Source organism: Papaver somniferum, unplaced genomic scaffold, assembly GCF_003573695.1.
Source record: "Papaver somniferum cultivar HN1 unplaced genomic scaffold, ASM357369v1 unplaced-scaffold_117, whole genome shotgun sequence".
Lineage (NCBI taxonomy): Eukaryota > Viridiplantae > Streptophyta > Magnoliopsida > Ranunculales > Papaveraceae > Papaver > Papaver somniferum.
In genome coordinates, this window is record NW_020620714.1 from 2,367,548 (window position 1) to 2,423,659 (window position 56,112).

Sequence of the window (56,112 nt, forward strand, 5' to 3'; positions counted from 1 at the left end):
ACCTATGTTACGGTAGCAGTTATAACCTGTCACCATAGACATCTTTAGGAGAACTATCAATATATCTGTTCTACTGTAACATAGGCACTCCATAACTAGTCTTCAGGGCAGACACTTCGATAATTGCTGAAGCAAACGAGTTTTTCTCCTCTAGGAGTAGGATACTAGTAAGAGTGTAGGACCTCTATATCTCAGAGTAGTCATGACTCGTCCATAAAAGAGAGAACCTACTTCTTCTCTTATCTTTCCTCTCTCCCGAAACCGAGTTTTATATATCCTTAATCTGAAGGCGGGGCAAGGCCGCTAGGGTTTCATTCTCCAATCTTCTTCTCACATCCTTCTTCTAGGGTTTCAATTGTGTTCTATTGTGGAGGATCGATTAACTTGCAGGACGAAATTGCAAGAAAACCAAAAGGACTGCACCAGCAACCAATATCTACTTAAACTTCTTGTGAAGGTATTAGGTATAAATCGAGAAATCCATTTCTTATATTTTGATATTTTCTCTTTAAAATCTTCTTAAATTGGGTGTTTTGGCTTTGTGATGGATTTAGGGTTACCAATTTTTGGTACGAAGAACTGGAGAAAAATTTAATGTTGCGATACTCATGAGGTTTTTATGAAATAGATTATTAAATCTCAGTCATCTCTCTCTAGATTGATCAAATTTATAAGAAAATTGAAGTTCCTCCTTAATTTCTTTTTTCTTTCTCGAATTGGTTTAAATTCCAATTAAACCCACTTCTTTCTCTGTAGATTTTGGGAATTAAAACACAACGATAATAACTACCATTTGGAGGTACTTAGTGATATCATAATCTTTTTTCTTAGTTTCATTCTTTATCTCAAGTGTTTGATTATTTCCTCTTCTTAATTAAACCCTTTGACTTATGGCACATCAACAAGATGCTCATATCTTCTCATATTGGTAAATAGAATCTCTGGGTAGTTTGTCAACTAAGTTTGGTTAATACTCTCTTTTACCCCAATTTATTATCTGATCATTTACTTATTTATTTGATTTTATATTTAATGAAGAGAGCAATGGAGACACAGTTTTAAAGCAACAATCTCTGGGTAGTTCACTTAATAGAAGGCTCTATGATATTCATTAAGTTCACGTCATCTGACCAAGATGAGAAGCAGAAACTTGTTGGTTCATATCATATCGACTTCCGCTGATAACAATCTGTAAGTAACATTTGGTGGTGACTGAGATGGGTGTCGTGTTATTTATCTTGCTTGGTATATTTTTCTTGCTAGTGGCTTAATTGATATTGGGACCTTGTGCTAGCTGGATATCGCGTAGTTTAGGACTAGATTTATTATCTTACTTGTACATTGATCGAGTTATGTATTGTTAAGTTTCCTTAACACCATAACCTGTAAGTTGGCACTAAAGTAAGCATATTGTGGTGATGCAATGTGTCTTCTAATTTGCTCCTGCGAATTTAGAGCCACTAAAACTATTTGTTACCGTTCATTAGGTGCCACTTTCAATCTTGAAGTATAGATGATGGAGTTTGCGTACTTGTACCAACTGATTGTTTAAATCCTTGTTGTTACATTTCATTGATCAGGACCGCAAGAACTTATCGATCCATGCTTAGTTTTGTAAGCCTCAGTCTAGGTAGACTGTCATCCTTGTTTTTTGTGTAAATTAGCATGGTTCGCATAAACTTTGGAGGTCACAGGTTGGTAAAAGAGTTTAGGTTTCAATATTTGATCTTGTTCCTGTAAAGCCGGTGATCAGGTGAGGTACGATTAATTAGTTCACTTGCTCTTGTTCCTAATTTGAACTTGGGTTTTGTGCTGATTTGCATTCTTAAGTTGAATTTTTAGAACCAATTTTCCAGGTCCTTGTAGATGGAGTTTTGATGTCTGACCAAAGCTCTTGCCATTGATGGATTCTGGTCGGAATAAAGTGCGGAAAATAGTATGACAGTGTTGGCCGAGTTCAACATCTTCAATACTTGTAATTCATTCCTTTCTCTTTTTAGTTTTTCTTAAAGATTTCTTCCAGTTATTAATATTTTCTGAGTTCTATAAGTTAGTAGTAGTAAATGACATAAATATGCATTTTCTTTAGTTCCCTGATTCTTTATTTTTGTTCGTTGTTTGAACAGTAACAAGGTGAGTGAATTTTTTCCAATAGATCTTATTCTTTGCAGAGGTTTTCGAGTTTTCTCTCCACCAACATCAAACCATAAATGATTGAGCAGAAGATATGAATTGATTATGTGCAAGATGCTTTGTTTAAATAATGTTGTGTAAAGCTTACTGTTTAACGTTTTTCTTGCTGTTTTTGTTTTTGGATGTTAGAACATAAGCTATTTGATTTGGTAAATAATTTTAAAATATTAAAAATACATTTATTCCCATTTGTGAAATTTTACATTTCTACTTAAACAAAGCCCAGGACTGGACCCTGGGAAATATGAAGCCATTGGGCTTCTCCCTGGAGTTGGACAACACAATCCCTGAATATACATTTATGTACCTAACATTCCCATTTAGCTCACCCTCCACACCCGTATATAAAGTAATGTGACAGTTTTAAAGAAAACCCGTTACGATTACTTTAACAACGGTAACAGTTTGTTACCGAATATGTTACGATAGACGATCAATCGCAATAGATTTGTATAAAAACAGTTACGACTGTAACCATTCAACAACATAAATTCGTACGAAGTGCTACTATAAGCAACTTATTCTGAAACAGTTTTTATAAACTTTCCAAAACAGAGGCTTTAGTAACACCGCAGAAAAAAATAAAACTGTCACGGAAATTATACCGTAACAATTTTGAACTGTCACTGAACGTGATTTTTCTACTAGTGTTGCCTATTCTTTATGTTTTATATTTGATTTTAGGTTATTAGGCCAGATGGTGATATAAGATAATATAAATTTTGTTGATCTCTCCAGGTTTTATTGATTTCAACAATATTGATTTTCTTGCCTATTCTCTATGTTTTAGATTTGATTTTAGGTTATTAGGCCATATGGTGATATAAGATAACATAAATTTTGTTGATCTGGGTTTTTCGACCTAACAACAAGAGCAATATTGGATTTTATCGAATTCGCAAAGAGCGAGGAAGGGTTTTGTTAGGGATTTTGCTCGTAGTAATGTTGTCAGAAGGAGGACAATATTATTGCTCTAAAACGACTAATTATAGATCTGAAGATTTCTGTGTCCAAGTGAGATCAATTAGAGGATTTTATTAAAAAAAAAAAAAAAAAAAAATCTAGATCAAATCTTCTTATGGGTCCATTTTCACTTTTGAATTCGATTTTTTTTGCTACTTCTTATTTGAAAGGAATTGAATACAAAATCGTGTCATTATAATTAATTTTTTTGGTTCTGGTTGAAACTCAAATTTAATCAACTGTGATGAAATTGGTTAATTTCTTTATTCATGGTAATGATTGTCCCGAATTTTATGGTAAGCTTGCAAAAGTAATAAAATAAACACATCAAATTCTATTCTTTGAATTCATTAAAACAATTTATTTATGCAGAATAGATTTTGATTTTAGATTCTACGTAAGGACATGAAAATGATGTATGCCATTTTTTTTCGCGTGTTTAATGTTTTATCACACTGTAACCATCAAACTGTGACGGTCCGGTCGTCTATTTTATGCATTCGTTGAGTTCATCGTAGGCTCAAAATAAAGAAATCCTACTTTTACCATCTCATAGGAATAGGAATTGTTGTGTCGATGTGGTCTATTGATGTTGATCAAAGAAAAAGCATGTAACTATATGGTACATGTTTGTCCACCGTGATCCAACGAGTCATATTGAAAGGAAAGGTTTTAAACTACTCCCTATAATAATAGGTAATTCTAGATAAACCATCCCAAAAAACTAAAGAAAGTGCATGTACTCACATTGGTTTTGGTCTCGTGTCCCTCATGGGCCACTATTGGGTCCCACAATCAAAAAACTATGAGTCTACATTCTTGGTTTATTGAGAATTTTTATAATAAAATACACCGTTATGCAATATTTAGGACAACCATGGGCGTCCATTATCCGGATAATATTCAGACCATTAGATCTTGTAACCATCTCTCTTATAAGTTATGCCCTAAAAATAGGGTACCCTAAAATTTTGCAGCCGTCATCGAACTACACTTTCTCTATTCTCTTCATTTTCTCCTTCCCCAGTTAGATCTCAAATTTCTGTCCACCAAATTCTTTGGCAGTAAACACATTTGAAATCTGTTGGAGTGAAATCAGGTAGTTCCTCGATCCATCTACTTCTTCTTATCGCTTTTATGTTTTTATAGGATTGCATGATATTACTGAATATAAGTGTTTGGAGTTTGAATGTATTCTATAATTGATCACTTGAGCCCAACTCAATTCTGAAATTGCAACCGAATTGCTGGTATTAATACATTTTTGCATCAACATTGACACCACTTAGTTGTATTAGTTTCATCAGTAACTGAATCAGCACAATTGGCTGCGCACCAATTTTTTGCCATAAATTCAGTCTTGTGTGTAATATGTAAAGTATGTTGCAGCATATGTCTCAATTTTTATATTTTTAATTTCGGATCTGCCGGAATGTTCTGACGGTGACCGGTTCAGCTATTTCCATCTCTACAAAATCATCCGAAAAAGTCTAAATTAGCAACAGACGGCAGTTCTGTGAAGTAGTATAATGAGACTAGGTAATGTCAAGCATGTATATTTAGTGGACATGGCCAAATCAAATCTGTTATCCGCGATTGAATTTTTGAGAATCCATTTCAGAAATCATACTAATCTCATTGTTCTTATTAGAAGAAAATCCAAAGGAATGTAGAAATGCCTAATGATAAAAGAAGTGTCCTACAATGGTCTGGTCCTAAATGCAACAACATGATCTTGTTTCTGTTTTTTTCCCTTGGTATGGATGACCCATTTCCATTACTAATTTACTAATTTGACGGTGTCTTCAGGAGAATTCGAGGTGCAAAGAAGTAAGATTTTGATGGAAATCGACCAGACTGTATGGGTGTACACAGGTAACACAATGGAAATTGACCAGAGTGTAAGGGTGCACACAACTAACACAATGGAAGTAGACCAGAGTGTAGGGGTGCTTGCTGAATTTGTGATGCCTACTGAAGATATCTACCCAGATTCGGCGCCAACTCAAGGAAGTGAACTTAAAGGGGCAGTGGAAGCTGTAGGCGAGGTCACAGTATGTTGTGCAACAAAAGGAGATAAGTTTCTAGGTGCTGGCCAACTATATGAAAAAGGTAAGATCTGCAAAGAAGTTGTTCTGGATGAGAAATATGAAGATGTTGGAGGCTTCAGTGTATTGAAGACACAAGCGTCCTTGTATAAAGAGATCTGGTTGAATTATGGGCACATTGCTTCGAACCAAGTTCTGTCAGATTTCTATTATTATTCCCAAGTAGTCCTTGTCTCTGAAATAATGACTTGTATTCGGGATATGAATCGCTACCATCTCGACCAGGTTTCTTCTAAGGTGATCGACTCTTGGGAGATGAAGGTAGAAGTTGCAGAGAAACTTGGATTTAACATCAGCTGGCTTCGTGAACGCTTGGAAGATATTAAGAAAACTATTGCTGAGGAGAAGGAGCTTCAAGACACATTGAGGGAACAGGATGAGACAAAGGCACAAGTTATCGAGGCTGAGCAGGAGTTGGTCTTGGCAAAAGAGCAACTTTTGGCTTTGGAAACAAAGATTTCTCCCCTACTCATAGAGAGACAAAATTTGATAGAAAAATGCAGCGGTGGTTTGTTGCTTTTAGATTGCGGGACGAACTTGTCTCTTGTCACGGATACAGTGGAGATGGATCCGATTACGATGGAGGAGCCTGTTGATAACATCAACTCAATGATGGTGCCTTATACAGGAATTGCATGAAAAACAGGCATGATTCGTCGCCTCAACATAGAGTGTTGTTATACCTTTAGTTAAGGATATGTACTTTTGAGTCTGATGCAGACTAAATGGATGATTTGCTTCCAAAATCATGTAATATCGCATCAACCTGGTGATGGGCTGGGGATGCGTAAGTTTGGTTCCGTAATATTGTATCAACTTGGCTAGACAGGTAGGCTTGCATTTTGTATCAACTTTGGGTGGCACATCAGGGGTTGATCAAAGGTTTATAGTCAAGTTCAAACCTGAAACTATGTTAAACAATTTACCTATTCAGCAAATTTTTTATTTTTCCTTCGAGAAGTCTAAATATCTGCGGTGGAAAAGGATGCAATTATGAATTATGATAGAAGAACCTATTGAAAACAATGACACAGTGACTCTATGCATGAAGTAGTATAGTATTGTGTGCTTTTGGCGCATTACTGGAGAGGCGCCCAAACTCTGTATGGTGCAGTCGCCTTTGAAAACATAGATTGCAGTGGTTTCCACCATTGCCTTCTGGCATTTCTGTTTCTAGAGAAAGAAACTGAAGACAAGTAAGTTCGATTGTGAGTAGCAGCCATCCCTCAAGCATGACACTTTTAATGTGTTCCGTTTCTAAAATATCATTTGATTTAATCTAGTAATGTAAACTGTGAGCAGAGAGCCGTTCCCTCATAAACATACACATATTCCTTTCATGTGGAAAGATCTTAAATTAAATCACTAGTTTTGCTCAACTCAACTTAAAAAAAAAAAATCTTAGTAACGGCAGTAATCATACAGCAGGGAAAAAAGAAATGACAGAACCTCAAAACTGCATTCTAAGAATTCATAGTCAGAGGTTCCGACATGTATTGGCATCAGTAACCTGCTGCAGCTCCGAATGCTGCGGCACCAGTTTCTTGGATCGAACCTCAGCCACCTCATACCGGTGTACTAAGAAAAAATCACTGTGCGATCAATTGAATAGTCTCTTGATATCCTGGAGCAAGCAAAGTCAACAAATAAATATCATGAGAAGAGAAATCATTTTGCTATCTAATTTGTGTCACCGTATATGAAATCTCCACCATGGTATTTGTGATGGTTCTCGTAAACTAAAAATCACATTAAAACGGCAACCATCCATTTCTGATCATCAGATCTTTCAGATTTTGCGCCGGCCTTACTGGTTTCCCTCCACTTTCACTCTCTCACTTTTATTTCTTTCTGAAACATCAAATGGAACTCTAGGGCTTGTGTTTGTAGTCAACAGCGAATCGTGATTTACCAAAGTGTCCTTTATACCTTACATACCCTTGGGCTTTAGCCCGGGTCTTGGGGATTCGGAACACACACCCAACATGGGATTGAAATCAGGAAAATTAGGGGGAGACCCAAAAAAAATAATATTCTTATTGTCAGACCCACAATTAATCTTGGATACTGTGACACCCATAAATATTTCTGTGACACCCATAATTATCCGAAATTATTAAAACATGTCTGCATGACGACTTATGCATCCACATTACGTGTTATGCATACTGTTTTTTCAGGGATAACTCGTTATGCATCCTAATTTTTCAGGTGTATAATTGGCAACACAACTTGGATATAACATATCTAAAAATCCGCGTCTTAGAATTTTAAAAAATTTATATCGTTGGAAATCTTTTAAAGAGAGATACGCAACGAGTACAAACAACAATACCAAATTTTTGTTTTCACGAAAAAATCGGAGGTGATCATCGTTTTAGGGAAAATTTTCGAAAACTGACTGCATATTCATTATGCAGCCTCCAAAAAAGATGCATAACACATTATGCACATGCATAACGAATTATGCAACCATTTTTTCGACTGCATAACAAGTTATGTATATGCATAACAAAGTTATGTAGCCATTGTTTTGGTTGATTTTAGTTCGTACAGAAAAAATTGATGCATAATGTGTTATGCAACCATATTTAAAAGATGCATATCAGGTTATGCATCCATTTTATCGATGCATAAAAGATTATGCAACAATTTTCTCGATGCATAATGCATTATGTAGTCATATTTTCGGATGCATAACAGGTTATGCATCCACTTTCATGACTGCATACCATGTTCTGTAGATATTATTGTAGGTGCATAACAAGTTATGCAACCTTGTTTTTTGTTGGTTTCAATACTAAGAAAAAAGTATCTGCATAACGTAGATATTATTTCCTTCATCAAACCATTCATCTCTAATCTTTTAATAGTTTGTAAGCAGTCATCCTTAAAAGTGTGGCAACCAAGTACTACTCATACTACAGTTTACGAAGTATCTTTTCGCCTAGCTTTCTTCTTTCACGAAGTATTTCTTTGTTTACTGTGTAAACTTTATGTTGAATCTCCTCCCTTTCACGAAAATTCTTCCACGAAGTAACTTTGGTGATGTTACTGATGATGTTCGGGCGAATTCAACTTCGATTAAATTTACTTTGTCAATTTTTTCTTCGATGGAATGGTTGCTTGACGAGATGAGTTGCTGAACTTCGTTGTATACTGGTTGTTCATTGATGATGAGACTTCGCTGAATTGAGAACTCTTCGCTTGAAGCTGTTATTGCTTCACCTAATTGGTTTCTTCTTTTATTTTGACAGATTTTGGCAATCTATTCCAAGATTTCATCTAGCGACTGCAAAGATTTCTTGACGAAGTTGTCTTGTTTCTTCACTGCAAGCACTCAATTAAGTCAGAACTTTTGATAATATCTTCCATACGAAGAGTGAAACCATTAGATTTTGTTCGTGGGAAGAAATCCCCAAATCAGCATCGAAACTTTGATATCCAATGTTTTCAAACTTTATCCAATGGGTTTGTGAAATACGATTCACTGGCATCAAATCTGCATTCAAAACTCGTTTTAAAACTTGCGTTGAAGAGGAAATCAATTCATGAGTTTTGTAAACCCATTCCAAAATTTTGTTAAAAATAACCAGATATAAAAATTGTATGAGTAGAATGAAGACACAAGAGGAGGATTTATCTTTTAGGATCGATTGTTGATGTAGCTCTATTTCGATTTCTGCTTCTAAACAGTTTCTTCATCTCCGAATCAATTTAGGAAAAGAAGAATAAAAGAAAAACGAGGAAGAATAAGCGAAGAAACAATTTTAGAAATTCTGGGTGTGGGAGAAATTTTATCCCTGAAAATGGGTGCGCGCCTGAACTTTTCTGAGTGTGGGTTTCACAGTGGGAAATATCCAAAGAATGGGTCTCCCTATAGTTTTCATATTGAAATTAGGGATGAGCATGGGCCGATATGGGCCAGTTTTTACCTCATCAACATCCGATCTAGTTAATTACGAATTTCAAATTTGGCATCTGCATCCAATCCAGCATCCAATGGATGCACGAATGAACAAATTGGGTACGGATAATCCAATAGATTTGTTTTATTAAAATTTATAACAAAGAAATAAAGACAACATAGACGACTTCTTATAGAACCTATACACATTTTATATATCACTCCAAGCAAACACCTTAAGAATTCCTAAATATCTATATATTTTTTAAAAACTATATAAATGCCCATAATCTAACGGTTATGGATATCCAACGGATTTTCAAAGTTGCATCCGGACCCAATCCGTAATCCGTTAGATTGTAAAAATTTCACGCACATCGAATCCATTAGAAAACGGTTCGGACATCCATCCACGTGGATTAGGATGAAGTCGTAGCTTAGAATCAAATACGTGGCTTCATTCTGAGCCTTTTTTTTCCGTTCCTAAAAATATTTAGCGCCGGCTGACTTCTGTTGCGAATTAACAATTTAGCAACGACAACGACCATTGGGAATCCCCGTTGCTGACCGAGATTCGCAACCGAGCTTATGCCATTGAGAAAAATTGCAACACAGTGTTTTGCAACAGACGTAAGCCGTTGCGATCCCAGTCAGCACCATGCAAGGTCTGCTGCTAATTCTTAAAAATGGTGTAGTGAAACCCTATTGTTTTGATATTATAATTATGATTTGGATAACTAGGATTTATGAGAAATTAAGGTTAGGTTTAAAAAAAGGTAATGGCCGTGGTGGGTGTATGGATGTATGTGTAGCGTCCTGAATTTGTGATTTGAGTTACAAGGAAAATGGTAACTAACAAGAAGATGATGTTGTTAAGTCCAAGAGGAGTTCAAAGAGAAGTAAACAAAGAAAAACGAAGAATAAGAAAATGATCCCGTTATGACTGCATACTTTTTCATGCAGTCGAGAAATGTCTGCATAACCTGTTATGCAATCGAGAAAATGGATGCATAACGTGTTATACGACATCTCTTTTATTAGTTGTGAACAGAAAATGGATGCATATCCGGGTATGCATCAAAAATATGGCTACCTAATCATTTTACGCATCAATTTTTTCTGTATGCACTAAAATCAACCAAAACAATGGCTACATAACCTGTTAAAGATGCATAACGTGTAATGCAGTCGAGAAAATGGTTGCATAATTCGATATGCGTTTGTTTTACTGTTGGGTTCATGCATATATAACATTTTAGACTTTTTAGTGGCTGCATAACCAAAATATTAGTTGTATGAAAAAAAGTATAGCTGCATAACGTGTGATGCATCTTTTGTGGTGAATGCATATTGTGTTATGCATCTTTTGTGGTGAATGCATATTGTGTTATGCATCTTCTTTAGAGACTGTATAATGAACTTATAGTCAGTTTTTGAAATTTTCTTAAAATGATGATCACCTCCGATTTCTTCGTGAAAAACAAAAATTTGATATAGTTGTGTGTATTCGTTGTGCAGATTCCAACGAGATAAAATTTGTAAAATTCGAAGGTGCGTGGATTTTTAGATGTGTTATATTCTAATTTGCTTGCCAACTATACCTCTGAAAAATTAGGATACATAACAAGCTATGCCGATGTTTTCACAATTTCAGATAATTATGGATGCCACTGTAACCCAAAAATATTTTAGGCCTAACAATATTTTTTTATTCGGGCCTTAGCCCAATTTTCTCGTTTGTAAGTGGTCACGTGTCTGCGGTTATTTACACCCCTTGAGACTACGGGGAAGGAGCACATATAACAGTCAACTATAGAGTACAAAGTGCCTGAAACTACAGAGTTCAGCAGGAAGCTCCCAGTAATGGCGATTTAAAGGATACAAGGTGAAGATGAAGATGAGGATAGTAGAAGGTAATGATAGGTTTGATTGATAGAATCAATACCCCATTTTGAATCTTTGATCTTTCAAATGAGGTAACAAAAAAAAAACACTGAATTTTTTCGAATGAATGTTCTTCTATGAATTTTGTTTCGAAAACTATGATTACCGTCTGTCTCGGGAATTTATTGATTGAAGTTTCGTTTCCTTTTGAATACTGCTTGATTTTTCGAAAACTATGATTCCTTTTATGACTCTGAGTTAGTGATTTGATTTTCTGCTCGCAACGTGACTGTGAATATGTCTCACTGAAGTTGAATGAACAATGATATTGATCAAACGGATGCCTTCTTGGATCTATATCTGAATCACCAAATCTTTGTGATGGGAGTGAAGGTGGAAGAGTTATTAGACCTAGTTATAATATTGGTATGCAGCATATCCCTTCCTTATTCCACCACCTCTATTGTCATCTCACCCAAACAGAAACAGAAGCGACATTACATCTTTGCATTATTTCGGAGTTCATTTTGCGTTGGATAAACTGAATTCGGCCACATTTTAATGGCGATACTCAAACTAATCTGTATATTGAAATCCTGCAGTTTTGCATTTGTCCATGGGTCCTTGTTTACAAAATGTTTTTTACCGGTTTTCTTAGATAACCAAGATTTTGTTGTTACAATTTACGCTGGTAAGGATTGTTGCTTTTCATTCTATCCATATTTTCCTTCTGATACTAATTGGAAAATGTTTATATTCCTGCAGCAAGCGGGAATAACTCACTGATACTTGCTATTACTATTGCCATTCCTTCAGTTATCATAATACTTTCCACTATTGCTTTTGAGTTCTTCAGTTTCGATAGAAAGAAAACAAAGATAAAGTATTTTGACGGTAAATTAGCTATCCCTCAATCATGATACCCAGGTATATATTCTGCTTCATATGAATTGACACCTTTCCCAAATGAGTTCCAACTTATTGGTGCGATTTCCATGTAGATGTTGGTAATATGATTCGAAATACAGAATCCTTACAATTCAACTTTATTCTAATTAGTGCTGCACCAAACCATTTTTTTGAAGTTAATAAACTTGGGGAAGCTTGATTTGGCTCTGCTTATAAGGTACTAAAAAATAAATATTAAATGCATGTAACTTGAAACTTAGAATTGAGTTTCGCATAAGACATTGTTCTTGTAGTTTTAGATAGCTAAAACTTATATTTCTTTTGATGTCCCCGGGGTACAGTTTCAGACATGCAAGAAATACCCGTGAAGAGGCTAACGAAAAATTCAGGACAAGGTGACCAAGCCAGTTCAAGAACGAAGTTACGTTACTAGCTAAGCTTCAACACGAAAACCTTTTGAATCTTGTTGGTTTCAGTCTACCTGATGAAGAAAAAACCACACATTTATGAGTTCATGACAAATGCAAGCCTTGACAAATTCCTATTCGGTTTGTCTCCTATTCATGTATCTGTAGGAAGGAATCTGCACGTGTCCAATGGTTATGGATGCTGTTTCAGGTATGTAGTGACATCTACCATATATTTATTTATTCGACGCGTCTAGGGTTGGATTAAAAATGTGGACCAACTGTGGACCAAACCCACGGATCATTAAGATTTATAGGGGTGGGGTTTAAAGGTTTAAGTTGGGACTGCAAAACTGATTTGAATGGTTTGATTTCACTGGTCCACAATTGGACTACGAAATTTGGTATACATTTAGCTTTTTGCTTACTTAACAGACAGACTGTTGGTTGTTACCTAGGTTGACCAGGTGGGCAAATGTTTAAAAATAAAGTGAAAAAGGCTTTTTTAAAAAATAAAAAATAATTTTTCTCCTGCAACAACAAGTGGAGTTGTTATGCTTAAAACAAAAAGGAATATGTCTGCTTTAGTCACAGTTCACAGTTCCACTAATATGACTAGTCATAAATATGGGCAGCCACAATCATTCAACTAGTGGAATATAAATAATGATTTCTCTAGTTGTCATGATAGACTTTAGTGCAAAACCAGCCCATATTACCCTTCAAGATTGGTGGCCGGCGTGGAGGTTTATTTTAGGGAAAACCAAGAATAGAAGAACACATGATCATCAGAAAAAAAATTAAAACATGGGTTGTTGTTTTAATCTAGTACTAGTATCGATCTTCTTCATTATACAGTACACAACTGCACAATCAATATATCGTTTTCACCTTTGTTTAGGAGCTAATTACAGTAGTTCTGCTGGCACTGGTAATACATTTCAAACTAATCTCAATCATCTAATTACTTCACTATCATCCTCTGCCAGCAACAATTCAATTGTCATAAGAAATGGATATTATAATACCACCGCTGGTCAAACTCCGGATACTGTTTATGGTTCATTTCAGTGTAGAGGTGATGTTTCATTAGATGCTTGTAAAACTTGTGTTCAGATGGGTGCTCAGGATATGAACACAAATCGGAGATGTCCGAGTTATAAACAAGCAATCATTTGGTTTAATGAATGTATGTTTAGGTATTCGAATCAACACTACTTTAATATTATGCAAGACAAACCTACAGTTTATTTTTGGAGTCTGAATAATGTTTCTAATCCAGATGAGTTTAACCAAGTCTTGGATGATTTATTGAAGAATTTAATAACTGAAGCTTTGTCTAAGAGTAATTTTGCTATTGGAGATAAAAATCTTACAGATTCTACCAAATTATATGGATTTCTACAGTGTAGCGCAGATATATCTTCAGGTGATTGTAGTCGATGTCTTCATGAGGCTATAGCTGAATTACCAGATTGTTGTTCTGGGAGAAGAGCTGGGAAAGTTATTACACCTAGTTGTATTCTTAAATTTGATTTAGATCCTTTCTTTCAATCTACAACAGTTAGTTCACGGCCGTCTCCTCGCGTATCACCGCCAGGGTCCACCAATGCAGAGAAACCAAACTGTAAGTAGTACTCCTTATTTTGTGATGATAATCTTCATTTATTCGATTCAGCCCAATCAAACCAAAAGTTTAAGTTCTTGGGAATAATGAAAACTTTATTTGTTTACTCAAATAGAATTTGGTTTTGTATCCATTTCATTGTTCGTTATACTAAACTCGGCGAGTTTAATTTTCAATTTGAAGAACTCCTACTCTATATTCGCCCGTAACGTCTTGTTTGTCTTACCTTATTTTCCGGTACGTAGCAATTTGGGGGTCTGCGAACACAATGAAGATTTCATACTTAGGATATCTGTTTATATTTATACTCAATTATCACCTTGTGCTCAATTCATGATTGAGAACTGTTTATAATTTTGCAGCAAAAGGGAACGACTCATCTAAAATTGCTATCAGTATAGCTGTTCCATCGGCTATTTTGGTACTTGCCGCCATTGCCATCTTGGTTTTTTGTTTCTGGAGAAAGAAAAAAAAGGCAAAGAAGTTCGTTTGTGAGTAACTATCCCCTCAAGCATGACACTTTTAGGGATATGTATATGCTCCTTCGTGCAGTGTTAGTGTGTTACATTTCAAAGATTTGATAGTCAGCTAATTTGGTTTACTGCTGTTTTCCTCCTGAAGATGTCAATGATGAGGTTCTAACTACAGAATCCCTGCAATTCAACTTCAGTACAGTAAGTACTGCAACAGATAATTTCTCTGAAGCTAATAAACTCGGAGAAGGTGGATTTGGCTCTGTTTATAAGGTACATTTTTTTTAAAAAATATGTTGTAAATTGAAATTTAGAGTATAATTCCTAAAGCTGGTTGTTTTTGAAACTATTCACAGTGCTCAAAACTTTTCTTTTTTGTCTCCATTTGATGTCCTCAGGGTACACTTCCAGACAACCAAGAAATAGCTGTGAAGAGGCTATCCAAAAATTCCGGACAAGGTGACCAGGAGTTCAAGAATGAAGTTACATTAGTAGCTAAACTTCAACACAGAAATCTTGTGAAGCTTGTCGGTTTCAGTCTAGCTGGTGAAGAAAAACTACTCATCTATGAATACATGCCAAATGGAAGCCTTGACCAAATCCTATTCGGTTTGTACCCTGTTCTGCGTCTGTTTATTCTTGTTCTACCAGTCATAGTCCGATAAATAGATTAATGTTTGTGCTTTTTGGTCGGAGGATTGTGTAGATTCAGATAAATGTACACAACTGGATTGGGAAAGACGATACAGGATAATTGGTGGCATCGCAAAAGGACTTCTCTATCTTCATGAGGAGTCCCGACTAAAAATCATCCATCGGGATCTCAAAGCTAGCAATATACTGTTAGACAAGGACATGAATCCTAAAATTGCAGATTTTGGCATGGCTAGGCTTTTTGTGCTTGAGCAAACTCAAGATAGTACCAAAAGAATAGTTGGAACGCAGTAAGTATATACTTTGAATCACTGAACTTGTAATTTTTCATAACTCTATCAAGACAAGTTGTGATGTTCCTAATGTGTTTGGGTGTTGGGATTTTCAGCGGCTATATGGCTCCGGAGTATATGATGTATGGTGAATTCTCTGTGAAATCGGACGTTTTCAGTTTTGGTGTTTTAGTTTTAGAGATACTTTGTGGACAGAGGAACAGCAGTTTTCATAAATCAGATGTTGCTCGGGACCTTCTAAGCTATGTGAGTATTAATAATTTTTTTTCTTTTTCTTTTTTTTGTATCCATCCTTCTCTAGTTTTATTTACGCGATGGGTAGTAAAACGGAGGAGGAATTGATGCAGGCATGGAGACATTGGAATAATGGATCTGATATAGAAATATTAGATCCAACTTTGAAGGATGCATGTAATAGAAGCGAAGTTATGATATGCATCCATGTGGCGTTACTATGTGTTCAAGAAAATGTTGCAGATAGACCCTGTATGCCTACAGTTGTCCAAATGCTTAACAACTCAGTCAGTACCAGTCATGACTTACCTACATCACCTGCATTTATGGCTGATGGTACGAGACACATAACGCGTCATCCGGACTTAAATCTAGTCGGCAGTGCAGAGCAAGGAAGTTTGAGGAACGAGTCAATCAGTGAAGTGTCGACAGTGAGCGTGAATGAAATTTCAGTAACTGAACTATACGCTCGATGACAATACAGTAGCACATATTTAGAATGCTTTTCTTTATCTTTTCAATGTTGATCAGCATTCTTTCTTTCCTGAATTTTAAGCAATGTTCATTCAACAATTCTAAATCCCACAGAAACAATACTAAATGATATGATATTTACAGAGAATTAGACTTGTTTCATGTCTTTATTGAATTTGTAACCTACTTTTAAGCTGCAATTCGGCCAAAAGTCTTTATGAGCTTTGCATTTACATTTTGTTAGAAATTGAATGAAGAACTTCACAAAAGCAAAGTAAAACCATATTTGCTGCAAATCAATTGAGAATACAAATCATCAATTGAGAGTATAGATTATCTTGAACATAATCATTCTGAGTGGATTTTTAGAGACCCATTTCCTCTTAAGTCATATGCATACAGAGTCACAAATATTCCTTTTTGGAAGATCTTGATTTACAATGTCATTAGATTTAATATACTAATGTAAACTATCTGCTTTCTCTTTAATATGTCTTCCCCCTGCCTCATCTTCCGCTACTTATCCTTCCTATATATATATATATATATATATATATATATATATATATGGCAGCATTTCCACTGAATCTTCTGATTAACTTCATTTCGAACCAATTCATCTGCTAACCTGTAAATTTCATCACAAGTGATCTCAACTTAAACATTCAAAAAGTGTATCCTATCAAAATAAAAAAGAATCGACAATGTACCTCAAAAGATATCCATCCAGCAGTGATCAATGAGATTATAGGATCTGAAGCTTCAATCTTAGAATCCATTAGGCAGAGGTTCCCACTTGTGCACATTTTTGTGAGCGGGGATTTGTGGAGATCACATTAAAACCACGAGAGGAGAAATCATTGTGTTGCGATCTAATTTGACTGATCTCCACCAGGATATGTGCAATGCTTCCCATAAAAACCCAAAATTACAATCATAACAAACCATTTTTATTAGCCAAATATATCTCACGTATATTTGGCAATGTGTTGTATATAATATCTTACCTAGTTTAGGATATATATTGTGCATATCTTGTATATTATCTTGCCTAGCTTAAGAGATCTTGTTTTGATGATGGATTATTTTCTAGCACTAGACTTATTTATATAGGAAACGTTTTTTTGTAAATGACGCAAGAAACAAATCAAAAAAAAAAAAGATTGTGTTCTTCATATTCTAGTAGTTCCGCAAACCTTCATGGTATTGTGAGTCAAATTTTCGATCCATGGGAGAGAATTTAGTTCACCAACCATTGGTTCAACAACCTTCGGTTGAACTACCTCCTAAGTCATTGTATGCATTAGCTCCTAATGATGGTCCGGGAACGCTTATTACTCATGTTGTCCTCAAAGGTTCCAATTATGAAGAATGGGCTAAAGGTTTTCGAGTCTCCTTGGGTGCTAAACGCAAGCTTGGTTTCATTAACGGTACGTATCGTAAACCTGATGATAGTTTCACGGATCTTGAGGATTGGTGGACTGCAAACTATATGATTGTTGCTTGGATTTTTAATACCATTGAGCCAAGCGTTCGCTCCACAATTTCTTATCGTGACACTGCTTATGAACTTTGGGAAGATATTAAACTTCATTTTTCACTGGGTAATGGTATAAAGATATATCAATTGAAGTCCGTTGTTGCTAGTTGTAAACAACAGCCTTCTGAGCCTATGTTAGAATATTATGGACGTTTAAAGAAGCTATGGGATGACATCAATGACTTTGATGCTCTTCCTTCTTGCACTTGCACTGGTTGTAGCTGTGGACTCAATGTTACTCTCCGTAACAGACGTATGGCTGATCAGGTGCGTCAATTCCTTATGGGTCTTCAACCATGCTATGACAATGTTAGATCTAATCTCTTGGGTACAGAACCGCTGCCTTCTATACATGTTGTATACTCACGTCTTATACAAGAAGAGGAAGTTCAGATGCATATTCAATGCAGAGCTGAGACATCTGTTACCCCTATGGCGTTTGCTACGCCCAGCCAAAAGCCGTCAGCTTCCAAATCAGGAGGGGGGTCGAAATCCCTATTGAAGTGCACTTACTGTGGTTTTCATGGTCATCTGGAGGACCGATGCTGGGAGAAACATGGTTATCCGGAAGGCCGAGAACCTCGACGTTTAACTGCAGGCCGTGGTAAACTTGACAAATCTGTCAAAACTAATGTTACTCTTGGTGACGTTTCCGCTTCTTTGAATCATGTTCGTCTCAATGGTAAGGATGCTCATATTTGGATTATCGACACTGGTGCTTCCAATCATGTTTGTTGTGATGAATCTCTTTTTCATTCTCTTTATACCATTCGACCTATTCAAATAGGATTACCTAATGGTGCAAGCATTAAGGCGACCAAAATGGGAGTTGTGAAGTTAAATCAAACTCTCGTTTTATCTGATGTATTCTTTGTGCCTACATTCACCTGCAATCTCATATCTGTATCTCAATTCTTAACCTCTCGACATGTTAAGAATATGATTCGTTTTCAATTCACTAACTCTGAATGTGTTATACAGGACCATACCTTGAGGATGACGATTGGTACGGGTAAACTTATGGGAGGGATTTATTGCCTAAAGTCGTGGGAACCAACTCGTGTTAATGTTGTGTCCGGGACGTCTTCTACATCTTTATGGCACCAACGGCTCGGTCATCCCTCCATGCAAGCAATGAAGTTCTTACCTCCAATTTGTGGCACTACTAGTCAGTTAGATTTCCATGCTTGTGATATCTGTTATAGAGCCAAGCAGACTCGTAATGTTTTTCCAATAAGTGATAATAAAGCTACTGATTTGTTTGAGTTAATTCACTGTGATGTTTGGGGTCCTTATCACGCTAATCGGGCCTGCAGCTCAAGATATTTTTTGACTATTGTGGATGATTATTCTCGTTGTGTTTGGGTTCTTTTGATGAAAACTAAAGATGAGGTGCCTCATTTAATGAGAAATTTTTTTGCTTTGATCGAACGAAAATTTTCCAAAAGGGTGAAAATCATGCGAAGTGACAATGGGACCGAGTTCAAAGGTCTTGCAGAATACTTTCGCATGAACGGTATTATTCATCAAACTTCTATAGTCAAAACACCTCAACAAAATGCTAGGGTGGAACGAAAGCATCGTCATATTCTCAATGTTGCTCGTGCTCTTCGTTTCCAAGCTTCTTTACCTATTGATTTTTGGGGAGAATGTGTATTAACCGCTGCGTATTTGATTAACCGAACCCCTTCTCGTGTACTCGATTTCAAAACTCCATATGAGTTTTTATATGGTACTGCTCCCACTCTCGATTCCCTTCGAGTGTTCGGATGCTTATGGTATGCAAAGAATCTTCATTCTTGCGACAAGTTTGATAGTCGTAGTCGACGGTGTATTTTTCTTGGATATCCTTTTGGGAAGAAAGGTTGGTATATGTTTGATCTCTCGACAGGCAATTATTTTGCGTCCCGTGATGTTCAGTTTCTGGAAGAGACGGTGTATTTTTTATACGGTGTATGCTCTTGACATTCTAAAAGGGACAGGTCTTCTTGGTTCTAAACCTGCGAGCATTCCAATGGAAGAAAATCACAAACTAGCTCTTGCGTCAGACAAGCTCATGAGTGAACCCGCTCGTTTTAGGCGCTTGGTAGGAAAGTTAATTTATCTTACTATCACACGGCCTGAACTTTCTTACTCCGTTCATATTTTATCTCAGTTTATGCAACGCCCAACTCACTCGCAATGGGATGCTGCTTTACGTGTTGTTCGTTACTTAAAGAGCAGCCCTGGACAAGGTATTTTGCTTCGATCTGATTCTACTCTTGTTCCACAAACTGTAAGACTTCTCTCATTACCCTACCAGTTTTCAAACTTGATTTTCTTGTAAACTTGATTCAACCATTTGTGGTGGCTCTGCTACCTTACCAAAAGTATGAGAGAAAAAAAAGTTACCATTTTAAAATACCATATGAACTGCCAAAATACTCTCTATGAGACGATCACCATTCTGATACTGTTAGAAAAACCTCACATGTTTCCAACTGCAAACTCTCACCTGCAAACACAGGCAACAAATTAATAGAAAATAAGCAACCTAAATTTGGATATAATAATAATAATGTTTCAGTGGAAATTAAACCTCTATCGTCACCTGCCACATTGCAACATTTTTTTTAACGAAACCAGAGAAAAAAAAGAGAATGGAGGAGAAACTCCGAGTAAAAGAAATGCAAGGGAGAAGACAGGAGGCGGTGAAAAAGAAATAGTGAAAGAGAATAGGAGAGGAGAGGAAAAGATTAGGGATGGCCATTTGCCGCACCCAAACCCATCTACGTCGGTACCCGCCCTTATTGGGTAGGTTTTTATCCGTCGAAACGGGGTTGAGATTGGGTATGAATAATATCCGAAATTAGTGAAGCGGGGATGGGATTCTAGGTCCCCGCCCCGTACGTTCCCATTTTAGTATTTTATATTTTTATTAATTATTTATATTATATTTAAATTAATATATTATATTATATTATATTATAAAAGAAAAGCTAAAAGTATAAGATATCATTAATTATTTATATTATATTTAAATTAAGAAATTATATTATATTATATTATAAAAGAAAAGGTAAAAGTATAAGATATCATTAATTATTTATATTATATTTAAACTAAGAAATTATATTATATTATTTTATAAAAGAAAAGGTAAAAGTAAAAGTATAAGATATCATTAATTATTTATATTATATTTAAACTAAGAAATTATATTATATTTTAGCGATTCCAGTTTCAACGGTAGCTTTCGAATCAGCTTTTAGTACCGGAGGTAGATTTGTGAGTGTCCAACGTAATAGAGTACATCCAAAAACGTTGGAAGCTTTGTTGTGCGCTCAAGACTGGGTATGGGATATGCTGAATGGTAATGAAATTCTCTTTTTATTGAAATGTTTTTTTTTACATTTAATACATCATTATGATTATATGATACACTTTCTTATTTTGGCTAGGTGGATCAAAATTGGATGGTGAAACATTTTGGGAAGAAACTGAAGCAGACGATGAGGTGATCAACATGGAGGAAGATACTTGATAAGAAATAATTAAGAACTAAAATGAGTGATGCTCGTTTATAGACCAATTTATTTTTCTTTGTTTGTTTTACGATGAATTTATGAGTTTGAAATTTTAAATTATTATTATTATTATTGGTTGAACTTAGATATTGATTATTAAATTAACTCATCATATTTGAGCTTAATGTTATGGGTAACCCGTAAAAAACCCGCCCCGTACAGGAAGTAGTGGGTTAGGGTTCTGTGGAAAAGATAAAGGTTTTTATATCAGATAGAAAGTACTCGTCACCTCCCCCATTTAGTGTGCGGCAAAAAACACCATTGCACCACCTGATTATGATCGCAAAAAAAGTGGTTAATCTCCCCTACCGAAGGTAACTTGGTAGATAATATTCTCTATGGTATATTTAGATTAGTTGCAGCTGTTAGGGAAGAGATAAAGATGAGAGAATTGGGAGGAAACGTAGAGAATAAAGATACGGTATGTAGGGATAAAGATGAATAAGAAGATACGATATGGATTTTGTTTCCTGTGATGAGATGAGCGTGGATTTTGACCACCCACCCCATACTGTGTGTTGCAAAAAACATGGAAAAGATCTCAAAACTCAAGATTATTATTGGTCTATATTTTCTCAAATCGGTTTAAGTATTGTTCAGCTTTTAACCACAACTCTCTAAATTGGCCTCAAATTATATATACAATATTACAGGGGACCTTCTAAGCTATGTGAGTATCAATATGCCCCTTTTGCATTGAATACACATTTGTTTAGACTATGGATACGTATAACAGAGGAGAAACTGATGCATACAGGCATGTACACATTGGAATAATGGATCTGCTATAGAAATATTAGATCCAACTTTGAAAGACACATTTTCCAGAAGTGAAGCGATGAGATGCATCCATGTTGGGTTATTGTGTGTTCAAGAAATTGTTGAAGATAGACCAACGATGCCCACAGTTGTCCAAATGCTTAACAACTTGGTGATCGGTCAAGATTATATACCTTCATTCCCTGCATTTTTGGCTGATATTAAGAGACATATAGAGCTCCAAGGCTACAATGAATCGGTAACATGGAGCGCAAATGAAGCTACTGTTACTGAACTATACCCTCGATGATGAAATATCATTACAATGATTTCCGGACTTCTTTTCTTCATCTTAATCGGTAACTCAACTAAGTTGACTTACGGAACCCATGATTCCGCTAGTGTTCGCAGTAGACTATAGAGACAAACCAGCAAGCCCCATATATGTATGTATATGTATCCTTGAAGATTGTGGTTGGGGGTACGTAAAGCAGAAACGTTCCAAAAATAGAAAAAGAGGAAAATGATCATCAGAAACAAAAACATGGGTAGCAGTACGTTAATCTAGTTTCGATCTTCTTCTTCATTGCAATACAAATGCACGACTGCACATCCTGTATATGTATCCTACTAATCGTGATTCTGCTAGTTATTATTTTCTTGTTGTCAGTTTTATTAGGCATTTTATCATTTTATTGTCATAATACAAGATGGTTGTAGCTTGTAAATACGAATTGAGAAATTGAATTTCGCATCAACTTATCCTGATTCGTATAATAACAGCATCTCCAATGATCCTCAATGTGTTTCCTATGTGGACGTTTGGGAAGACATTGTTTTATTGATGTTTAACGAAATTTTTCTTAATTTTAGAAAATTTAAGAAAACCTTTTCCAACGGGAGATATGTTTAGTAGATTGTTTGCCTATTTGTAAGAATACAATTGGTTAGGCAGTTTTAGAATTTTAAATTTTTTAAAAAGTAAACATAAAACTACCCAATTAATTTAGGATAAAGTATGACTAGTATCTTCCCATCCTATAAGAGATCTTTTTAAGAGCTTCTCCAATGGTATGTGTGTGGAGATAAATGTCAAAATCCACTTAGGATGCACATCCATTTTCTCCAAAATCATTTTTCAATCCCGATGTCATAAATCAATGTATGCATGACTTTAGGTAGAAAATATCAACGGAATGTCTAGTTTTCCACATTCCCCATGACATTGTGTACTATCCTAGTCAGCTCTTTTTAATTAAAAATATATTTTATTTACTAACATTAATCCTAATATAATAAATAATCATTTTTAAATCTAATAAAATCTTAAAATTACTAAACATAAAATTTACATTTAATAAGAAAATGATCATAAACAACACCATTTGAGATGAATAACTTTTTTCACCTGAACTTAAGGAAAATTTGGAATACAGATGTTTTGTTTGTGTTGCCACATAGGAAATACATACAACAACCATTGGAGAAGCTCTGAAATCAAAGGATCTACTTGAGGATGTTAAGCTAACCATTTGTCACCTAATCCTCACATTCGAGTTGAAGACCATTTTGCTATTAAATTCTCAATAAATTCTAGGTGGCAAAAAATTTAGGAAAATGACATCCTCCTATTGGAGATGCTCTAAGTAGATAAAACAATCGTATAACTTTTTAAAATCTTACTAGTAAAAGGTGTATCTTTCTCATCTTGTTTTATTATTGTAAGAAAAATGGAACTCAAAGAAAATACCTTTGAATATCTTCCTTCTTCCTAGGAACTTTCTTTAGTTGCCATACATTTTTCTTCATTTGGGACCACCTTGATTCGGCCTTTTACCTTTCTTTCTAAATTGCACACGGTTTTCTTTTCGTCTTACACGTCTGCTGAATTCACATGACTAGTATACTGTGACATAGTCAGTCGCATCCACACACATGTTTTGAACTTGTGGATAAAAATGATTTCTCTAGTCTTCTTAATAGACTTCAGAGTCAAATGTATATGTACCCTTGAATACTGTGGTTGGTGTAACGGAAAAACTGTTAAGTTTTGGTAATTCTCTGTCTTTTCATTCATTCATTACGTATCAATTTATACAAGACCAAACTTGGGTTACAAGACACAAACCCTAAATCTACCGACTTGAGACCGATTACTTGGATCTCAAGTTTGCTACGTACGTAAACAGACCATCTACATGGACTATCCAAGTTGGTCCATCTAGATGGACTATCCAAGTTGGTCTCAGAAATCCAGACCGAATACGTAGGTCTCAAGACACAGTCTTGAGTCCAACACTACGTATCTTTTAATACCCCCCTCAAGACGGAGCATGTAGGTCACAAATGCCCATCTTGGACAAAAGACCTTGAAATTGAGCTTTCCCTAAGGATTTGGTGAAGATATCTGCCAATTGCACCACCGTAGGAGTGTAAGAAGGGGATATAATCTTCTGTACGATAGCATCTCGAAAAACATGACAGTCCACCTCTATATGTTTGGTTCGTTCATGAAAGACTGGATTCTGAGCAATTTATAATGCTGATTGACTATCACATAGGAGCTGCATTCCATGCGGATGACGAACCCCCAAATCACCAAGTAATTGTTTTAACCACTTCAACTCACATGTTGCTGCCGCCATGGATCTGTATTCTGCTTCAGCTGAGCTTCAAGAAACAGTTGGTTGCTTCTTTGTCTTCCAAGACACCGGTGAATGCCCAAGACGAACAAACCATCCTGTCAATGAACGTCTAGTCAAAGGACAACTTGCCCAATCTGAGTCACACCACCCTTGCAAACTTAGGGTACTATCAGAGCGCAACAAAATGCCTTGCCCAGGATTCTTTTTCAAGTATCTAACCACTCGAAGTGCAGCTTCCCAATGTTCTATTCTCGGTTTTTTCATAAAGTGAGACAGTGTATGCACCGAGTATGTAAGATCAGGTCTAGTCACTGCCAAATAAATCAGTCTACCAATTAGTCTTCTATATTTTTCCACATCAACAAACAAATCTCCCTGCGCCAAAGCCAGACGATGATTAGTCTCCATTGGAAACTCAGCAGGTTTAGCTCCTAATAAACCCGTTTCCATGAAATATCCAATGCATATTTCCTCTGGCATATATAAATACCCTGTTTACTGCGATCTATCTCCAAGCCGAGAAAATGTTTCAATTTTCCCAAATCTTTCATCTTGAAACATTGTCCCAAGTATGATTTACATGTATGAATCTCCACTAGATTATTCCCTGCAATAATAAAATCATCTACATAGACCAAGACATTAAGATGCATGTCTCCCTTGGTCATAGTAAAAAGAGAGTAGTCTGAGTATGCTTGCCGAAAACCATATTTCTTCAAGGCTTTTGATAGTTTGGCAAACCAACAACGAGGAGCCTGTCTTAAACCATATAATGATTTCTTCATTTTACACACCATATTTGTCTGACCTTTGGCAAATCCAGGTGGTATCTTCATATACACCTCCTCCTCCAAGTCTCCGTGAAGAAATGCATTATGTACATCCATTTGATGTACTTCCCAATGTTTAACTGCTGCGGCAGCTAGAAAAGTACGTACCGTTGTCATTTTTGCAACTGGTGCAAATGTCTCTTTGTAATCCAACCCTTCAACATGATGATTCCCAAAGATCACCAAGCGTGCTTTTAAACGTACCAACTTCCCATTTTCATCATACTTCTCCGTGTAAATCCATTTACTCCCTAGTGCTCTCTTGCCCGGCGGTAATTCTTGCAATTCCCAGGTACCTTGTTCTTCCAAATCTCGGATTTCTGCTTCCATGGCTTTCCTCCACCCTGGATTCTTCATGGCTTCTTTAAAGTTGCGTGGTGCAGACCCAGCTGTTATAGCTGCAAGATATTTCTTATGCACAAAAGAAAATTTATCACAACTAACATAATATGTCAAAGGATAAGGCGTACCTGAGGATGATGATTGTGTAGAATGAGGATGAGGTAGACTGTTTGCTCGAATGGTGTGCGTCACAAATCCTTTTAGTCTGCTAGAAGGGATCTTCTGACGCTTCCCTTTACCCATGTCACCCTCAACTACAACATCATTGGGAGAAGCAACATTTTCTTCATGCTGTTTCGGGACATCATATTGTATTCTCTCCTTCATACTTTCGGACTCAGCTGAAACACCAGCACCTTCAGTCTCAGTAAAAGGACCAGCATCCTCGGTCTCAGCTGAACCATCAGCGCTGTCTGTCTCAGTTGAAACGCAAGAGCTGTCCGTCTCAGTTGAAACGCCAGCGCTGTCCGTCTCAGTTGAATCTCCACCTTGAGGAGCTAATATTGCTCCTTCTCTTTTTTCACCTTCACTCCAGTACTCATCAGGACTGGACTGAACCCTCTCAGCCGATACACCTTGCATATCAGTCGCAGATGAAGCGTTAAATCTCGACTGCATCATCTCAGTCGCCATCCTACGCGATACACCATCAGTCTTAAACGTAAATTGATGTTCAAAAAACTTGACATCTCTTGACACTCTAAATTGTTTCGTGTCTAAATCATATACTTTCCATGCCTTTTTACCAAACGGATACCCAAGGAAGACACACCTTCTTCCTCTACTCGCAAACTTATCCCTTTACTACTTTCATCATGCACATAGCACATGCATCCAAATACCTTCAACTGATGATATGGAGGTTGTTTTCCAAACAAAAGTTCATATGGAGTTTTATGATCTAAAATAGGTGTAGGCGTACGATTGATTAAATACGCAGCCGTCAATGCGCATTCCCCCCAAAACCTTATTGGCAAATTGGCTTGAAATTTCAAAGCCCTTGCCACATTCATTATATGTTAATGTTTTCTCTCAACTCTTCCATTCTGTTGCGGTGTACCTACACAGGATGTCTCAAACACTATCCCATTAGTTCGAAAGTATCAATGCAATGCATTGAACTCAGTTCCATTATCACTTCTAACAATTTTGATTTCTTTATTAAACTGACGCTTCACAAGAGCAATGAAGTTAAGAAATGTCTGTTCAACTTCAGTTTTGTTTCGAAGCAAATAAATCCACACACCTCTTGAAAAATCATCTATTATTGTCAAAAAATAATGTGCTCCACACGATGACTGAGTCTTATACGGACCCCATAAATCTATATGAACCAACTCAAAAATACAACTGGATTTACTGAAACTACTAGCAAAACTATTCCTATGATGTTTTTCTCGTGGACAGATATCACAAGCATCATTATTCTTCTTTATTAACCTACTCACTCCTTGTAACTTCTGCAAAACTTTCTCTGAAGGATGTCCTATACGCCGATGCCATAGCTCATACGTATCTCCATTAACAGCCATAACTTCAACTGATCACATTCAAAAAAAGAAAAATAGAAAAATGTTCATCGAAAACAAAAAGATAGAAAGTTGTTCGATCTTCTTCATCTACTTGTTTCTTCTTTCTAACTTATTGATCACCATACACTACACAACTGCACAGCCACAACCAGATTTTGTTTATCAATATTGTTACGGAGATAATTACACTACTGGCAGCACATTCCAAGCTAATCTCAATCGCCTTTTTACTTCAAGCATCCAAAATAGATACTATAACGCCACCAATGGCCAAAGCCCGGATACTGTTCACGGGTCTTTACAGTGCAGAGGTGATATCCAGCAACATGAGTGTCAAAGTTGTGTCGATTTTGCTATTCAAGATTTCAACAAAACGGGTAGATGTCCAAATTCTAAACAAGCGATTATTTGGTATGAGAAATGTATGCTAAGGTATTCAAATGAATATTACTTCAATTCTATGCAACAAACTCCAGGAGGTTATCTTTGGAATAATTCTGGTAACGTTTCTAATCCGAATCAGTATAGCCAAATTTTAGGTGATTTAATGGATGATTTAGCAGGACAAGCTGGGTCTAGTTTATCTGCTAATTTCGCTACTGGAAATAAAAGTATTAATAATTTTCAGAAGATATATGGATTAGTAGAGTGTACTCCAGATATACCATCAGGAACTTGTAATCGATGTCTTCGTGGAGCAATATCCGAATTACCAAAATGTTGCTATCGGAAAAGTGGTGCAAGAGTTATTAGACCTAGTTGCAATTTAAAATATGAATTAGATGATCCTTTCTTTGAATCTACGATTACTCCTCCACCACCTCCTTTATCGTCAACGAATGCAATTGTACCAAATGGTAGGTAGTACTCTGTCTCTTGAAACGAAAATTGTTGTGAATAATGATTTCTGTTCCTAATTGAGAAATGTTTATATTCTAGCAGCCAACAGGAATAACTCATCCAAAGTTATTATCAGTATAGTTGTTTCTTCAGCTATGGCGGTACTTTCTGCCATTATCTTGGGATTCTTCTGTTTCCGAAGAAAAAAAACACAGAGAAAGAAGTTTGAAGGTAAGTAATAATCCCTCAAACATGACATGATCTAGGTATCTTGCTAAATGTGTTGCACTTTTTCTTGTTTTGGGCATAAAGGTGTGGATGATGAGACTCAAATTACAGCGGAATCTTTACAATTCAACTTCAGTACAATAAGTGCTGCTACAAATAATTTCTCTGAAGCTAATAAACTTGGAGCAGGTGGATTTGGCTCTGTTTACAAGGTATACTAAAACCTACAAAAACCCATGCATGTTCAAACTTAGACCTCTTAGCAGGTAATTGTTTTTGCATATTTCCGTAAGGCTTAGAATTGTTTTTGTTTTTTTTTTACCATTTGACGTCCTCAGGGTGCACTACCAAACAGGCGAGAAATAGCCGTGAAGAGACTATCGAAATTTTCAGGACAAGGTGGTCTAGAATTCAAAAATGAAGTTACATTAGTAGCTAAACCAGCTTGTTGGTTTCAGTGCAGCTGGTGAAGAAAAACTACTCATCTATGAATACATGCCAAATGGAAGCCTTGACCAAATCCTATTCGGTTTGCCTCCTATTCTTTGTCTGTTCACCATGGTAGGAGTTATAGATTAAAAGGGCGGTCTAAATGTTTGATTTTTTGGTGTGATAAATGTGTAGATCCGATTAAATGCGCACAACTGGATTGGGGAACACGATACAAGATAATAGGAGGGGTAGCAAGAGGACTTATCTATCTCCATGAGGAGTCTCGACTGAAAATCATCCATCGTGATCTCAAAGCTAGCAATATATTATTAGATGTGGACATGAATCCTAAAATTGCAGATTTTGGCATGGCTAGGCTTTTTGTCCTTGATCAAACTCAAGAGCATACAAGAAGAATTGTTGGAACCTAGTAAGAATAAACTTCCAACTTTTGACCGTCTAATTGTTCATAACTGTATCAAATCATATTTTCATATTCTTATGTTCTTCCGGTTTTGGTATTTGCAGTGGTTACATGGCTCCAGAGTATATTCTGCATGGTCATCTCTCTGTGAAATCCGACGTTTTTAGTTTTGGTGTCTTAATTTTAGAGATACTTTCAGGGCAGAAGAACATTAGTTTTCGTAAATCAGATGTAGCTCAGGACCTTTTAAGCTCTGTGAGTATCAATAAATATTTTTTGCGTTCAATCTATTTTCGTTTATGCGATGGACAATAACACGGAGTAGAAACCAATTTAATGCAGGTATGGAGACATTGGAACAATGGATCTGCTATTGAAATATTAGATCCAACTTTGAAAGACACGTGTTCTAGAAATGAAGTGGTGAGATGCATCCATGTGGCATTATTATGTGTTCAAGAAAATGTTGAAAATAGACCCACAATGCCCATGGTTGTCCAGATGCTCAACAGCTACTCTGCGACTGCTCCAGCTTTACCTTTAGCACCTGCTTTTTTTGTTGGCAGTACCATACATATGGAGCCCCAGTCGACCTTAGGCTACAGTGAAGAACAAGGAAGCTCGAATAAAGAGTCGATCAGTAAAGCAGCAACGCGGAGCGTGAACGAGGTTACAATTAGTGAGCTAGACCCTCGATGACGATTCACCACTACATTTCAAGAGTATATATTCTTGTTCATTTGTCCTCTTCTTTTTTCTAATTACATTGGGACTACTTGAACTTTTTTCATTGTTCATTCAAGAATGGCAGATTGATTACATATGAAGTGGTATGCAACTTACAGTAAATTAGACTTGTTTTTACTTTCTATACATTGGATTTGTGAGCTATCTTATGCTGCATATGGTAATTACTGCTCCCATAAATATGGGATTTTTTTTTGTACCCCCTCTGTCCCTGGTATATAGACGGAGAAGATGAAATCTCTTAGAATAAGAAAATCCATGGTTTTTATAAATTTTTCTTAAAACTAAGAATCTAGATATGCTGGTAAGTTTACATAACTGTGTAGACTCTTTGTTTTCTCATTCAATTTATAAGACTCGATATACAAATTTGTTATACTGATTCAGAGATAATACAGGAAGACTCAGATAATATAGGTTGAATACAACAGGAAGTAAACAAAGGACTCGGACTTTATACAGACTCAGCTGCTTGACCCCGGAATACTTGGTCTTGTTGGTTAACCGTAGGTGTGTGTTGACGGCGCAGCTGTTGGTGGACTATCATATACATGTCCAATACCCCCCTCAAGTTGGAGCGGTAGAAGAATGAGGTCGAACGCCTAACTTGCTTGTAAGACGTCGAAAATGATCCACTCCTAGTGGTTTGGTGAAGAAATCGGCTAGTTGTTATGCGGAAGGAATCTTAGTTAGTTTAACTAGACCAGATAAAAGCTTTTCGCGAACGAAATAACAATCGATTTCGATATGTTTAGTTCTTTCGTGAAAAACAAGATTTTCTGATATGTGAATAGCAGCCTGGTTATCGCAATAAACTCGAATAGGCTTTGGAATATAGCAACATGAAGATCAGTGAATAAATAATGTAAAATGATGAGTGCCAAATATTGTATATATTTATCCCTTTTTGTTGGCATTTAACTCATCTTTTATGCATTAATTCTACATTTTATCCCATATTCTGTATTTTCATTGTTTTCAAGAATAAATATTTTTATTAATTAATTTTGCATTTTTAGGTAATAAATAAAGTTCGGATGAGTCGCGGAGCAAAAAGAGCAGAAAAGTAGTGAAAAGCCGGGAGAAATTACGCAAGGAAGCCGCGAAGAATGGTGCGCACAACCTCATTTTCTACACACAAAAGCGCCTCCGTTCTCAGCCATCAGATCAGTTCTCAGAAGCATCCGACGGTCGCTCCTTCATAGAGCATCAAAATATGAAGTCTCTGCCAAGCACCACAGCGCTGAAATTCCAAGCCTTCAGATTAGATGGTAGTTGAATCCAACGGTCGCTCCCTTGCTGTTCATCGAAGATTGATATCTCCGCCTTACACTACAGTACCTAACTCCATCAAGTACCGTTCGTTTCGTTGTATCCATTCATCCGACGGTCGCTCCTCGCTTGCCTCCGCATCACCGTCCGATTCACCTACCAGCTTCGCATCCAGTGACTCAGCGACGCAGAACATCAAACTCGATACGCCCGCCTAACACCCTATCACCCGAGCCCTACCACCTAACCAAACAACCCTCTTCTCCCATTCTATCGAACCCATCTACCACCATCACCCCCTCTCTGCAGAACCACCTCCTTCCCTGCCGCACCACCATCATCACCACCACTCCCTGACGCCACCAAACACCACCAACTCTCCACAACAACCCTAACCCACATCATTATTTCCCCTTTCACCAACTCTATGTCCTCCTAATCACTCAATTTCACGCCTCTCCCATGTCAGGAACCCTAGAGGTGAAATTGACAAATTAGGTGAAATAGAGTTGCAATTGGAGGCGTGGATAACATCAGGAGAGTCATAGAAAGGATGGGTCGACGTCAATTTGAAGATTAGGTGAGTTAATTTCACTGTTGGAATTTGGGGATTTTTCTATAAACCCTAATTGTATAATTTAGGGGAATTGTGTTTGTGAGCTATAAATAGAGAATGGGTGTAGTGTGAGAAACTTTATGTTTGGATTAGCCAGCATCCAGAACTTTCAAGTTCTGTTAAATTTTAATTTACAAGCTCATGTTCAGTTCAATTTCCATGTTCTGTTAATGTTTTTTTTTTTAGTTCAATTTGCTGCTTAGTTTCATGTTCATGTTAGACTTTCATATCCTGTTATTTATAGTTAATGCTCCTGTTATTTATGTTAATGTGATCATGTTCTGTTAATACCTGTTACTTGTGTCCTGTTAATGCTATTCTCTCCTGTTGATGTTTGTTACATGTTCACTGTTATGTTAAACTTGCTGTTAGATGGAATGCTAGGCTAGATACATTTGAAGCTTTGTTGTGATTGTGCAATGGAAGAAATCAGTGCTCATAGCAAGCTGATCATCTTACCATTCCTTGTGTATGCTTAGGTGCATTGTGTTGATTGAGCATTGGGAGAAACTAGTGCTCATAGCAAGCTAGTTCTCTTCCCATTCTTTTAGTTTACCTCCTGAATGCCTTAGTCTAGCCTTGCTTCATTTCAGTTTCTTTATCACCCCTGCCCTTGGCCTTAGGCCTTGGTTAATTCTTGTTTTGTTTTGCTTTTGTTCACTGTTTTGTTGCTGTTTAGTTTTCATTTGCTTTGTTCCTTGTTTTGCCCTGTGTTGTTTTTGCTTGCACTGCCTTGTCTGTTTCTGCTACACTGCTGCCTCTGCTGCTATTGCTTCTTCTCTGCTGCTGCAACCCTGTTGCTGCTGCATTGCTTTTCTCCTGCTGTGCATTGCCTTCTCTGTCACTTGTGCAGCTGCTGTGCAGTCTTACAGTTCCTGCAGCCAAGCAAAGATCAAAGCCAGCTGAGCCCAATTCAGTTCATTGCTGTGCACTCAAGCCCAAAAGCCTGAACTCACTGTAAGGCCAAAGCCCAATTTGCATTTCTAAGACCAACTGAGCCCAAACTCAGTTCATTTTATTGAAACAAACCCATTAAGCCCAATTGAAGCCAAAAAGCTTCATAGCCCAATAGCAATTTAGGAACCCAATTATCTAAAACACTTCCAAAACACACCCGATCTCTGTGGATCGACCCGTACTTGCACGAGCTACAACCGACGACCGTGCACTTGCGGTATTACTGTAGGCCCCCGTTTCATTTCGCTTCAATTATATACACGTTCCCGGGCCTACCAAGTTTTTGGCGCCGCTGCCGGGGATTGGTGCTGTGTTTTATCCGTGTTTTTCTTAGCTATTTTTGCATTCCATTTCATAGCATTTGCATCTGCATCTGCTTCACTTCATTTGCTGTTGGACCTGCTGTTCCGAACCTGTTTTTCCTCTGCTGGGACGCCACCAAGGAAAAGAACCAAAACCCAACTGGGTTTTTGCAACAATATCAGAGCAGCTGGGTTGTGCTAAAAAGGTAAGCCTAAATCCATTCCATTGAGAGAACCCAACCTGTGGGCTTCCAAATTTTTTAATTGTGGGCTTGTAATAATTAACCCAATTTTTTGGGCTTTTTATTTTTTTATTTTGGGTTTGTAATAATTTATTTGTGGGCTTGTTGTTTAATTTGTGGGCTTGTATTTATTTTGTGTGGGCTTGTTTAAATTCTTTCATTGGACTTGTATTTTGGACTCTGGGTTTAAACCCAGCTGAGCTTGTAACCGATTGTGGGCTTGTTTCCACTCAAGAGTGGACCTCGAAACCAAAGTTTTAAAACAAACGTCGGGCCTTAACCAACTGGGCCAAATTAAACTTTCAAAATTAAAACTTGGATTTTCGTAGGCCGCAGCCTTCATTCCATTTCATTAGAGGCTTGCACAGTGGGCTTGCTCCCATTTCAAAAACCAAATTTTATTGTCTTAATTTTATTTTCCTTTTTTTTTATAAAAAAAAAATAAAAAAAAAAAGAAAAAAAAAAAACCAAAATTTTCTTTTGCTCCCATTTTAAACCAAATTTTCTTTTTCTTTTATATCCCACCAAAACCAAATTTTTCCCAAAAATCCAAACCCATCAAAAAACCAAATTTTTGAAAACCCTTTAAAAACCAAATAGTGGGCTTTGTGTCATTTCAAAATGGACCAATCTCATGCTCTCCATGAATACATGTACCCATCAATACAAATTCCATTATCATGTATTGTCTTACCTCAAACCAATAACCCTTTTAAAATAAATGCAAGCATGATACAAATACTTCCTATATTTCGAGGGTTCGATTCTGAGAACCCCTATACTCATGTAAGAGAGTTTGAACAAATTTGTCGGACTATGCAACCTGATCATTTGTCCGAAGACTCTCTGAAATTGCGTTTGTTTACATTTTCTTTAAAAGAAAGGGCCAAAACATGGTTTTACGGTTTGAGACCACAATCAATCACCACTTGGGAACAACTCACTAATCAATTTTTCCAAAAAAATTTTCCACACCATAGGACCATCGCTATTCGTCAAAGTATCAATTGTTTTGTCCAATTGGATGAAGAAACTGTTTTTCACTATTTTGAACGTTTTAATGATTTGTTGAGTGAATGTCCGCACCATGGAATTGAGAAGTGGAGACTTGTCGTCATCCTCTATGAGGGACTAGACTTTAAATCTCGAACCATGGTTGAGTCTATGTGTAATGGTGAGTTTATTGATAAATCTGTGGATGATGCATGGAATTTTTTAGCCGAGATTGCAGAAAAAACCCATCAATGGGAATCCGTTAGGGAAACAGGAACAACACCACATGATATGAGTCACCCTCATGAATTAGAGTTTTATTCTTGTAATAGCTCCGACCTTAGGATTGAAAATTATCCTAGATTGCAAAATTCCTATCATGATGATGATGATGATTATGATGTTATGTTAGAAGAACATGTCTATACTGAAAATGTTATGGAACCTTTGGGTTCAAATACATTAGGCTTCTCTGCCCCGACCTTAATGCATGATATTTCTTCTAGTATTCCATGTGATTTTTCCCCTGATGTACCGATAGACGAGAATAAATCTGTTGATGATGTTGATAATTCTGATTGTGATCTTGCCAAATTGATTGATGATTGTGAGCATGATGTGACATGTGTAGATGAGTTAGAAGATTTTGATTTGATTGATAATGATATGCCTATTCTTCTACCTAAGTCACAATCTGGTGGCCTTCCACCCAACCTAGATTTGGTTTGTACCCATATTGTCAAACCGATTTTTCTGAAAATTCCTAATCTAGGATTGGAACTGTGTGCTTCCCAAGTCCTCTTGGACTATTTTGTTTCAAAATATAACACTTTTAAAGAGCCACAGTTGGAAATTGCATGTTTGCCCATCCCGAAAACAGTCCATTATGAGTTATACCTTTTGAATCCTGAACCCTTAAAATTAAAAGATTTTGTGCTTAAAAGTAAACCTGCTGAACAATTTAGGTTTAGGGGTGATTCATTCGGTTTTTCACTCTCATTCCCATTTAAGTCCAATTTTAGTGTTTTGAAACTTTCTATGTCTCTACACTTTTTCTTTTGGGTTGATCCTCAACTCTTTAGACTGTTAGTGTATGGTGAATTTTTTGTATATAATCAAGTAGATAAATTTTAAAAACCCTTTTGTTCCTTTTGTATATATTTTGCTAATCCAATATGATCTCGGCTGAAATATGTTGGATTTTTGCCTTGAATAACGGAGTTTTAATTCTGCTTTCGCCGAAATCGGGTATTCTCTCTCCTTTTACTCTACTCAGCATGTCCCTTTCCATATGTTGCATTTTAATTCTTTCCATATTTTGAAACATTGAGGACAATGTTTAGTTTAGGTTTGGGGGTATAGAGTAGATCCACGATAATATGCTATAATTAAAAACGAACTCCTTCTTCTTTTTGAAAAAATTGAAAAATTCCAAAAAAAATTGAAAAAAAAAAAAAAAAAAAATTAAAAAAAAAAATCATAAAAATGGAGCTCATTTACCTTGAAATGTTGACTCTTGTGCAAATATGTATTTTTATTAGGAGTCTTAGTCTAGATATTTAGGCACCCTGATTCTAGCACAATTCACATAGTGATAAGAAATTTGCACGCGCACGATCTACCAATACATGTATGGCCTCGATCTTCAAGGTGTTGATAGGAAGTTACGATTGCCAATCACTTTAGAATACTGAACGAAACTTGACTAGCTTGTTCTTTGGTTGGTTGGGATAGAAGGTGGAGGTTACATTAAGAAAGACAACCATCGAATTTAACTGGGTGCATCAAAAAGGGCTACCTCTTGCAAAGTGTCATGTAATTTTTGTTTTTTTGTTATGTATCAAAAGTGTTTCCTTGTTCAAAAAAAAAAAAAAAAAAAAAAAAAAAAAAAAAAAAAAAAAAAAAAAAAAAAATATCAGAAAAAATATCAAAATAAAAAAAATCAAGTATTTATCAATTCCATCTCTCTTGTTCCAAAAATAAAAGAGATAGTCAATGTAAATAAGAGTCATGTAAATAGTCATCTTTTGTTGTTTCGTTGTAATAAGCAAGGAGGGTGTATGCCATTGATGTACAACGCGAGAATTGTGAAATACCTCCAACTCATTCACAATTCTCGTAAAGTCCGGACAGCTAGCTAGATTTCGACCTCAGTTCTTAGCCTGAGAAACTATCTCTTGGTGATTAGTAGTCATGACTTCAGATCTTTCTTTACACATGTGTAGATACACTTTACACTCTTATCACATGTCTTATTTGTTATCAGTGCTAGGATTGTGCCTTCGATAGCTAGATTGACATCTCCATTTTGCTGTGAGCTTAAACTGTTTTGCACATGTCACGTTTGATGGAATGAGCTTATATTTTGTCCTTAGGTTTTGTAGGCACACCTCTGGTAAACCTTCACGAGACTTCAACTCGTCCACTAGGGACACTTAGTGGTTTAAAAGGCTTAGTGCATACGCTAAATGCATTCGAGAGACCAGCGACAGTGGTATAGTTAGGATTTCCTTAGTTTTGTTTTACTTGAGGACAAGTAAAATTCAGGTTTGGGGGTATTTGATGAGTGCCAAATATTGTATATATTTATCCCTTTTTGTTGGCATTTAACTCATCTTTTATGCATTAATTCTACATTTTATCCCATATTCTGTATTTTCATTGTTTTCAAGAATAAATATTTTTATTAATTAATTTTGCATTTTTAGGTAATAAATAAAGTTCGGATGAGTCGCGGAGCGAAAAGAGCAGAAAAGTAGTGAAAAGCCGGGAGAAATTACGCAAGGAAGCCGCGAAGAATGGTGCGCACAACCTCATTTTCTACACACAAAAGCGCCTCCGTTCTCAGCCATCAGATCAGTTCTCAGAAGCATCCGACGGTCGCTCCTTCATAGAGCATCAAAATCTGAAGTCTCTGCCAAGCACCACAGCGCTGAAATTCCAAGCCTTCAGATTAGATGGTAGTTGAATCCAACGGTCGCTCCCTTGCTGTTCATCGAAGATTGATATCTCCGCCTTACACTACAGTACCTAACTCCATCAAGTACCGTTCGTTTCGTTGTATCCATTCATCCGACGGTCGCTCCTCGCTTGCCTCCGCATCACCGTCCGATTCACCTACCAGCTTCGCATCCAGTGACTCAGCGACGCAGAACATCAAACTCGATACGCCCGCCTAACACCCTATCACCCGAGCCCTACCACCTAACCAAACAACCCCCTTCTCCCATTCTATCGAACCCATCTACCACCATCACCCCCTCTCTGCAGAACCACCTCCTTCCCTGCCGCACCACCATCATCACCACCACTCCCTGACGCCACCAAACACCACCAACTCTCCACAACAACCCTAACCCACATCATTATTTCCCCTTTCACCAACTCTATGTCCTCCTAATCACTCAATTTCACGCCTCTCCCATGTCAGGAACCCTAGAGGTGAAATTGACAAATTAGGTGAAATAGAGTTGCAATTGGAGGCGTGGATAACATCAGGAGAGTCATAGAAAGGATGGGTCGACGTCAATTTGAATATTAGGTGAGTTAATTTCACTGTTGGAATTTGGGGATTTTTCTATAAACCCTAATTGTATAATTTAGGGTAATTGTGTTTGTGAGCTATAAATAGAGAATGGGTGTAGTGTGAGAAACTTTATGTTTGGATTAGCCAGCATCCAGAACTTTCAAGTTCTGTTAAATTTTAATTTACAAGCTCATGTTCAGTTCAATTTCCATGTTCTGTTAATGTTGTTTTTTTTAGTTCAATTTGCTGCTTAGTTTCATGTTCATGTTAGACTTTCATATCCTGTTATTTATAGTTAATGCTCATGTTATTTATGTTAATGTGATCATGTTCTGTTAATACCTGTTACTTGTGTCCTGTTAATGCTATTCTCTCCTGTTGATGTTTGTTACATGTTCACTGTTATGTTAAACTTGCTGTTAGATGGAATGCTAGGCTAGATACATTTGAAGCTTTGTTGTGATTGTGCAATGGAAGAAATCAGTGCTCATAGCAAGCTGATCATCTTACCATTCCTTGTGTATGCTTAGGTGCATTGTGTTGATTGAGCATTGGGAGAAACTAGTGCTCATAGCAAGCTAGTTCTCTTCCCATTCTTTTAGTTTACCTCCTGAATGCCTTAGTCTAGCCTTGCTTCATTTCAGTTTCTTTATCACCCCTGCCCTTGGCCTTAGGCCTTGGTTAATTCTTGTTTTGTTTTGCTTTTGTTCACTGTTTTGTTGCTGTTTAGTTTTCATTTGCTTTGTTCCTTGTTTTGCCCTGTGTTGTTTTTGCTTGCACTGCCTTGTCTGTTTCTGCTACACTGCTGCCTCTGCTGCTATTGCTTCTTCTCTGCTGCTGCAACCCTGTTGCTGCTGCATTGCTTTTCTCCTGCTGTGCATTGCCTTCTCTGTCACTTGTGCAGCTGCTGTGCAGTCTTACAGTTCCTGCAGCCAAGCAAAGATCAAAGCCAGCTGAGCCCAATTCAGTTCATTGCTGTGCACTCAAGCCCAAAAGCCTGAACTCACTGTAAGGCCAAAGCCCAATTTGCATTTCTAAGACCAACTGAGCCCAAACTCAGTTCATTTTATTGAAACAAACCCATTAAGCCCAATTGAAGCCAAAAAGCTTCATAGCCCAATAGCAATTTAGGAACCCAATTAGCTAAAACACTTCCAAAACACACCCGATCTCTGTGGATCGACCCGTACTTGCACGAGCTACAACCGACGACCGTGCACTTGCGGTATTACTGTAGGCCCCCGTTTCATTTCGCTTCAATTATATACACGTTCCCGGGCCTACCATGTAACCACTGAAGTTCAGAAGTTAATTTGGCGAGAGCACGATTCTGCTTCAGCAGAAGATAAAGAGATTGTGGGTTGTTTCTTAGATTTCCAAGAGATACGACTATTTCCCAGCATTGTAAAATATCATGTAGTGGAACGTCGAGTAGTGGGACAACCCGCCCAATCAGAATCAGTATAACCAGCAACAGATAGAGAGCTAGTTGCAGAAAGGAAAATGCCATGACTAACAGTTCTTTTGAGATAACGAACTACCCGGTGTGCAGTATCCAAGTGACCAGAACATGGTTGCTGCAAAAATTGACTTAAACAATTGACCGAGTAGGTAATGTCAGGTCGTGTTACCTGAAGATAAAATAGGCTACCTATTAACCGTCGATAAATGCTAGGATCAGGAAGAGGATCACCTGAAGTTGGGAGAAGCTTAAGATGTTGTTCCATAGGAGAAGGAGCAACCTTAGCACCTAGAAGTCCAGAATCATGGACAATGACAAGAATATATATACGTTGATATAGAAAAATACCTTTGGGAGATCGAGAAAATTCAATACCCAAGAAATACTGTAAGCGACCAAGATTCTTGAGAGAAAACTTGGTTTCAAGTTTATGTTTGAGATCCTGAATCGCCGATTCATTGTTACCTGTAATAACAATGTCATCAACATAGACTAAAATATAAATAGATATATTACCAGAATGAAAAATAAAAAGAGAATAACCAGCACGAGATTGAACAAATCCCTCGTTAAGTAAAGCGGAAGAAAATTTTGCAAACCATTGTCGAGAAGCTTGCTTTAGCCCGTATAAAGATTTGTTAAGCTTGTAAACACGAGTTTCACCCTTTTTATGAAAACCTGGAGGAATTTTCATGTAAATATCTTCATTGAGATCACCTTGTAAAAAAACATTATTAACATCTAATTGATGTAAAGGCCAATTATTAATGGAAGCAACAGATAGGAGAACACGTACATATACTAGTTTCGCAACAGGGGCAAATGTATCATGATAATCGATTCTTTCTTGTTGAGTATGGCCTTTGGCAAAAAGACGTGACTTACGACGCTCGATCATGCCATCCGGTCTATATTTTATTTTAAATACTCATTTACAACCAATGGCTGTTTTGCCAGGAGGTATAGTAGGGGTAGTGAAGGTATCATTGGCTTGCAAAGCGGAATGTTCTTGTACGATGGCATCACGCCATTCAGGTATTTCAATAGTTTCCGTAAAATTGCGAGGTTCTTCACTAGTTATAACGGAAGAAAGAAACGCACGATGTTGTGGAGTGAACTTATCAAAAGAAATATAATTGGTGAGAGAATAAGGGGAATTGGACTTACTTTGTGTTACTGTGCAAATATAATCCTTCAGGTGAGGTGGAGGATGACTTTGCCGAGAAGATCTCCTAACAAGTTGTTCATTGGCAGAGTGAGAAATGTCAGGTGCAACTACCGGTATTAGTGGAAGATTAGCATCAGGTGAGATTGTCAGCATTATTGGCAGAGTAACAACAGAAGGTGAAATCGCTGGTGATGACTGCACGTCAATGGAAGGTGAAGAATCATCTACAGACAGAGTGACAGCAGCAGGATATATTGTCGATGATGATTTTTCGGCATTGGAAGGTGAAGATTCACCTACAGACAAAGTATTACCAGGGATGGAAGTAGACTGAAAAGGTACATTATTTGGATGAGAGTTTGACACAGGGATAAGAGGTTGTAAGACAGGTGACAAAGTTTTACTATCATCATAATATGATGTGGAGGGGAAACTAAGAAATCCTTGTTAGTGACATTAGCATCTTTAAATGGGAAACAATGCTCATGAAAAACAACATCTCTTGAAATAAAAGTAGTTTTCGTTTCAAGCTTTAAATAGTGATATATTACCGGAATTACTTGCTAGAGACAATGAACTATGTCTTAAACTGCTAGCATTTGATGTAATTCGCGATAACAACGACGCAATGATATCTCCAAGGTTGCTTCCAAGATCGTGCCATTGTGTTCGTTTTGGCCCTAGACGTATCCCGTTTCTCAGAATGCTCTGGAGAATCAGCTCATACTCTCATATGAAGCGACCCACTTCCTCATTCAGATAGGTTAATTCCATCAAGAGTGTTTACTGCTACACCCCACTTCAATCTTGAATTGAAACTATAAAACTCATTAATCCACTTGCAGTCATACTATCATATATACACCATAGGGAAGGGACAAAGATTAAAATTCTCTGACAGTGTTTACATTTACCCACCATAAATTAGTTGTCTCATTCGAAGCCTTGATCTTGGGATATCCAGTCAGCAAGATTGAGTATCCTTCATGGCAAGTTTAATTTATGAGATTAAGCCCCATCCCCCTCGATGTATTTATAACTATCTCTTTGGAAAAACCTTTCGTTAAAGGTTGCGCGATATTCTCCTTGGACTTTATCCAATCAATGGAAATAACGTCGATTGAGATTAGTTATTTTTAGCTTTAGCTAATATAGCTTGGCTAACACAATGTATAGATATAGCTGGCACAGGCCTGTGCAAGAGTGGAATGTCTTCTAAAAAGCATCTTAGGCACTCAGTCCCCTCTCGTTATATCTAGCGCAAACTATAATATTCCATAATGAATTGAGAAAAATATGTCTGTTTTGAAATCTCCCAAAACAAATCCTCTTGCTAGAGTGAAAACATATCCACTCGTGGACTTAGACTCCCCTTTGAGTCAACTATCCAGTTTTCATCACAAAATCCCTCAAGGACAATAAGATATCTTTCATGAACCTAGAAATAGGTAATAGAGTATTTTAGGTATCGTAATACTCTACTATGTGCATCCCAATCCTCTTGCTCTAGACTAGAAGTATTTATACTTAACTTACTCACAATATAGGCAACGTATGGAATATTACAGTTCATTAAATTCATCAGACATCCTATAACTCTTGAGTATTCAAGTTAAGATACTCCATTACCCTTATTTTTCTTGAGTCTACAAGAAGAATCATAATGAGTATAAGAAGGCTTACAAACATACTGATTGTATCTCTTAAGAACAATTCAACATAATGAGAACGACTAAGACTATAAATTTTAGATTATCTTCTGATCATCATCTTTAAGTCTTTCAAATCAACATTCTCATTCAACGCATACTATTAGTGGAATTAATCACCTCTATGTTTGTATCAAGTATAAACGTATCATCAACATGCAAGAATACAATCACACATGCATCCTTAACAAGTTACTTGAAATATACTTTTAAAATTCATTAACTTAAATCCACTACTCATTATCGCATGATCAAATTTTACATGTCATTGTTTACGTGCTTATTTAAAACCCATACAAAGATTTGTTCAACTTACAAACTTTGTCTTCACAACCTTTCACTACAAAGTCCTCAGGTTGGTCTATGTAAATTTCTATATCTAATTCACGGTTTTAGAGAAGTTGTCTTAATATCCATTTGATGTATCTCTAAGTTGTTTATCGCAGCAATAGAAATTATCATCTCAAAGGAGGTAATTCTCATCACATGTGAATAAGAATAAAGGAAATCCACATTTTATTTTAGTTTATAGCCTTTATCTACTAACCTAGCCTTATTTTGTTTTTCACAGTTCCATCTACCTTATGTTCCCTCGTAAAGACTCATTTACATCCTATAGTCTTACTCCCTGGAGGTAAACTAACAAGCTCCCAAGTCTGGTTCTGACGGATTGAGTCCATTTCACTAAATGAAGCTTCATACTAGAATAGGATTTCAGTAAACGTTATGGCTTCTTTACGAGTCTGGAACTCAGACTAAGATAGGCATATTATGAAGTCGGATCCATAAAATGTCTCAGTTTTCATCCGTTTACTTATCCTAGGATCTACTCTACTCCGTATTCTTTTGAAGGTAAATTCTAACTAGTTGAAAATACATCTAGGGGATCGACAAAACATCCTTAAGAAGTGACAAGTTTCAAAATAAACATGTTCAAAGAACTTAACATCCCTAGACTCCATAAAAGTATTCACACCAGAGTCAGAAACAACCAAAAAACTCTATGCAGTAGGGTACTCATGAGAACTTATCTAAACACCCACACGCTTTGACGTATTAAAAAAAAAGGTTGTCTATATTACCATAATCATAGGGAGTTTTATCTGATACTTTGAAGGTTACTATATTCAGGATATAACAGAATTAGAGGACGACCTCCCCCACAAGTTTGCGGTTATCCTTTAATCAACATGGAATATATCGTCTCTTTAATGGTTCTGTTCTTACGTTCAACGTTACTATTAGAATATGGTGAAAAAGGAGGTGCAATATCCTATATGAATTTCACACTCGCCATCACGTTAAGACCTAACCCTTTTAGTAGTAACATATACTTCCCTTAAGGCTTCTAAGGAATCATCTTTATCACTAAGCAATTATACAAGATAGTACCTCGTACAATCATCTATGAAAGTTATAAACCACCTTTTACCACCTTATTTTGGGTTGATTTCATGTGAACTAGGTCTAACCGAATTAATCTAAAGGCTTAGAATTACTTTGAAAAATTCTGTTAAAAGGTTTTATAGAATATTTTGATTCTATGATGATTTAACTTTTGTGTTTAATATCCAAACTAAATTTGGGTACGTAGCCTACGCTAGTGTAAGGTCCATCGATCTCGTCAACGTTATTAGACCGGTCAAGTGACGAATTAGCCGATATTAACTGGATTAGTTTAACACGAACGATAATTAATAGGAATTAATAAAATAACTATCTAGATATGAAACTAGTACCATCAGTTAGATCTCGAAAAGTTATGCGAAATGGACTACTCAAACGTGTGAACCGGATATCGGACTAAGAAGAAGATATCAAAAAAAATATGATGGGTAAAATCGTCATTTCTGGAAAACGCTTTTGATGCAATAAAGACACGTTGTGGCCTTCCCTTATCCGATTCTTGGGTTCCTTTAACAACCTTGGTCGGCCTTATCTACACCTAATTGAGAAGATTATTCCTTTTTCTCATTTTCTTCTTATTATTTTTATCTTCTTCTTCTTCTTCCTCCTCTCGTTCTTTCTTTCTTTCCCATATTCTTCGTCTACGAGATCTTTGTGAGATGTGAGTGATTATAATTTTATGAAGATTATATTATGATCCAGTTAGATGATGTGGAATATAGTTTGGTTGTCGTGTATGAAGCAAAACAATTAGGGTTCGAATCTGAGACGATCTGAATTAGGGTTATAAATTTGATTTAGGTTCTGAAGATTTTAAGGATGAAATTTAGAGTTGTGGTTGATTGAATAACAAAGGGTTATCTTTTAATTGAAGGTTAGAAGTGATTTTGATGCAGAACTGAAAGGTTATGATTTCTGAATAGGGTGGAATCAATTAGGGGATTTAGGTGAAATTGAATATGAAATTAGCTGATTAAGGATGGGTTTTAAGAAGATGTTCTGAAGAAGAAGATTAATTTGATTTGGTGAAGCTAGGATTTGATTATGGTTATGAGAATAACTCTGAGATGATTTAAATCCGATGCTTTAGATATGTGATAAGAAGTGGGTTTAACTGATTGTGGAACGGGATAAGATTAATTAGATAATATGTAGTTAGTTGTGAAGAAAATTAGGAATTAGGGTTTTATGAGAACAAGTCAGAGAAGCTGTAAATGATGAAATTTATGTTGTGGAAGAATGATTTGAGATGGGTATTGATCGTTAGAGTGAGTTATGGTCAAGGATGAAGAGTAATTCGGGATTAAGGGAAATTAGGCTTTATGTTCTTTCTCAATTTGAGAATCAGTGATGGGTTGAAGAATTAGGGTATGGTTTGAGCTGAGCTGATGATTTCTGGGTAGTCTTGAGATGTATTGGTAAATCAAAATCAAGGTGAGAAGTAGAATCTGATTCAATTGCTTGAGGAAAATTACTTTGAGGTAAATATTCTGAGTTAATTTAGTAAAATATTGGATTTCATTGATTGGTCTTATGTGTTTGTAAATGAACTGGAATTGAGATATTTCTTTGATTGAGAACTGGTAATAGAAGTGGTAGAAGTGTTGATGTTAGTGGTTTGGTGATAGATATTTTGGTGTTGTGTTGGTGGTGGTTGATATGATTGTTGCAGGACAAGAATACTGCTCTGGTGGTGCTGTTGTTGCTAATAGATTGTGCAGACAGGTATTGAAGTGTGGGTAATGAATTGAATTAGTGAGATTACAGGGTTATGAAAATGGTGATTTATGAGTGGCAGGGAAGAAGGTTTAATGTTTGATGTGAAGAATATGTATGCGTTGCTGGTATCAATACACTTAGGTGGAATTGTTAGTGTTGAGATTTATAGTTTCAGAGGGTCTTTGTATTTGCAGTTGTTGGAGTTTGAACTGAACAGTGACTAGAGTATGGAGTTAAAAATGAATTGGTGAATATGTTGTGGGTTGAATGTCCGTGTATGATGGTGTTGGTTAACTACATTTGATAGTTGAATTGCAGATTATGGATTTTCTTACTAGTAATGATACTGAAGTTTTCGAGATAAGAATAACTTGAGTTAAGGAAATGGAGGTTAGTAATACTGAATCTAATATGTAGTATAGGCAGGGTAGATGTTGTGTAAAAATGCAGGTGGACTGAGATGAAGATGTGTAGTTGTGTCAGAAGATGTAACTGGTGGTGAATGCAAAGAATTGGGATACAATTTCTGATGCTGGCAGTTTGTGCTTGTTATGGAATTGAGTAGTTACAATGAAGATGAGTTGGTAGTTTGTAGAAAGAGAGAAAGCTTGGAACTGCCTTTGGCAGGTAAACTTGGTCTATATTTGTAATTGACATTCAAAGTTGCTTATGAATGAATTTATAATTTTATGTTTAATAGAAATGAAATGTTAATGAGGTAAAGTTGAATTGAAAACTATGATAGGGAAGATTGGTTGCTCAGTTTGAGCTTAGCTTGTCCTTTAGCTTAGGTCTTGCATCTATCAGCTAGTTAGTTGGCTAACTGGTCTAGTTTACCCTGACTCATATATCTGACTGAGTCGAGTTGACCTTGTAATCTGAGTTGAATCGGTTAAACTCAGAGTGAGTCAGTGTGACCGAGTTGGACTTTAACCTTTGACCCTGACCTCAGTTGACCATTCATTTGACCTGTAACTGACGTTGACCATTAGTTGACAATTAGTTGACCGTTAGTGACTATTAGTTGACTCAGATGGATTGGACCTTAGATTAATGGTCGATTTAGTGGACTTCGGCTTAGGGCAGTTTTCTTAATTAGATGTTTTGGACCTCTTGCGATCCGAACTGGACTTTAGTTTTTTCTACAAAGTTGTAGATATTCATAAGACTTAGTTGATGAACTATAGAACCAATCTAATTGAATTAGTAAACCTTAGATATGTTAATGATAGATAATGAAAAGGTGTAAAGTCATAAATGAGCTTAGAACCGTTAGATAGACTTTTATGATACTTGTGTGAGCCTTTTGGCTATATTCTTAGACTTATTGTGTGATTAACAGTTAGTCTATATTAACAACGATCGATTCAAAGGATGAACCACTGGATCGTGGATTTCAAGGTAGGGGTGGCTTGTCATCAAAAGAGGTGGGAGTACATTTGACTCTTTTGTAACCATTGTTATTTCTTTTATAAAAGTTTATGCTTAACAAACTCATGCATTGTCTATTTGTGCATTCCATGCTTGGTTTAAATTGCTTTTACGATAATTCTGTTGATTCTGTTAATCTTCCATGGTTTGAAAAGGACTTGTAATATTTGTTTGTCATATGAATTGTTATGGGAAATAAGAATTTCCACTTGTGGTATATATGATACACTCCTTCTTTTATATCTACATGAATTCGAGCTTTTATGCGTATTAGGTGTGTAAGGAATTGGTCAACACCAGTATAAACTAATAAGGTGTGTAAGGAATTGGTCGACACTCAATATAGTACGTTGTTTGAAGAAGGAGTTTGTCCATATATATGTTTGTTTATTTCAGTGACTTGGTCATTATTTAATGTTTTGTAAAACATGTATTGTTTTCCAAATCTTTCTTATGATTACTTAAAGTGTTATTCCTGCTGGGTACCTCTTTTAGGGATGATGTGCTCACCCATTCCCAGTTTCAGTTTCAGAGACGGATCAGAGTTGCGCAGCGAAAGCTTCAAGGGTTGATTTCATTAGTTGGTTAACTTTTACTATATTTATTATATTGCATATTGTATTTGTAAACTAAATGACTATTGTATATGTATAATTTGAGAGGAATTTTTGTATATATATATATATATATATATTTCTGAGCGAGGCTAGTTTTGGATTAAGTTTTGTAACAGATTTCTTAATTGTTCTTTAAGTAAATGATTTAGATTATTAGTACCTCTTTATTTAGTTAATATCTTTGATTAGTCAGATACTAGCTTAGGAGGGGCTACAGCTAGCCAGTTTATGCGTTGACTTTTAGACTTACGGTTCCAAGTCTACCATGCAAAACATTCAAAGACACACAAAAGAAAGCATAAGAATCAACTATGTTCACTTCATCAGATTTTCCTTTAAGCTTATATAGACTTTATGTCATATAACCGATGCCTAAAAAATCATTGCCCTTAGTTATAACAAGTTTTCCATATTTAATTAAGATCTTCGATCTTTTACCATCTACAACAGAACAAGATACAAGATTCTTATATATGCCCAGAACATGAAAACTTCAGTCAATGTGAGAATATTAAAGATATGAGCTTATGCTCGACCTTTCCCTTTTATGCAACCTCTATCGCAGATGAGTTACTCATATAGAGTTTTTCGACATCTCGTATTCTCTAATAGGAGGTGAAAATGTCTCTGTTTCTACAAGCATGCTTAGCGGCTCCAAATGGTACCAGCAGGAGCTATTTGCCGGGAAAGGACTTCAAAAAGGGTAATATTCCGGGCACGTATTGTTCCAACTCAAAATTTCCAAAACCGACATTTTGGATTTTTGGCAACGACATCATACCTTTTTTTACCATTCACAATACACTTTTCACATAAGTTTTGGTAAACGAGGGCTGATTGAGTCCAGTTTCCTACATCAAACGTACTATTGGCCGTTGAATGCGTAACATTGAGTTCAGATTGCTGAACCAAGTACGCGAGTGCACTCATACTGGACACTCGAAAATATATTGTTGACTTCTTAACATTGAGTACATCACCATTTCAGAGACGCAGACGATACTTTTACGGACATTTTTTGCCTTTTTTATGCACTATTTTGAAATTTCTCTGTAGGTTGAGGTGTTACCCGGAACTTCACCTTTTTTTGAGTTACTTTGCAGCAAAAATCTAAAAAGTGTATCTTGTTCATCTTGTTTTATCACTATAGATTTGCAACGTGGATTAATCTCGAGTTTTAAAACTTAATTTCTGAAAAAAGGAATTCAAAGAAAAAACCTTCGAAATTTTAGTCTTATAAATTTTCTTCTTAAAAATTTTCAAGATTGCTAATAGGGGTACCAAATTACTTGGTGTGTATCAAAATACATATAAGATAAAATAGTCATTATCTTTAAGTTGACACACCCTAGCAATTCGGTATCCCATTAGCAGGCTTGAGTGTTATTCAATTGCCATATATTTTTCTTGAATTGGGACCACTTGACTTTTTCTTTTACGTTTCTTTCTAAACTGCACACGGTTTCTTGTTGTCTTTCTATGCATGATGTCTGCTTAACTCATTTGACTAGTCTACCGTGACATGTTCAGTATTATCCACAATCTTCGAACTTGTGGATAAAAATGATTTCTCTAGTCTTCATAATAGACTTTACTTTACAGCCAAACCAACATCCAATGTACATGTACCCTTGAAGATTGTTGTAGTTGGTGTCACTCAAACAAACATCCAAAAAAGAAAAATGGTAACCAGAAACAAAAAGATCGGAAATGGTTCAATCTTCTTCATTTACTTGTTTCTTCTTTCTATCTTATTGATCACCATACAAGACACAACTGCACAGCCACAACCAGATTTTGTTTATAAATTCTGTTTAGGAGATAATTACACTACTGGCAGCACATTCCAAGCTAATCTCAATCGCCTTTTTCCTTCAAGCATCCAAAATAGATACTATAACGCCACCAATGGCCAAAGCCCGGATAATGTTTACGGATCTTTACAGTGTCGAGGTGATATCCAGCAAGATGAGTGTCAAAGTTGTGTAGATTTTGCTATTCAAGATTTCAACAAAACGGGTAGATGTCCAAATTCTAAACAAGCGATTATTTGGTATGAGAAATGTATGCTAAGGTATTCTAATCAAAATTACTTTAATATTATGCAAGAGAGTCCAGGGGTTTACTTGTGGAATCCTAATAATGTTTCTAATCCGGAACAGTTTAACCTGATTTTAGGTGAGTTAATGAACGATTTAGCAGGAAAAGCTGGGTCTAGTTTTTCTACTAATTTTGCTTCTGGAAATAGAAGCTTTGATGATTTTCAAAGAGCATATGGATTAGTAGAATGTACTCCAGATATATCTTCAGGAAGTTGCAATAGGTGTCTTTCCGGAGCTATATCTGACATACCAAATTGTTGTGATGGGAAACAAGGTGGGAGAGTTATTAGACCCAGTTGTAATATTAGATATGAACTATATACCTTCTTTGAGTCTACGGTTATTCCTCCTCCACCACCTCCTTTACCTTCTCCCACACCACCATCGTCAACAAATGCGCCAGTACCAAATGGTAAGTAGTACTCTTTGATCTGTGATATTCTTCGGTTGACCATTTCAACCGAATAAAAAATTAAAGTCAGGATAGTTGTTTCTCATGCATATACTCAAATTACTCATAATTCCTAGGTGGGAAATGTTCTTGCAGAAAATAGGAATAACTCATCCAAACTTACTATCAGTATAGTGGTTCCTTTGGTTGTCGCTGTGCTTCTTGCCCTTGCCTTGGGGTTCTTCTGTTTCCAAAGAAAGAGAACACAGAAAAACAAGTATTCCTGTAAGTACAAATCCTTCAAAAATGAAATCCAGGCATATGTTTCTCTAAGCTTGCTTAATGGGTTCGCAAATTTTGTTGTTTTGGTCATGAAGATGTGGATGATGAGACTCCAGTCAGTACAGCAGAATCTTTACATTTCAACTTCAGTACAATAAGTGCTGCAACAAACAATTTCTCGGAAGCTAATAAACTTGGAGAAGGCGGATTTGGTTCTGTTTACAAGGTACTAGAACCTACATGCATATTGAAACTTAAATTTAACTATTAGCAGGTGGTTGTTTTTGAACATTTTTTTGCTTTTTGTATTGTTTGATGTCCTCAGGGGACACTTCCCGATGGGCGACAAATAGCCGTGAAAAGGCTGTCGAAATATTCTGGTCAAGGTGACCTAGAGTTCAAGAATGAAGTTACATTAGTAGCTAAACTTCAACATAGAAATCTTGTGCAGCTTATTGGTTTCAGTCTAGCCGGTGAAGAAAAACTACTCATATATGAATTCATGCCAAATGCCAGCCTTGACCAATTCCTATTCGGTGTGCATCCCGTTTTGTGTCTGTTTAATCTTATTCGATCATTATATTCAAATATAGAGACATTTTTTTACACTAGATTAAGGATGGGATAAAAGTTTGTGTTTTTTGTCTGCCAATGAATGTATAGATCCAGTTAAATGCACACAGCTGGATTGGGAAAGACGATACAAGATAATTGCAGGGGTAGCAAGAGGACTTGTCTATCTCCATGAGGAGTCCCGACTTAAAATTATCCATCGGGATCTCAAAGCCAGCAATATATTGTTAGACATGGATATGAATTCAAAAATTGCAGACTTTGGCATGGCTAGGATTTTTGTGCATGACCAAACTCAAGAGCGTACAAGCAAAATTGTTGGAACGTAGTAAGTATTAACTTCCAAATTTTGAATGTCTAACTATTCATAACCGTACCAAAAAAAATAATCTTGATGAATCTTGATAATTCTATTTTGCAGTGGCTATATGGCTCCAGAGTATATAATGCATGGTCATTTCTCAGTGAAGTCAGACGTTTTTAGTTTTGGTGTCTTAATATTAGAGATACTTTGTGGACAGAAGAACAGCAGTTTTCATCAATCTTCTATTGCTCAAGACCTTCTAAGCTATGTGAGTAATATCAATAATATCTTTTCATCAAAAAAAATAAAAATATTGATAATATCTTCTTTGGAATCTACTTTGTTTTGGCGTTTGGCGTTGGATAATAAAACGTAGGAGAAACTGATGCAGGTATGGAGACATTGGAATAACGGGTCTGCTATAGAAATATTAGATCCAACATTAAAAGACACATGTTCAAGAAGTGAAGTGATGAGATGCATCCATGTTGCGCTATTATGCGTTCAAGAAGATGTCGCAGATAGACCCACAATGCCCACAGTTATCCAAATGCTCTACAGCTACTCTGCGACTGATCCTGCTTTACCTTCAGCGCCTGCGTTTTTTATTGGGAGTACCGTAAATATGGAGCCCCAGTCGAACTTAGTCTACAGCGAAGAGCAAGGAAGCTCGAAGAACGAGTCAGTGGTCAGTGAAGTAGCGATGGGGAGCGTGAATGAAGTTACAATTACAGAACTAGACCCTCGATAATGATATATACCACTACATTTCCAGAATATATGATCTTGTTCTTTTGTCATTTTTTTTTGTTGGTTGGCATGCTATAGGTTCTTTTTTTTTTTTTGGCATTACCTAGTTTTTTTTATCATTATTCATTCAAGAAGTGGAGATTTCACAATAATGCTTATAAGTTGATATGCAATTTACAGAGGATTAGACTTGTTGTTAGTTTCTGTTGGATTAATTTGTAAGCTATATTTAGCTGCAGACTGGAAAATTGGCGCTTAGTATATGCTTTAGGGCCAAAATCTTAAGAACTGTGGAAAATCTGTTCCGCTTCTCTCTTATACCTCTTAAGAACACTCGGTACTTCACCTTTCATGGGTTTCAACATACCGCATAAGTAACATTGGCAGTGTGTCGAGAATTTCCAAACAGTGAGTCAAGATCGATCCAATAGCTTCATGTTTCAGTATTAATTTTGAGACGTGTTCATTTTCAGCTATTCTAGAAGTTGAAAACTTTTTTTCTTCAATATATATACCCGGGGATATTTGTGCAAGGTTAGTAAAAGTGGAGGGTACAAGATGCACAAAAGTAAATGCAAAATTTGACTGCTTAAAAGTGCCTACTCATAATATTATAATGCACTCCAGTGCGCGATAACATGACTCTTGGGCACCAGAAGAGTCTATAAAATATGGAGTACCGTAGTCGATGATTTTCTTCTAAACCCTAACCCTAAAATTTTATGAAGAGACGAGGACTGAATTTGGATATCAAATCAGCTAAATGGAGAGTCTCCCTGTAGAAATCTTAGAAACCATATTCTCTCGGTTGCCTTCTCTATCCACTGTACAGAGCAGACGGGTTTGCAAAACTTGGAGAACGGTCGTCGGTAAAAGTAAGTCGGTCTGCTTTTCCAGTTTCGAGGACAACAACAGAACCTCTGCTATGCAGATCGTATTAGCCTCCAAGAAGTTAATCTAGAGAAGTACGACTCCGGTAAGACACTTACAAACCATTTAGACAATTCAAAAAAAAGATTAAGCATACAAGCACTTGTATTCAACCAATACTTTGCTGGTTTATGCAATGGTTTAGTTTGTTTTCTATCACTAAACACAGCAGCAGATCAGTATGAGGATATTATTATTTGCAACCCTATAACCGGGGATTACGTTTTTCTAGAAAGACTCGACGGAGAACTAGCTGTGAAACGGAAAGATCTAAAATTTGGATTTGGTTACCTTCACTCCACTAATGAATATAAGGTTGTTAGAATCGATTGCAACAGGAAGACAAGCCATGTGCGTACTCTTGGCAATGGCATTGGTTGGAGAATCATCAAAGATAAACGCCCTTACTTATTGGAGAGTTCAAGTATCTTTGATAAGCGAGGCATCTTTGCAAATGGAGCCATTCATTTGTTAGGATCCATCAAAGTACGGGAGAAGAAGATTGTGGCTTTCGATCTGGCAGATGAGAGGTTTAAATCTGTCCCATCACCCGCTTGGGAATATTATGCTTCCAGAGACCTTGCACTGTTGGGAGGAAATTTGCGCGTTGTTTCTCGTTATACCCGTGGTTATGAAGGCCGCTTAGATATATGGACATTCAAGAAAGCCGTTATTAATGATGTAAAAGTACTACTTCACGGAGTTGTTGCCGGACAAGAGTATTACTTTACCATATGAATCCACAGAGTGGTATAATCCATTTGCAATTACCGAGATCGATGAAGTTCTTCTATGGATCACAGAATATTCATCTAGTAAGTCAGAACCCATCTACATCTACCGTTATGACCCTGACACTTCAACTCTAAGCAAATCTTCGCATGTCTACTACCGGAATACTAATGGTAATTGCCCTGAAATAATTCCTCATATGAACACACTTCTTTCTTTGAAAGAGATTGGAGAATGCTTTGAGAATTATGGGAGTGCACCATAGTTAAGATATCAATAAGTAAGAGCCAAACAATGGAATTATTCTCGTGTGGTTCCTTCGGTTATCTAGTTTGTTCAAATTTTTCACTTTTGGTTGTCGTATACTTCTTGCTATGTTGCAAAAGGCCCCCCGGGTGCTCACCTATGCACGCGAGGCCCCCCTAAGAAAAAAAGCATCGGCGCTGGCATAACGCCTAGTAAAACATAGACTTCTTGTTCTTAAAATTTTGTCCAACGCCAATACTGACATTAAGTACCACTACATTTGGAGGGTACACAATTTTTTTTTTCTTTTTTTTGGAGAAAGTAGAGCATACAGTCTTATTCTTTTAATCTTCTGCTTTTCTATGTTAATTTGCGTTCTATACCTTCTTGTTTTTTGATCCATAAAGTAATCCGTGTTCAATCGAGATTTAATATGATATGTATTTAACAGAAAATTGTTGTTTCTGGCTCCTACTGAATTTGTAAGCTATCTTAAACTGTAACTCGGAATCTTGGCACTTTCTAATAGGATGGAACAGGGGCACAGGTGAGTCTTGTGTACAGAGGATCCGGAGACGGGTTATTGAACCAATTCATTTTTATCATTATCAAAATTTTCAAAAACACTCAAATTGATCTGTCCGACTCAAGTTTGATTGGAGTAAGAAAAGGTCAGTTCTTCATTGAAATAAAATCACTGTTTTAAACTGCGAAACTTTTCAATTTTTATCAAAGGAGATACTGAATTTTTAAGATAATTCCAAATGCACTGCCTCCTAGTAAAGTCCAAGTCTAAGTCAACTTAACGTATCAACTTGGGTGGAAGAGGCCGCTGATTTGGTGGTTAAGGAGCCCCGGACCACGAAATTGAGTTAGGGGTTGAATAGTTGGTCAATAATGATTTGCATAGGCAAGGAGTTGAGACATTATTACGAGCCAAACACAAGAATTATTCAGGGGCCGTCCGTAAGAAACAAGAAAAAACAAATTTGGGACCCCTCTGAATATGCATCTCACCTTCTTTTTTTTTGTAACCTTCACACAGATTTTCTTTTCAATACTTATTTGACTAGTCTACTGAATCATATTGATACACAGGAAGAAATATTCTTCGAACTTGTGGATAAAAATGGTTTCTCTAGTCTTCGTGATAGACTTTGAATACATACCAACAGCCCATATGTACCCTTGACGATTGCGGTTCGGTTAACCCAAAATCATTCCAAAAGGAAGAAAAAAAATGATTATCAGAAACAAAAACATGGGTTGCTTTAATCTAGTTTCGATCTTCTTTAATTGCATGTTTTGTTTTTCTAACCTACTGATCACCATACAATACACAACTGAACAAACTTATTTTAATCATATATGTTCAGGAGCAAATTTCACAGATGGAAGTACATTCCAGTCTAATCTCAAGACTCTTTTTCCTTCAATCATACAAGATAGATACTATAACGCCACCGTTGGTCAAAGCCCGGATACTGTTTATGGGTCTATACAGTGTAGAGGTGATGTTACATTAGATGCTTGTCAAGGCTGTGTTCAATATGTTACTCAAGTGAACAAAGAATTTGATAAATGTATAAATTTTAAACAAGCAATTGTTTGGTATGATACATGTATGCTAAGGTATTCAGATCAAAATTACTTTACTATAATGCAAGAGAATCCATATTATTGGATGGCAAACAGAAATAATATTTCTAATCCGTCTCAGTTTAAACCGATTTTAAATGATTTCTTGGTTGGTTTAGTAGGTAAAGCTGGGTCTAGTGGGTTTTATACTAATTTTGCTACAGAGGAAAAAAATATTACTAATCGTTCAAAATTATATGGATTAGTACAGTGTACTGCAGACATACCTTCAAGTAGTTGTAGTCTATGTCTATTTGGAGCTATGGATGTGTTACCACGTTGTTGTGATTGGAGACAAGGTGCAAGAGTTATTGGTCCTAGTTGTATGCTTAGATATGAATTGTATCCTTTTTATGAATCTACTATTACTTCCTCGATACCTCCATTATCATCTCCTACTCCTCTGGTATTACGGCCATCGTCAACGAATACAACTCTACCAAATGGTAAGCAGTACTTTTTATTATGGCCAGAAGCATGCACTTGGAAGCAAAAGTAATTGTAAATATTGATTCCGAAAGTCATGTATACTAAAAGCAAGTTGAATTATGTTTTTGACTAGATACACTTTACTTCAACGTAGAACTCTCCCAGAATCTCTAAAAATATATTTGAAAACTTCACAGAGAACACGTATTCTGTTTGGACTTTGATCGCTTCTCCCAGCCATTCCAGCCCAAGTTGATCGATAAAATCACTTGCATACGATCTGTTTATTCTTAACAGGCCTAG

General features: G+C 36.5%; 3 protein-coding genes, 1 long non-coding RNA gene and 2 pseudogenes across 11 annotated transcripts; all 6 read left to right on the forward strand.

The window, feature by feature from the left end:
* Positions 1 to 225: 225 nt before the first annotated feature.
* LOC113329445 lies at positions 226 to 2,326 on the forward strand. 3 transcript variants are annotated; one of them, XR_003349890.1, is made up of 4 exons: positions 226 to 464; positions 757 to 799; positions 1,039 to 1,975; positions 2,127 to 2,326. It is a non-coding gene; the product is annotated as an uncharacterized LOC113329445 (long non-coding RNA). The 3 variants fall into 3 exon arrangements; XR_003349891.1 differs by having other exon boundaries at positions 1,039 to 1,191; positions 1,857 to 2,326; XR_003349889.1 differs by having other exon boundaries at positions 1,039 to 2,326.
* A 1,793-nt stretch (positions 2,327 to 4,119) lies between these two features.
* LOC113329535 lies at positions 4,120 to 6,202 on the forward strand. Its single transcript, XM_026576393.1, has 2 exons — positions 4,120 to 4,255; positions 4,966 to 6,202. Exon 2 carries the CDS (start codon positions 4,998 to 5,000, stop codon positions 5,901 to 5,903), a length of 906 nt encoding a protein of 301 aa, XP_026432178.1. The 5' UTR covers positions 4,120 to 4,255; positions 4,966 to 4,997; the 3' UTR covers positions 5,904 to 6,202.
* A 4,805-nt stretch (positions 6,203 to 11,007) lies between these two features.
* On the forward strand, positions 11,008 to 16,271 carry LOC113330039 (putative cysteine-rich receptor-like protein kinase 35). Of its 5 annotated transcripts, none has more exons than XM_026576891.1 (12): positions 11,008 to 11,084; positions 11,821 to 11,982; positions 12,057 to 12,181; positions 12,306 to 12,384; positions 12,540 to 12,582; positions 13,779 to 13,998; positions 14,361 to 14,489; positions 14,620 to 14,744; positions 14,870 to 15,080; positions 15,178 to 15,415; positions 15,514 to 15,664; positions 15,766 to 16,128. In XM_026576891.1, exons 4-12 carry the CDS (start codon positions 12,314 to 12,316, stop codon positions 16,126 to 16,128), a joined length of 1,551 nt encoding a protein of 516 aa, XP_026432676.1. In that variant the 5' UTR covers positions 11,008 to 11,084; positions 11,821 to 11,982; positions 12,057 to 12,181; positions 12,306 to 12,313. The 5 variants fall into 5 exon arrangements, with proteins under 5 accessions (XP_026432676.1, XP_026432679.1, XP_026432678.1 ...); XM_026576894.1 differs by having other exon boundaries at positions 12,115 to 12,181; XM_026576893.1 differs by having other exon boundaries at positions 11,821 to 11,949.
* Positions 16,272 to 27,380: 11,109 nt separating this feature from the next.
* On the forward strand, positions 27,381 to 29,963 carry LOC113330132 (annotated as a pseudogene).
* A 19,082-nt stretch (positions 29,964 to 49,045) lies between these two features.
* LOC113329900 (putative receptor-like protein kinase At4g00960) lies at positions 49,046 to 52,021 on the forward strand. 2 transcript variants are annotated; one of them, XM_026576731.1, is made up of 8 exons: positions 49,046 to 49,496; positions 49,611 to 49,946; positions 50,082 to 50,210; positions 50,303 to 50,433; positions 50,533 to 50,743; positions 50,871 to 51,108; positions 51,202 to 51,352; positions 51,476 to 52,021. In XM_026576731.1, exons 1-8 carry the CDS (start codon positions 49,115 to 49,117, stop codon positions 51,833 to 51,835), a joined length of 1,938 nt encoding a protein of 645 aa, XP_026432516.1. In that variant the 5' UTR covers positions 49,046 to 49,114; the 3' UTR covers positions 51,836 to 52,021. The 2 variants fall into 2 exon arrangements, with proteins under 2 accessions (XP_026432516.1, XP_026432515.1); XM_026576730.1 differs by having other exon boundaries at positions 49,046 to 49,946.
* A 576-nt stretch (positions 52,022 to 52,597) lies between these two features.
* LOC113330133 overlaps positions 52,598 to 56,112 on the forward strand; it is a 5,753-nt pseudogene continuing 2,238 nt past the window's right edge.

Coding starts and splice junctions, on each gene's coding strand:
- LOC113329535 (XM_026576393.1), top strand. CDS start 4,998: ATGGAAATCGACCAGACTGTATGGGTGTACACAGGTAACACAATGGAA.
- LOC113330039 (XM_026576890.1), top strand. CDS start 13,179: ATGGGTTGTTGTTTTAATCTAGTACTAGTATCGATCTTCTTCATTATA. Junction 15,416..15,513: donor AAAAGAATAGTTGGAACGCA/GTAAGTATATAC, acceptor TGGGATTTTCAG/CGGCTATATGGCTCCGGAGT. Junction 15,665..15,765: donor CTCGGGACCTTCTAAGCTAT/GTGAGTATTAAT, acceptor GAATTGATGCAG/GCATGGAGACATTGGAATAA.
- LOC113329900 (XM_026576730.1), top strand. CDS start 49,115: ATGGTAACCAGAAACAAAAAGATCGGAAATGGTTCAATCTTCTTCATT. Junction 50,211..50,302: donor ACAGAAAAACAAGTATTCCT/GTAAGTACAAAT, acceptor TTGGTCATGAAG/ATGTGGATGATGAGACTCCA. Junction 51,353..51,475: donor CTCAAGACCTTCTAAGCTAT/GTGAGTAATATC, acceptor AAACTGATGCAG/GTATGGAGACATTGGAATAA.